The sequence below is a fragment of the Silurus meridionalis genome, chromosome 17 (assembly GCF_014805685.1).
Source record: "Silurus meridionalis isolate SWU-2019-XX chromosome 17, ASM1480568v1, whole genome shotgun sequence".
Lineage (NCBI taxonomy): Eukaryota > Metazoa > Chordata > Actinopteri > Siluriformes > Siluridae > Silurus > Silurus meridionalis.
The window spans coordinates 4,663,054-4,735,142 of record NC_060900.1 but is presented as its reverse complement, the minus strand read 5'-3'; the positions used below and the strand labels follow the sequence as shown (position 1 = coordinate 4,735,142).

Below are 72,089 nucleotides of genomic sequence, written 5' to 3'. Positions count from 1 at the left end.
CAGACTGCAAGATGAAGATGCCATACTTGTCACGTGCAATGTTTCAGCTTTTTTCAAAATGAAATCGAGTTTTATTAAATCTGCCCCCTGAGATTTTTGTTCTTCTCCATTGGCCCACTGTACTTTTTTTTCCTTTAATGCATCAGTTTTTATTCCCTTCTGTAAATGTGTCACTGTCAGAATCTAATTATTAATAAAAGTTGCAGAAAGTTTGAATGAAGGAAACGTATTTTAATAGAAAGTGGTGTGTAAAATGGCAAGGAGGCCAGGAGACACAATTTCTTTAAAATGATCTCAGTCAACAGCGGCTATAGTGCAATCTGACAACTCTGTATGATATGATTTGTTTCATATTTTGACTCGATTCTTTTACAGAACTCTACAACTGGTTTATAATTGATAATATGCCCTCTGACATTTTGCAAAGGCGTATGTTTTAGGGACACTACAGTACTACATTATACCACAATAATCATTATATTGTAAGAAAAGTAAATATCACTTTGACCACATTGTATTAAAAACAAAATGCAGACATTTGGGGAAACATGGTTCAGATCCTGTAATAGTATTTTTTTAATTCAAAAATATCAGTTAGAACGTTCATAGCTAACACAGATACATGATGAATGAGAGAGAGAGAGAGAGAGAGAGAGAGAGAGAGAGAGAGAGAGAGAGAGAGAGAGCATTAGTGAATACAGAAATGGGAAGAAAAGAGTGAAGGAGTCTGACAGTATACTGTAAAATGATTGCTGGGTAGTGACTAATGCAATCATTGTATTTTCATTCAAATATTTTTCTCTGTATTTCCTCCCAGGTGTCATACAGAATAGATAATAAATTACATGAAGAATAAAAAAAAAAAGAAAAAAGTAAGTGGTATTCATGTTTTTTTATCTCTTCTATTGTATTCATTTTCATATTCAAGTCTGAAATCTAAGAAATCGAATCGAAGTCTTTTATCTGCTAATCGGCGCTGTGTGCGGTGACTATTCACCAGTCATTATGTGCATAACAAGAAATTAAGTTATAAAGACATCTGCTAAATATAATAACCTTTTGTCATATTTGTAATTACAATTATATGGTGGCTTTAAACTGTACAAAAATATCTTGGCTATGTGTGTGTTGCAAAGGACGTGGTTAATTTCTCAACGTATTACACGAGGATGAAACGTCTGACAGAACCGAGGTTCGGATTTATTATCTGAGGGGGTCTAATAGATCAAAACCAATACACATGGTTCACAGGTGACCCGAGATGAGCTTGGTGAGCTTCTGTGTTTTTCAAAAGAAAATCTGCAGGTGTATAATACAAACTAACATCATACTGCTGCATACATTTTTCTCATAATTACAATCTCTCGCTTAGATTTCAGACTTGAATATGTAAAAGAATACAATAGAAGAGGAGACGGTCTTAAAAAAGAATTCAAAAAAAGACATGAATACCACTTACTTGCTTTCTTCTACTCAGAGACTTAAAATATATGATTTTGAAAGTCATTCGTAGCTTTTGCTGATTTGAAACGTATGGACCCAGTGACAGATGACATTTCATTATGTTCAGTGCAGAAACTGCTGATGTGCAGCCTGTACTTTTTGCTCAAAGGGGTGTAATGTCATAACCTACCAGGGTTTTGCAGCTTACAATTACACCATATCCTTGGTTTTCTCACAGTGAAAGGCTGAGCATGGAAAGTAAAGAAAAAGCTATTGTTAGCAAAGGCTTGATGCTCAGGGTTCGAAATGGGCTTTATAGTGGCTCTATAGTGGTGATTTAAAGTGGTCTAACAGTGGTCAGCAAGAGAACAATTACTTTTAGCTCAAGTATTACTTTTAGCACAGCGTTCTTGCAATTCCCATCAATAACACAACGCAACTCTTCTGTAGATCAGAATACAAAGTGCATGTTGTCTATGTTTGTATCAATGAAGTGTTTATGTAGGATGGTTTAGGGTGTGTGTGTGTGTGTGTGTGTGTGTGTGTGTGTGTGTTTGTCTATGTGTGTAATCTTCAAGAACATGAGATATTCTTTTTCAGAGATCAAAGAGGAAGCAATTTACAGGTCTTGCTTTTTGGAGCAAAAACAAGCCCACTGGCCATTATGGAGTGTGTGAAAGCTCATACCTTGAACAGCTTGGCCTGGCACTAAATCCCTTTCAAAGGCTTGCCTTGATTCAGCTATTTGAGCAAAAGAAAACACTCTGACCAGCACCTAAACATGCATGGTAAGTGTGTTTTTGAGTCATGGGGAAAATGAAGTACACCCACACAAAATAGTGATTATGCGGTCCTCAGCAACTTAATCATATAACCAAATGACCTTAGGTGACAACAGCAACAACAAATCTCTATATGTGGTCATTTTTTTTCCACTAAAAAAAATTGTCAGAAATTAGATTGAGAAAAACAAATACACCTTAGAACCTTTAGCGACAATAATTACTGGGATTTTTACAACATGGTTTCAGTGCAATAATGTTGAAGGACATTTATTTATAAAGAGCTATTTTCAATATCTGAGCACAGCATCTCAATGAGGTAGAGGTCTGAACATGAATTTAGCCGTTCCAACATTGACTTTTGTTAGCCAATCAGATGTTAGTTTGCTGGTGTATTCAGGATTGTTATCCTGTTACATGAACTATTTTTGACCAAGCTTAAGCTGCTGGACAGTAGGACTTTTATCTGGAGAATATTTTGATCCCAGATTGATGAGCGGCAATTGCAGTTATCGTATGACCAGAAGTGTAAATATCAATGTATATAAATAAATCTAAAATAAATATATAAATATACAAATATACAGTTAACTTATTATGGGAATGCAAAGGTGCAATATATATAAATTACAATAATACTGTATAAGGTACAATGTGATGATAGCAACAGAAGGCTACTATTTGAAAGATTTGCATAGAATTGAATATGCATTTGCATATTTGAATAGTATGTAAACCACCATACATCTGCCAAACTCTTTCTTTCTTTCTCCTTTTAATTTTTTTTTTTAATAAAGAAAACACTAAACATGTTTTGTCAATTTAGTAATTTTATGAGTGAAGTTCAAGAAGTCATGGATATGGAAAATGCCTTAATGATAGTAATGGGAAGCAATAAAATCCATGGTGGAAACACTGAATAAGAATATTGGGCACTAGTAACCGAATAAAATGATATTTTACTAATATAAGAACCACTATAGAACCAGTATTTTACGAATAAGACCCATGGTGGGAAAAATAGAAATGGCAATTTAGTAATCTTAATTAAACAATAGGGAGAAGTGTAGGAGAGTGGAGGTTAGGGTGGGCACTTTAAATGTTGGTACTATAACTGGTAAAGAGAGACAGGTAGCTAATATGATGGAGAGGATAAAGGTAGATATTTTGTGTGTTCAGGAGACCAAGTGGAAAGGGAGTAAGGCCAGGAACATTGGAGGTGGCTTTAAACTGTTCTATTATGGTGTGGATGGAAAGAGAAATGGTGTAGGGGTGATTCTGAAGGAAGAGTACAGTAAGAGTGTAGTGGAGGTGAAGAATGTTTCTGATAGGGTGATGACCTTGAAGCTGGAAGTTGAAGGGGTGATGATAAATGTCATCAGTGCTTATGCTCCAAAAGTGGGTTATGAAATGGAGGAGAAGGAAATATTTTGGCGTGAGTTAGATGAAGTGGTAGAAGGTGTACCTAGGAATAAAAGATTGGTGATTTGGGCAGACTTTAATGGGCATGTAGTTGAAGGAAACAGAGGTGATGAGGAGGTGATGGGTAGGTATGGCCTAAAGGAGAGGAATGTGAGAGTGAAATGGAAAGTTTACAGGACTGTGGTGAGACCTGCGATGTTGTATGGTTTAGAGACAGTGGCATTAAGTAAAAGACAGGAGATGGAGCTGGAGGTAGCAGAGCTGAAGATGTTAAGATTTTCATTGTGAGTGACGACGATGGACAGGATTAGAAACAAGTTTATTAGAGGGAAAAAGCATGTAGGAGGTTTTGGGGACAAAATGAGCGACGCCCAATTGAGGTGGTGTGGACATGTGCAGAGGAGGGACATGGGGTATATCAGTAGGAGAATGTTGAGGATGGAGCCATGATATGCTGTGGCGAACCCTAATTAGATAATCCGAAAAAATAAGTAGAAGAAGAAGAAGATTCAGCTATGTTCATTTCCTAGCTCAGCCTCTAAAATGTATTTTTCTCAGGTGCAGTCGGTCACTCACCAACAGGGCTAATTTGCCTACGCCCACAACAGTTGTGACGCTTCTTTCTGCTTATTGGTACATTGTGTTATCTGGGGATGAAGAGGGTTTTACAACATATTTCATGCTCTTTAAAACAGGGCATTATGTTCTTGATGGAATGAGTCAACAAATAAATGACTTTTCCTTAAAGCATTTCAATAAGAAACACTTTATTCAGCATGTTGCAAATATGAAGGCCAAAAATCCCACACTAATGCTTTTAATCTCAAATATCTCACACAACTTCTAAGAGGGGTTTGCTAGATTTTACATAGTACAACAATAGAACCACAGATTTATCGCTTTACCACTGCCACTTGACTGCATGTCTGTCTTTTTCTTTTTTTAAATAACTGGTATTCGATTCACAGAGCACCTTGATCAAAAAGCTGCATTTAGACTTTTCTACCTAAATCAATAGCGAGCAATTTGCTATGGCAAAGCTGCCTGTCAGGGGGGCTTGCCTGCTAGGCCTTGTCTTATCGAGTGCAAATGGACCACCCAATAAACTTAAACTGCAGTCTTGTGATGGTTGCTTTGCGACTGTGGCATTGTTCGATCTTTAATCTCACCACTCTACTATGACTAATGCGTTTTCTGCCAATGTTTCGAACTATTCGAAAAGATCTAGAAAGTTTAAGGTTAGGTTGCCTTTCTTTTGACTTCTTAAACAAGCCTGCACTATCCATTTAAACCCAAGCTTATGATCAAGTCATGGATCTGTGATGCTAACTGACACCTTACAAGTTGATTAGCAAGTATGTTAATATAAATAAAAGGCATTTGTGCAGTTCTTTTCATTATGATATCATAAATACGCCGCCAGGTGTTTTTCCAGTATATTTCCAGTGCATCTTTGCACCTCAGATTAAGTTGTTATAAAGGAAAAACATTATGCGCAGGTTATTACCTGAGATGCACAGATCCTGGAGATAGAATCTGCTTTCTCCTACATCCCTTCTTGATAAAGGAGACAAAATATTATTTTCTTCAGATCCAGCGAGCCGCTAGCCATTTTCTTACTTATTCTATCGGTAGAATTGACCTTCACCTTGGTAGCTGCACTTTTAACAGATTAACCAGTGTACTAGAGCTAAGTAACATTAGCTCAGGTGCACTGAAAGTAGTTTTTTTTTTTATTTTGGTATATGTGTGGTTGTGTAAGCACATGGTAAGTGAAAGCAAGGTCAGGACAGGGACCTAATTTCAAGGCACTAATGGCTTTTTCTGTGATCCTGAGTAATTACACATATTGCAAAAGCCTGTTGGGGAAAAAACAGTTAGCACATTACATCTCCTCTCAGCTGGATTTTAACACTCACTGCTCTGAATATACCTCTAATTATACGTCGCTGGAGGAAACAGGTATAAAAGTAAGCACTATATGAAAGGAGAAAATAGGCAGGTCAGAAAAAGTAGTTGAAGAGAAGAGAAGAGAAGAGAAGAGAAGAGAAGAGAAGAGAAGAGAAGAGAAAAGAAATTGTATATATTTGCACAAACAGATATACTATATGCTCGAAAGTACATGGATACCTGACCCATCACAACTATGTGCAATTTAATGCAAATGCAAATTACCTAGAACACTTTTGTACATATTTTTTTTTGCTGTATTATCTTTAATTTAGCTTCTAACTGTCCCAAACCTTCTCTGGAATGACAATGTCTCTATTCACAACAAGAGGACAATAAATCCAGTCAAGAAGCCTTTATTGTCAAGAAGCTTTAATTGTTATTTAAACCATATATAGCTGACGCAGTATACGGTGAAATGAAACAACGTTCCTCTTGAATCCTGGTGCTACATACAACAACAATCACAGAAAACACAGGGCTAAGGACTAGTAACTGTCCTCGCCACATAAAGTGCATCGTGTGCAACCTGGTCCAAACAGTGCAAGACAACACAAAAAAATACATTATTTGTCAATGTTGGTGTATAAATACTGGCACATGGCCCCACTGGACATCTTTGGGATGAATTGGAAAGCAGCCAAAGCCTTCAGCTAAAGTTTACCTCAGGAATACACTTTTAAGAATAAGTTTATGCATTTAAAATGTATATTCTGCATTAATAATTTCTGTAAAGTTGCTTTGTCAAATGTCCTAATCAAATGTAACTGAAGTAAGTTCTTGTTCAGTCTCCAAATCCTTCTCCCAGAAAGCTTTCCCAGAACAGTACAAGCTATTAAAGTTTGAAGGGTGTCAGGTATCCACATAGCTTTGGCTATATAGTGTATTAAAGAGTTTTGAAATATTAAACAATAAGTGGTATTTTTTGGTACAAAAATGATTAACAAAAAAACAAGAAGTGAAAATACTCTCAAGATAAAGACTGTTCTGTTCGAGTCTCACATGGCGATAGTGGCATTCGCAGTGGGCTTGACTCGATAAATAAAGTCATTTATCTTGTGAGGTCTTTAATTAACTCCAAGAGGTCAGATCTTCCATTGACATCAATGTCTGTTACATTTGTACTTCTTTAGCATTTTGCCCTTTTTTCTCCTACTCAGTCCTTTTGTGTGAAATGTTCTGAACGAGTCTTTGCACTATAATCATGTGGGTGATGTGTTTGTAGGCTTCAAACATGTGGAAGATTACATAATGCTTCAAGAAACACAACAAACCAAACTGCTTTGGTTATATTATCAGAAACATAAAGAAAATAGGATGAGAATTTTAATCATGTTACGTTACGTTTAATTTGCCACAGGAAAAAAAAGGTACAAAGACTGATAGGTTTGCATACTCAATATTCATTTACTTCTGACTAATGGCATGTATTTCACATATCCACAGGGAATGACATACTAATAATGCTCAGAGCAGCTTTTCTCTCAAAGGAGCACTTGAACGATGTATTCGTTCTGTGATCACTCATTAGATTATCTACACACTCCTAAATCAGAGGAACATCTAACCCCTATAACTGTTCATAGAAGGATATCCATCCTATAACATTTGATTTTATACTGTATCTGTTAGTAATATAATAGGAGGATGGAACAGCTCTATATATGTTCATATCATAACCATAACTGCAAATACACAAACCAGTTAGGCTTTATGGAAGGTGATAACTCAGTGGTTAAGGCATTGGACTCTGGATTGGAAGGTCACAAGTTCAAATCCCATCGCTGCCACTGCTGGTACCTTGAGAAAGGGGCCTTTGAGGAAGTTTGTTGTTAACCTGATGAGGATGGGTTTGCTTTTAAATGTGATTCCTGTCAAGGTTTCTTCCTTTAAACCATCTGGGATTTTTTCCTTCACCACCACTGGTTCCTTCACTAGTGATAAACATAAGGAATAAAATGTATGAATAATATATGACTCGTATTCGATTTATTTTGTAAAGATGCTTCATGACAGTGTTTATTGTGAAAAGTGTTATACAAATAAAATGATTTTAATTGATTTGAGATCCATAGATATTTAGATTGGAGCTGAATAGTTTCTTTGAGAAGTAGCAAAATTTGTTTGGACACTATACAAACAAAAGTATCGGGACACCTGTTTTAATATTAGCCATATATTCCAAAAAGTGTGAGGTACACACTTATATAGGATGTTTTTGAGTGCGGTAGAATTACATTTTCCCTTTACTTCAAAAAGGGCACCCAAACCTGTTCCAGCATGATAAAGCCAGCTATATGACAGTCTGGTTTACATGGTTTGGAGTGGAAGATCTTGAATGGCCGGCTATAGAGCTCTGACCTCAAACCTACTGAACATCAGTAGGTCAGCATCAGAGTTGGAACACTGATAACCACACACCAAAAAGTAGAACATCTTCAAAGAATATTTTAGGTTTATGTAACAGCAAATGGGACTAAATGTGGAATAGGATGTTCAAAAAGTATTGTTGTCTTATGCTTAAACTTTTTCAAATCTCATCAGTCCTGACCTGGTGAGCCTTGTAACTTCCAGGAGACTGAATTAGTGAATAATTCATACTATTTACTAAATAATATGCATTAAAATGAATCCATTTAATGATCATTTTGGAATTTAAAGGGTTAAAAAGTTTGCATTTTTCTTTATTTCTTTGACGTTACTCAACCTATTTTTCAACTTTGTTTCTGAAGTCATTCATACCACACTTACTCATTTTGTCCACTCTCATTTGTGGCATGATTTAGAAGAGCTCAACGCTGATTGTATCTCATTGACAGAGATCAAGAAGAAGAACAGAGAGCGGATGTGCGCTGCTTTTTTTTTTTGATCATCCTTTAGAAGCCGATCTGTGTAAGCAAACCTTTGCGTATGCTTCTGCCCAATGATGTGCACTCATTTTGTGTAAATAACAAATAGACCCTTCAGGGCCGGTCCACGTTTACCGGGGTGCACAAGCCATTTGCGAAGGTAATTTGGCTGATTTGTGGGGCTGTTATCAGGAACAGATGATGGGTTCAGAATGTGCTGAGATTAAAAGCAGCACGTAGGCAGCAGGTCGGCTTTATAGCACTGTTGTTCTGTCGTGTCCTGGAAGTTGTGCAAATTGGACTTCGTTTGACTGAAATACAGTGACTGACGAGGAATGTGATATATGTATAACAACTTGTAAATTGATGTGCAAAATAAAATCAAGGATCTCAGGTGCAATATTGGAATATTTATTGAACATCACACATTTAATGAATGTACACGAACGTCACTCTGACATGTACAGTACCTGCTATCTGCTTCTATTACAGTATTAGTCTCCTATTGCTGTTGTAATAAGCCTTATATACATTACTGTAGCATACAGATATTTATATATGAACATATGTATATCATGGTTTTTGAGTATGTTATCTTTAAAGGAGCATGTTAAAACTTTCACTTGAGAAAAACACTCTTCTTCTTTCGGCTTCTTTCATTAGGTGTCGCCACAGCAGATCATCCACCACCATACCCCTCTGTCCTGTACATCTGCCTCTTTCACAACCACCTGCATGTCTTCAACTCACCACATCCATAAACCTCCTCTTTGGCCTTTCTCTTTTCCTCCTTCCTGGTGGCTCCATCCTCAGCATTCTCCTACTGATAAACCCCATGTTCCTCCTCTGCACATGTCCAAACCATCTGAATCTCACCTCCCTCACCTTGTCTCCAAAACGTCCTACATGCGCTGTCCCTCTAATAAACTCAAAATCTAATCCTGTCCATCGTCATCACTCCAAACGAGAACCTCAAGATCTTCAGCTCTGCTACCTCCAGCTCCACCTCCTGTCTTTTACTCAATGCCACTGTCTCTAAACCAGACAACACGCAGGTCTCACCACAGTCCTATAAACTTTCACTTTTGCAGATACTCTTTTATCACAAATCATTCCTGCTATCACTCTTCTCCACCCACTCCACCCTGCCAACACACTCTCCATTACTTTGCACTGTTGATCCCAGATACCTGAACTCCTCCACCTTCTCCACTACTTCTCTGTTGTTTGTTTTTGAATTGTTTCGTTTCCATTTTAAATCAGAGGATACCGGAATCAACTCGGTTTATGAGAAAAGACTAATGTCACAAAAGGAAGCTTAGAAAACTAGCAAAAAAGTCTAGTAATACACACATTAACATGTTGATACAGTAAACTTTCCTGTGAAAAGACAGACCCAGGATGGTGTGGAGAAAAAAAAAAAGAACATCCAGTGAGCAACAGATCTGTGGGTGGAAATATCCTTTTGATAAAAGGTCAGAGGAGAACAGCCAGACTGGTTTGAGCTGCCAGGAGATCTAGAGTAACAATCACCACTTTCTACAACCAGGCTGAAATCTTCAACATGATCTTTGCAGGCAATCAAGGTGAGGTTCTAGTGTAAATAGAGTAAATAGAAAGGTTTTCATATCATTCCAGTAAAACAGACTAGATTAGATGTTTCCTTAAAGTAAAGATCTGAGAGATTTTAGCCAGTTTTCAGATCGCTTTGCAAATGTTAGGATTAGTTTGATGATTCGAAATGAAATTATTGCTCTTGTGTGCAACAGAAGCTGAAACTAAATTTCCAATATATATATATATATATATATATATATATATATATATATATATATATATATATATACACACATACAAATCTTAACCTGTTGGTATTACAGAAAAGCTCCCGCAGGCATCTCGAACCACAGCGTCATAAAGAATTTCCTGTAGAGAGTCAAGTACATTGGTGCAAACGAACCAATTAGGTGGCTCTGCAGTCGAGAAATGCCTTTAGGGTTTGCTTTAATGAGACTGACGTGTCTGCTGGCTGCGGTGCGCCGCTGTAATCGAGTTGAACAAAAGGATGTGAAATCGTACACGATTCTTCACCATTTCATCAAATTGAACTCATTATCCATGTATCCTGGTGAACACTAAACAATTTTTGCTTTGAGCGAAGATTCCAAAATAATGAAGTTTCTTTTTTTCTGCAATAGCTGGAAATAAATCTGTGCTGAACTCTGACATGAGGGGGACAGGATTTGCTTCTACACTGGAGAGGTTTTTCGAGGTGGCTTGCATCCCATAATTAAAAACCTTACCGTTTCATTAATTGGACATGACTTGAAAAGAGATCAGGAGACACAGAGCATTGAATAACACGAATTACATTTTTCCACTGTGTGCAGTGTGACATGGATTCCATTTGACGAGGATACAAGTTAAATGCTAGTGACTGATACTCTGGATTTATTTGAATATGTTAATCATATCCTTAAGGATAATATTCAAACACACTCTGTATGATTTATATATGCACATAGTATTTTTCCATTTTCCTTACAACAGGTTTCCTTTTCTCTAATCATGATTTCAAATTTTTGTTTTCGCTTTAAAAGTTTACGATCGCCATTCGGGCACAAACCTTTCGTAGGGGTGGGGCTTTGCAATGATTAGTTCTCATTAGCTAGTGGGATTTGAATCTACAGCTCCCAGAAATAAAGATTTCAGCGTATTCTGAATATGGTTCTCTGCAGAGTTGCGATTGTATTTTTATTTATTTGTTTGTTTTCATAGGATATCACTCGCGTATTTCCGAACTCTAGTTACTCTATTAGTTTGTGGTTAATATTTTAGGTTTGGGCAGCACCAGTTTTTAGGCACAGGCTAACTAGGTGGTCATCTAGAGCACAACTATTTGGGAGGGTGCTGCAATATTGCCTTTACTCGCCCATTTACATTATTCACCCGTTTTTCTGCTGAACTTTAATGTACAGTATACTGTATATTTTTATACTTGAATTAAGGCAATTTTGCAATGATTATTAAATGTTTTCTACCCTTCTTATGGAAGGTTGCAACATGATTTGTATGGTGTGGGGGCGGAGCCATTGAGGGGCTAGAAAAGGCCCTGGGTTTGGGTAGTTTCATACGGCAGATTATATAATGAATGAACCGCTAAATGGACAGTAAAGAATGGTTAGGTAGTGATGCACATCATGAAGTAGTATTAAGTGGGCCATTATTTACAAACTAACATCAATTAATAAAAGGGAGGACGTCGTTTCGACTGCAAAGTACAAACATAAAAATATACAGAATGCTGCCCAGAATGCGCTGAAGCACTATTAAGATTTCTGACTGACCTAACAACAGTACCTGACTGAGCACGAATCTCTACAAACACACTCTAAAATCTAGAGGAACATCTTCAAAGAAGAGTGGAGGTTATTAGAACAGCAAATGGAAACTAAATGTGGAATGGGATGTTCAAAAAGCACATACTGTACCCAATCTAATGTTTGGGTGTTCACAAACTTTTGTCCATATAGTGTATCTAAATCATACTAGGTTTTATACTAATAAGATAACTGAACACATCTACATGTAGATCTAAACTATAAATTAATTATGTTTAATGCATAGCCTGTGGCCTATTTTAAAACTCCCAAAGACATAACTACATAAATAAATAGCACAGAAGCACAGCATTCATTTCAGACATATCCGTCTATGCTGTGATGATTTCAACCAAAGGTCAGGGTTGAGTGGTTAAAGTTAGATGAAGCGATTCTGCCACGTAGTCGAGGTTACCGCTGTTGATAGCACTCACGTTGAAGCAGCCACCCCGGAGCAGGTACACATGCCTCTGCTTCAGCAGAAATTCCACCTGCTGATCTAATGGACAAAAACGAATAAAACGATAAAAAAAAAAAAAAAACATTTGTATATTTGCCGCTGGATGAATCACTGATGCAAAATCTTGTTTGGAGATCTATTTTACACTTTTTTACGCCATGGGCCATAAATACACATCACATCAGTGTAGAAAGAGAGAGCGAGAGAGAGAGAGAGAGAGAGAGAGAGAGAGAGAGAGAGAGAGAGAGAGAGCGTGCAAATGAATTCATCTAAATCGTTTTCCTTCCCACATCACACTTTGCTGCTAATGTCAGATAGACCACTTATAATCGAGTTGATTCTTGGATTTGGGTTCATGCTCATTTATTAGCGGAAGATCGAGACAGAGATTGCTGGTGAAGCGTTTAAAATCTTTAAACAGCCGATTTTGCACGCGCTCGGCGTCTCATTAGATGGCAAACGTTTTTTAAAGGACAATCTGAAAAGAGCACAGACTTCATAAGTCCCCTGTTACATTTTCAAAGCTGTCGGTGAGTGTGTGACTAGTGCCAAATTACCATAAATTAATCATGCGAAGATGCAGAGAGTATAGGGAATAGAAACTGTAAGAAAACAGGCCTCTTAGACTTTCAGAAGTTTGTCTAAATACCACGAATAAGTCACAATTTCTAGTTAGACACGTGACTTTATTGTTATGCCTGTCAGGGATCGATGGGACTTTTTTTGCTGTAATTACAAACTGTGTCTGAGTCAGAACTTATTCAGAATTTATCAGAACCATAAGGAAGTACCATAATAAGGGAAAAAGGAAAAGATTGCTGTTTTCGGCTACAGGTTCTCTATCAAACTTTACCTAAAAGGAGACATTTAAGGCAGGTTCGGGACAACTTAGAAACAACTAGAAACACCTTTTAGAGGAGTCTGTGTACTTGGCAAAACAGTTTGTATCGAAGCGTAAATAACCGCCTTTGTGTGCACAGAACGTGCTGTTTGGTGACTGCGAACTTCCCTTTAGGCAAAAAAAGTCGATCCCTGGCTTGATCTCCGCCGAATGAATCTGGGAAAGCACTCACACAGCTGTTATAAGCGGTTGAGTTTACTCAATTGATTTGTTAACACAGACACTCACCGGAGAGTCCGATACAACAGTAGAGTCCTCCCGACTTAATCAACTGCTCCCATGAACCCGGGCTTCCTAACAGCCGAAGCTTCTCTCTGAGGCGCTCCTTCATCAGCATGCATCTCTCCACTGTACCTTTTAGCCCTTCCAGCCTGATGGAAAATTCATTGCAGTCACTTAATAATGTATACAGCATTTCCGACGGAGGACTGATAAGGGCTGTATTCAGAGTGGCACTTATTGGGCGTATTCAAAGTGTGAAGTTGGCAATATTACGTTTTCGGTATTCAGATCCAGCTGCTGAAATTCAGATTTTTAAACTCACCTGAGTGTAGTTCAGGCCTTTGCGGTTGCTCAGAAGCACCTGAGACTTTTTTTTTTAATTAACGCTTGATTTGAATCCAAAACATCCAATTTCTTGGATTTTCTATGTACAATTTTACTAATTCATTGTGTCATATCTAATATAAAAGAAGTATTTAATATTAGATTGGCATTGATACTGCTCTATGTTTTATTATCTACCAATACATCTTACAATATATCATCAGAACCAATAACTGAATGAGACATCCGTTTTGAGCTCCGCCCACACTATACGAGCTTACAATTATTTTTTACAACTGAGCAGATGAGGTTAAACACCTTGTTTAAGGTCCAGCAGTGGCAGCGTGTTGGTGTTAGGATTCAAACTCATGCACTTCTAATCAGAAGATCGATCTCTTATCCACTGAGTTACCACCTACCATGTACTATATATATATATATATATATATATATATATATATATATATATTGTACATCTGAGGTGTTAATATGGATGTGGTGCACAATTGTATTGCCTCCTCTCTAGGATAAAAAACAAACATTATAATGAGTATGTCATTAGTATGAGTATGAGGATCATCAGCTCCATCACCGCTCTCTTAAAAGCCGCAGGTTGATGAAGTATATATATATATATATATATATATATATATATATATATATATATATATATATATATGTGTCTACTTATAAATTATGGAAACGACAAGAGTAATGTGAATCGTGAATTATGTTCCTTCCTGTATATATTTCCAACTACAATACAGAACTTTGTTCCACTGTTCTTTAAGGAATTTTTATTCTTTTGCTCTTTGTATTTATTTTTCTCCTTTGGGTCTTATTCACAAGGCAAGGCCTCATTTTTTCCAAGCGGGAATCAGAAATGATTCACTCTCGTTTAAAAAAAAAAAAAAAAGGTTTGAAGAGGCTTACCATTCCACCATATGTGCAGGATTGCTGAGCACTGTTGTCACCACTCTGGCACCTTCCACTGGGGGGCGGGACCACAGTGTATGGACGATCTTCTCCACTTGGGATTGGACAGTCACCAGCGCAGCGTTTTCCTTCACAACACACAGGAGGTGAGCCACTCTCTCTCCTGAGAATGTGAGATTGGATACGATATTAGACAAGTGAAGAATGAACGAATGCTTTTTACTCTGAACAATATATATATATATTTTTTAAGCGCAAGCTCGCCATGTGTAGTTACTCCACATCTGGCTGCCTGGGATGAGTAAATAACACTTACTCAATCCACATATGTTCACCAAATGTAATGTGTTTCGTAAAGTAAAATATATAAAATCCATTCACCGAATTGATTCAATAGTACAGTGGAACTTCGGTTTGCAAATGTAATTCGTTCCAGATAAGTAAACTCTAACAAAATCATACGTATAACGTATAAATTATCCCATAAGAAATAATGGGAATTCGGATAATGCGTTCCAGGACCCGGAAAATATTCATATAAAATTTTAAATACATTACAGTAATACAGTATAATACATTTATAAGTGATATTTGTTGTATTACTGTATATTGTACCAATATCAATTTTAAATGAAAAGAAAAACTGCTTAGAGGAGAGTCAGTGATGGTGTGAGGAAGACGAGGCGGAGTGAAGGATAAGGGTAACCTCTGGGAACAGGGAATCGCGGTGGGAAGGCTTTCGCTTGAATCTCATTTCTTCTTAACTTTTACTAAAAACAGATCTAATGAAACTTCTTGGCTGTTGTCGCTGAGTTGGGAATGTTGGGGATGTGGTTATAACAAGGCTTCATACGTATAATGAGACAAAATTTCATTGATATTTTTGTCCGTATAACAAAACATACATACACCAGGCCGTTCGAACACGAGGTTCCACTGTAACTTGACATTAAGTTATAAAATGAAGCCAAACAATAGATTTACATGGAGTTCTCTTTAACTTTAAACCATTTCCTGCAGCTGAGGATGGTTCCACATGAACAGCCCAAAGAGACATGAGATTACTGTGGACGGTTAAACTCAGGAACCATGAAGATGGATTTGGACTGTATTAATATAAGCAGATTGTTATAATGGCTTGGGGCTGTTTTGCATTTAAGTGTCCATCACTGAACAACAGATGAATCTAAAATGAATAGACATTCGGTGTCACTTGATTACGGGTTCCCTTTTGAGTCTGGTTCCTCTCAAGATTTCGTCTTATATAGACTTATATAATTTCAGAGAGAGTTTTTTCTTACCACACACTCATTAGGGACAAACTTATAGAGAATAAATTGTGATGCTATCATGTATAGTCTCAATCTATTGAATATTTTAAAGCTGCTTTTGGGATAATGTCCATCGATAAAGACGATTTACAAACTGAAATAAAATGATCTAGTGTGACCCTCTGTTAAATAATCATTTTATTTTTATTAGCTAATTCTATTTCTATTTTAAATTTCATTCCTATTTTTATATGGCAAACAAATTCTTTTGTATTTCATTTCTATTTTGTAGTTGGTTGTATTCTATGTTGTTATATCGCACATCCCTCATGATTCATTTGTTCTATTTGTATTGCTCAACTTTTTATTTTTAACATTTAAATTATATTCTATTTAACGTATTTGGAAAAACAATGTAACTGCATAGCATACTGTATATGCTTATGTTCTTATGTACATTTGAATTTCAGAGGGTGGACTGAGCCCTACTACTCTCTAATAATCTAAATATCTAATAATATCTATATTACAAAGGTGTGCTGCTCTATTACACTGTTTGCTCTTACCATACAGGCTGAAGTTGTGTGAGAACGACTGAGCACACAGCACTTCCATCCCCAAAGATACACAATATCTCAACCCCCAGGAGTCCTGATCAACATCCCTACTGCACAAACCCTGAGCTGGAAGCAAGAAAAAGGGCAGAAGCCGACGTTTCTGAAAGAAGAAAAGAGAAGAGAAGAAAAGAAAAGCGAGAGGTACTGAATAGAGATGTACCTGATACAACCTGATACACAACATTCATGAAAAGACCATCACACACCAAAAAATAGTTCAGCATCTGTGCATTCACATTCTCATTCCTTGTGACTTTCCTACTTATAAAAATCCACCGTAACAGCAAAAATTTGTCAATGTTGATGCTGAATTAAAAAATGTAGGGCTTATAATTTGTATCATAATTGTATATAGGTTATATATTAATTATGTTTTATTATCGTGCTCATTTGTAATTATTTGTGTTACGTATTGTTTTCCTTTACTGCCTAATTTTTTAATAATATTAATATCCAGTGCCTATAATTACTTATTTATATTTGTTATATCTGTGTCTGGTATCATGTAATAAAAGTATACACTTGAAAGACAGTATTAATGTTTCCTAAACCCAGAATAGAACATATACAAATTTCAATATATTTCATCATACTATTAATTTAAATTACATTTACAGGATTTTTTTTATTTGCCTCACAGAAACACATCAACACCATACCACCATGACTTCAGCCACACTTTTCCATTCATCCTGGGAGAGATCAACTCCGGTAGGACTGTGTCCCGAAGTGTACAGAACCACCACACTTTCTTCCGGGGCTGTCTCCAGGTCCTCTATTATTTCCTCCACGTGCACTTTGCAACTCCCGGGGTTCCAGTAGCGGTAGCGTTTCACCACAGCGAAACACGCTGCTTCAAAGATACCAGCTAATAACTCTGGGAAACAACCACAATCACACCAGTATGAGAGATTGCTTTCCAATAGAACTTTTTTTTAATCATGTTTTGGACAGCCTATTTATTATAAGTGTTAAATTGTATAGGGTTTCTAGTGGGTGCATCTCAATCAGCTCTTTACAAGTATATGGTGTACACATTGGGGCACTGCATATTGTATAACGTTACTACTGGCATTTATTTATTTATTTATATATAATCAATATATATATTTATTTATTTTTAACAGCATGCAGCATGAACCATTAATTTCCACACCAGCAATTGTAAAAGCCCAAATATATGCAAAATACAAAAGAAAATATCCTATAAATTTGTTACTGTAGCTTAATCACATACATTGTTACTATAAGCAGGATTATAGGCTCAATACTGGATTTTTTTTTTTTCAAACCATTAGCCATTTAATAGTTATCAGACTCATGCAGAACATCAAATCAAATTAAGAAAGAATTTGCTAATCATGTGAGAGCTGCACCAATGATAACTAACAACTTACATTACATTTACATAAGGCTTCAGAAAAAAAAAGTTATTTCCAATTCGCATTGATGTTCCATGACCTTTGCGGTGCATTGTGGGATTCCTTTAGGAAGCAAATGTTCCAGAATTTCGCAATTGAGACTGAGAGACAATGTCCAATTTCCTGACTACTAAACTAGAAGCCTGACCGAAACACACTTTAGGCATGTTTTGTGGCTATTAAACAAGTCAATAGCTTCTAGGTTTCGAGTTTTCTGCATGCATACTTATGAAGCTGTAGTACAGCATAAAGAGCTGAAGCTAACCATATAATACAATATCAAAAGATGTTTTTTTATTTTTAAATATAAAAATATTGGTTTTTAGGTTGTTTCTTAGTCTTTAACAATGCAGCATGATCATAATGTGATGCATTTCCAAGTTGATGACCACTGGTGCTTTTAGACTTAAGTGCTGAGCGTCTATCCCAACAGTAGAGTTCTACACACCGTCACACGGTGAAGACAGGAGAATATGGCCATCCCAAGAAGAGTTGGTGCAGTAGCAGCCCTTCAGTAACTCCGCCCCCAGACGCACTGCTCCGGAGCTGCCCACCGCCTGTACACCGAAAACCTGCAGAGAGTGAAGCGATATTAAAGAGCCAGCCTCATGTTCTGTACTGTACATACTGTATGAGTCATTCAATTATCTTCTGCTGCAAAGTCAGAATTGCTGCTGATTTCTTTTTTTTTTTACTGAGAGACAATTCTGTTTTTTTTATTTATTTATTTTAATGCGTTTTTTTCTTACGTCACAAATGCAAGCAGAAGAAGCAATGCAATTCCATGTGTGTCTCACATCTCTTGTTTTTCATCCTGTACAATTACAGCACTTTCCTATCAGGAATCCATATGTAATGGCTTGCTTTAATAAGCAAGAAATGAAAATTGATCAGTTTTTTTGGTACCTTTTTTTATTATTGTTATTATTAGTTTCAGTGTAATGTGTGTCATCTCATAGCCTTAAGCACTCAAATATCATCAACGTGGAATGAGTGTGTGTATGTTTTTTTTTTTTTTTTTTCGGCTTGCAGTTCTACTGGAGCACACTGTGATTATCAGAAGTAGGTTGCTGAGCTACAACAAGAAGGGAAAAAAACAACAGTGCTGTAATTGACCGCTTCACAAGCGTACACAAGAACTCGAAACTGCGGTCTAAAGCGCATCCCTGTTTTGTACAGGAGAAAGCAGAGTCTTATTTAATGTAACTGGCACTCAAAAAATAGACAAAATAGTCATGTTTATGGAATGCCTTTGGTTCATCATTCAGAGGTGATGCTTTATCCGGTGACACAACTGATGTGGTGGAGTCTCTCATATTTAGATGCATGCATTCCTTTCAGTGTGTTTTACTGCATGGTTTGATTTTTGCTCTATTTTAATTGTATTTGAATGAGATCCAAAAGAAGAAAGAAAGAGAGAAAAAACTGTCATTGGCAACAGTAAATGACTAGTTTCAATAATAGAGGGTTGCAGCTGAAGGCTGCTTAGATAACCCTTGTTGATTGGCAGGGACGAAGAAAAAGAAAATACCCAACACTGCTGGTGAAATTATTGAATTGAATAGTTTTGTAGTCTTTTTTTACAACCTTGTGAACTTTGTATGGCTTTCCAATGATAGGGCTAAATTGAAAGTCACATCAAGGTTCTCATAGTGGGGAAAAAAACATCCACATCATGGATTTTTTTCATGAAAAAAAAAAATCAATTTTTGTTTTTACTTTTTCACTGTTTCACTATTTCAGGAATTAAAATCTTCGAAATGTGTCCATAAAAGTAAAAGAAAACCCAGATTTTTTCAGTTTCAGGCAGCATTCCGACGAGATAATCCAATCATATACATTTGCATACGTCTGGCAATTCAATTCACTGTGAAAAACAAGGGTGGCGTAAGATTACATATTTGCAAAAAACACCATGCGTTTGGTTTTTACAGATCAATCCGACATCGAGTCAAAGGCTGCTTTGATCGTCTCTCTCGTCTAAACAAACTGCAGCATGTAGATTTTTACGCCAACGTTGTTATCAGTGTATTCAGCCGGTCAAGTCGTCTGCGATGAATAAAACACCAATGGGTTTAACAAGCAATTCAAACAAACCGAGGCGTATCTCATACGGGCAGAGTGAAGCTTTAGGATGTCAGTCTGATGCTGCTGTCTCATACAGTGTAAAAAAAAAAAATATTATTTGCATTATGTGACATGCTGATTATTTAGAGGCATTAATGTCTAGTTCTGGCACTGAAATCCAATCTCAGAGTGTGACCACTTCTTAATCAAAAGTAGAAAGATTTACTGTATTACCTCAAAAAGCCAGAACATGCCAATTAATGACAAGTAATTTTCTTTAATCAGTGGTTTAATCATGTTTGTTGGAGGATCTTAATCATTGAATCTAATATGGAGAACATATCGCACAATCTGTTGCAATTAAACAGCCAAGGTTTTATTGGCGTCGTCTACAGTGTGATAATCCTAAAATAACACCAGAAGCCCAATTGTGTGTGCAATACAAAAAGAAACGGAAACATCACCCTATTCTCCAGAATGGCACGACTGTCCCGGCCTAATGCCAGCTGCGATGCCCTGATGCTGAATTCTGACATGCCAAGTGGAGGTAGGTACTCAGGAAGTAGAGTGGGGTCAGTGGCAATTTGTTGTTTAATCTTCTGGATGAGAGGAATCACTATGGGCTGGCCATCCTCACCTACATATTCTAAACAGGAAGAAGTGCACAGAAGTTGGTTAGTAATTAAGCTACAGTGTTGTTCGAGTGCATTTGAGGTGCTCATGGACAGACTGAAAGCCCGAAGCATTTCAAGAGGTCCGAGGTCTATTGACACCAGGTACACTGTAAATGCATCCCCATGACAACCGATTCAGGCTCAGACCTTTTACTGAGCCACATTTAATGACAAATTAGACAGAGTCCATGAAAGGAACATATATCAAACCAATTAGAAAGACAGTAAAAAAACAGGTTTGTTCCTCTTTTTTATTGTAACGTAGGATGGCATTGTCTGAGAGCCTCTAGCCAGGAAAGAACCTAACGTTTAATACAATACAATCAAGTTACTAGATGCATGATGATCTTCAAATGCATTTATTTTCAGATTTTAAAGCTAATTAAACCTTAATTAAGATGGGCAAAAAGATCAGGTACGGTATCACAAAAGTGAGTACACCCCTTACATTTCAGCAACCATTTGGTATATCTTCTCAAGGGACAATACTATAATGTGGAGCATACATACAGCCATTGTTGTCTAAACAGCTGGCGAGTACGTGATAACAGCTGTACATCGTTTGATGTCCTCTTCATCATGTTCATGGTTTTTGACAGGACCATACAAATTTGTGCATCTTGTATTAGAGCAAGTAAAATTTGGTGCTTTGAGTAAAATTCTCTCATACTGACCACTGGATGTTCAATATGGCGCCTCATGGGAATGACTCTCTGAGGATTTGAGAATTTGAATTGTTGCTCTCCACAACGATGGCCGAGGCTGTAAGAAGATCTGTAACACCCTGAAACTGAGTTATAGTACAGTGGCCAGGGCATACAGAGGTTTTCCAAGACTGGTTCCACTCGGAACAGACCTCACAAGGGTCCATCAAAGAAGTCGAGTCCTCGGGCTGTTGCGTCAGGTGCAGAAGCTGCTTTAAAAAAAGACGAATGAGTGCTGCAGCATTGCTTTAGAGGTTGCAGAAGTGGAAGGTCTGCTTGTCTGTGTTTAGACCAGTTTCTATGGTCATCATCCCAGAAGGAAGCCTCTTCTAAAGCTGTCTCTCAAGAAGCAGCAGCTCTGTGATGTCATTATGGAGGAGTGGAAGAGGATCCCAGCAACAATCTGTGCAGCTCTGGTAAATTCTATACCCAGGAGGATTGAGGCAGTGCCAGATAACAATAATGCTCACTAGGGGTGTAACGGTTCACAGAATTCACAGTTCGGTACGTACAGCGGTTTTTAAGTTGAGGTTCAGTTTAATGATAATTTCGGTATGGTTAGAGGGAAGAAATGCAAAAAAATTAAATTGCTTGTTTTTTTTTTTTATTGACGCAGTTTAATATTAACATTTGTGATCAAGATTTGGACAGCTTACATTTTGAAAACAATTTTCAATTTAAAAAATAAAATGGAATAAGTCAAATTAATGCAATGCACATTTTTATTATATTTATTAAATTAAGTAATCAATGAAATTGGCATAAATTAAATTGATTAAATTAAATAAAAGGAAAACTCTAATAAAATTGTTTACATAGGCTATACCCCATTTGGGTAAAACAGGAGTATGTAAGTGTGTGACCTTTTGCTTGCAGTTATTTACACAATAATGGTTGAATGTTGAGTTTTTTTTCAGAGGACTGTAAAACAACACTGCTATACAAGCTGCACATTGACTACTCTGAAATATATCCAGTTTCCATTTCTATAGAATTGTCCCTTGAGATCATATAATAAAATGGTTGCTGAAATGTACTCACTTTTGTGAGATGCTGTATATCTCAGATGCAAAACATCAGATTCTGACGTTAATTAAATTAATTTAAATTCCTGAAATAATCCAGGTACATCTCAGGAGCATTTACACCACAGATTCTGATGTGGATTAAATCTGGATTAAGATGGCTGAAATATTCCAGGTCCAACTCCGGTGCATTTACACTACTTATTTTTGATGTATTTTAAGTCTTTTTTAAAGGATGAATTAATCCAGGTACATCGCAGGAGCATTCACACCATGGATTCTGATGTGAATTATACCTGAATTAAAAGGCATGAAATAATCTAGGTACATCTATTATGTCAATTAAATCTGTATCAAGAAATAATACGGGTCCAATTTGGGTGCATTTACACTATGGATTTTTTTTATGTAAATCAGGCAAATCTCAGGAACGTTAACACCACAGTATCTAATCTGAATTAAATTCGATTTAAGATGCATGAGATAATCCAAGTTCAACTCGCGTGCATTTACACCTGGATTTTTAATGCGAATTCAATCCGAATTAAGATGCATGAAACTATCCATGTTTATGATGTCAATTAATCAAGTTACATCTCGGGTGAATAAACAGGCAAATGTATAACGTAAATAAAATCTAAATAAAGACGCATTAAGTTTTTTAATGTGTATTTCATTTTTTTATTTTAAAGATGTGAAACAGGTCCTGAGGTAACTGATGCGACGCGCGCGACATGATCTCCCACAGTCGCGTGACTCACCTCTGCGCGCGAGACACACCTTGTCAGGATGCGAGTCGCGCTGGAAATCTTCCAGAAGTTTCTCCTGGGCGATGCGCGCAGTCGCAGGGGAGCCCCGGAACACTGACAGCGAGGAAGCCATTGCTGGATTTACACCCTATTTTTTAAAAAAGTGTTTACAGGTGTTTTTGTTGAGGTTCTCGCGAGATTCAAGGTGAACCAACGTGGCCTTTGTGTGTTGTCGTTTGTTGTTATGGTACCTAAATCACGTGATCTGCGTCTAAGTAGTGGACTACGACATCCATGGCAATGTTTTGCCATAGTAAGTCAGGGTTTAATGCGATTTGGGACACAGCCCCAAATAGTAAAGTATTCAGGCCTTAAAAAAACCTTAAATAAAATAAAGCCCTTCTCAATGTTTTATTTCACCCCCAAGCAAATTTCTATCAGTGAGCATCAGGGGGGGAAACAAAAAACATTTAATTGCACATATTATTCCCCAGAAAACCCACCACACTCATCATGTTCACAATACAAATCATTATTCTATTCACATATTCAGATGCATGGTTGGATTGAATCCAGCAATCATCTTTGCTCGTCCTGCATTTGTGCCACATTGGTTAATTTCAGCAATCACTTGACCGTGGGTTCATCATCTGTATCTAATTATTACTAAAAGAAAAGGCAGACAAACAGCAGCACATCCATACTGCATAATTACACTCCAAGCCTTTGAATTTGTTTCCCCTTTGCCTTTCTGATCCATAAACATTCTACGCATTCATTAAACCGACATGCCAAAATCTGATCCGATTCCTCCAAACAATGGGTTCCATTTGTAAAACAGTCAACCAACAAGCGCTCCTTCCTCTTCGTCCTCCTCAGTGTTTTCAGTAGGATTGACTAAAAAGACAGAAATGGAAGTTTATTAATGTTAAAGGATCCCATGCACAAAGTTATGCGCACCCCATGCTCACGTGTAATATGCTGTGCAGAGATGAAGACCGGCCCTTTGCCCGAACACAAGCTGAAGGTAACAGGTGGCATGAGCTCCAAGGCAGGGAAGCTGACCTGAAACGGGAGATCAAGTGCAGGATCAAGCGCATGCTGCTTAAACACGTCGTCCTAGATACAAGTTTAGATTGCGGTCGACTCACTGTGGGCATGCAGTGACGCAGGGTGGCAATCGGGACAGGCTTGGACTCGCCGACTCCGTCAGATACTGCGACCACATGCATCTCGTCACTTGCCTGAGCACTGAGGCATATCTGAGGAAAAGGCAATTGAGTTCGAAGCACTTGATCTTGAACTGGTTTTCTTGCTTTAAACTAATCTTCCACTTGAACTCAAAGCACTGGAGGGAAAAAAAGAAATGACAAAGTACTCCTTTCTTTTCATGAGTACATTGAAGCCGAGACAGCACGTTCACCCCGAATAAAAGAAAAGTGATTATTTTCTCTGCATTCTAATGTTAAAGTACCTGTGATAAGTTCTGGGAAAAAAAATAAACTGTTGCACATTTTGTAGACGCTCAAAACAATGGTTTTACAAGCCACCTTTGATTGATGGGAAAATAAAGAAAAGGTCTGTCATTTGCATTTCTATAGATGTTTGTTATTCACAGCACAGCTATTTTCTAAAAAAAAAAAACCCTTCACAACACACGCAGCAAATTGATTTACCATGTGGACCAACGACTGCTTGGGTTTTAGGTTTCTTTAGCTCCTAGTTTTATAATTATTAAGACTGTAGAAAGAACATTACTTATAATCTTATACTCCAGTGCTCATGTTAGTTCTCACTCTCCAGTGTTCTGTATTGTTGAAAGATTTATGATCAAACTCTTGATGTCACCCAAATGAGGATGGGTTTCCCTTTTGAGTCTGGTTCCTCTCAAGGTTTCTTCCTCATGACATCTAAGGGAGTTTTTCCTTGTCACAGTCGCCATGGCTGCTCATCAGGGATAAATACACATCGTTCACCTTGACTGTTGATTTCTGTAAAGCTGCTTTGAGACAATGTCTGTTGTGAAAAGCGCTATAGAAATAAACTTGACTTGGGTTTCAGACGGTTGAGATTTCACCATACGGCCAAACCTGGTGCAATTGGATTTTGAGGATCCACATTTAAGGGGTTTGATAACATTAAAAAACTGGGCTAGATGCATTGAACCGTATGTACTTTTTTTTTTGCACAAAATTGCAGTTTGGGGCCAAAAGTGATGCTAAGTGCAGCATGCTCTGTTTCATATCATGTTTTCAAGCCAAGATGTCATCAAGGTTGAGTTGCTGCTGTGTTCTGGGAGCCAGATTTGGATGAGTTCATTGCCATTGTTCCATGGATATATGCGGGCCAAAAGAAAGTGGTACGGGTGGGCTGGCCCCGGGCCATCTCACATTTGCTATTGGCATGACTAATAATAGTATGTGAAAGGATTTTTTTTTTATTGTGGAGAAGATAAGAATGAGGATTGGTGGATTTTTTTTATGCCGTATTGATCAAGGCCACTTATCTGCTGTTATCCTCTCAAAGATATTCCAAATGAATGGTTTAGGGGAGAAAATCCTAGCTATCGGAGAGACAAACTGGAGACTTCAATCTATAGTAATCCAGGCCAAACAATCCATCGTTCAAGAACCGAGGAGCGATCTTACTGTTTTGATGAAGAACTGGTTCTCCAAAAGATCGTCTTCTGCCTTGAAAACGACCTTCGTTTGGCTGGAACTGAGCTCACATCCTGGATAAAAAAGCAAACGTATGAATGAGGAGTGAACATACAGCTGGCAGGACTTATTCAGACCAAAAAAAAGAGAATAAATCCCTACCCCAGTGCACACAAACTTTATCAGAAATGGACGATGAGCTGGTTAAGTCTGAGAGGTTGACTGAAGTTATGGAAACGTCTTCAACAATGCCGGTGGTCATTTCATTGAAATTACAGGCCTCAATAGCTACAGAAGCAAAATGAAGATGAGGGTGAGGGCGTGTGTGTGTGTGTGGTATTTGTAGTTGTGAAGAATGTAATGTTTGTTGCTTGCCTTTTAAGCCACATAGAAGCTCAAACAAGCCATTTCTTTCAAATTAAATAAATAAGATTTAAAACCAAAAGGTGGCAAATAGTCAAAAAATATGAATATTACAATTATGCCAAGTGTCAAATGATTTTAACTAAAAGCTAAATTCCAATTATTTCACGTGTAGAATTGTTTTCAGTAAAATTTAGTTGGAAGCAAGTAGACTAATATTATTGTGTTTATAACTTCTTTTTTTTTTTTTTTTAGCACTTGTTTGCTTTTCTTTTTAGATTTCTGACATTTGAACTTACTGAAAGAAGAGGAGAAATCAGACTCGAGGACGCGAGGGATTAATGAAGCTCAGGTGACTTTTTTTTTTCCTTTTTTTTTTTTCTTTTCTTTCCAGAAACCTAAAATGGCCGCTAGAGGGCGGTACAATACTTTTGAACAAGATGGACTCTATGTTACTTTGACAGAAACATGGAGATGGATTGAACAAATAATATTGATAATAGTAGTGTAAAAAAAATAAATAAAAGGAATCAAGGACGAAAGAAGAAACATAAGCAATCTTAAGTATGAAAGGGAAAAGATGTCCCTGTGAGGGAAAATAATAAAGTGTTGAAGTGGGTAAATGTGTATGTCTACAAATAAACAAACAAATAAACAAACCAAAACCATTTTAAAAGCTAAAAATAACAACAAGCATGCAAGTATTCTTAAAAATAAGTAAAAAATGTCTGATGATTGTGTTTTGAGCAGAGAATAAATATGAATATCCATGTCTTATCTAATGTCAAGAGGCGATTACAGACAATCACATGGGTTTAGCTTGATAAATTGCTTTCAAACCCGAATTAAGATAAACGGTTTTCTTCTCAAAGGAGACTTATTATCCAATATTATTGGAAAAATCTATCTCTTCTTCCCATGATCTTGAGAAAATTCATCATAGCGTTTTATTATAAAGGTCCTGCTGATTTGAAGCTTGTTCCAGATCATTTCTTCAGGGTGATTGTGTTCAGGTTATAGGGTTGTGTGAATGTTGTGAGATGTAAATTAAAATGGGCTATGCGAGCACGTTTCAAATATGAGATGCTACTCAATAAAGCAAAAGAAGAGGGGGTTGTGATAGTGGGTCTAGGCGGCAAAAAAACACGAATTGGTTTTGTGGGTCGATAGATTACATTAAAAAAATAACAATTTGCACACATTCACATTTAGGGGCACAGTTTTTGGAAATTGGGACGAAACCTGGAGAGTGCAGAAGAAAAACGTGTATAAATGTCCAAAATATGGACACAGACAGTCCCCTGAACTCAGGATCCTGGGGCTACGAGGCTTGTTGTTATGAAGGACACTTTGCCTATGATTAAAATGCCATTTACCTCGACTTTACACACAATGACACAAAAATAATCCAAACACTGAGAAAGAAGGCTTTAGTTTAAGTTGTGGTTTGTTTAAAATACAGACGTTTTATTTAAAATTCCTACAAATGCTCCATTTTACGTACAGTAAAGGTTCTTCTACTGTCTAGACATATAACTACCCGGAGGTTACAGTGCAGTGATCCACCACCATGCTGATAAATATCAGCCTTTTATTAATGTTAATTATGCGGGTCTTTGATAAAGGTTGCCTTAAGGCCACATACAGATGGTTTCACTTAAACAGATCCAAACCACATTAGCGTTGCAGCATCTCTAAGTTGATATCAGATAAACCATAGAGAAAAACAGGGGTGATTCTAGACAGAAGGAAATCTCCAACATTTGCTCTGGGAGTTCTTTGAACAAAGATCGCTATTTACTTCGAGGGCCGTATCCTTATTTGTAAATCTTAATGAATTTTGACATGCTCACTTCAGATCCCGCATCTTAATTGTGAAAAGATGTTTTCGTTCTTATTGTTGCTCAACAAAACCTTTTATTCTCTCAGAAGACTTATTCTGGGTGCGTATCGCTCCCTGAGCTGTAATTGCTGTAATTCCATCTGCCAGAAAAAACATTGAGGAGTCTGTTGGGATTTTTCCTCGCGTCAATTCGCCCTCTTTATTTAGTAATGTTTGACTTTACTAATATTATAAAAATGCCGTAACTGGTTTTCAAACGAAATCTGATCACGATTCTTGGATTCGGTCGGTGAACACGTGATGTGTGCGCTAACAGGGACGCTTTTGAAAATGTTTTTATAAGAAAAGGTTGAATCAAAGATTGTCATGCTACCTGACCGAATAAATTTAACACGACTGAGCAGACGGCCAGATGTACAGCAGTAAAGAGAAAGTGCTTCATTATGCATGTAGGAATGCGAGAGTTTTATCTTGCGTGAGGTTCTGTTCGGTTGTAAAAGAGTAACAAAAACAGCACTGATACTGCAGCAAGAGACAAATTGTTGTGCTTCTGTTATTGGATGTGTTGGAACTATGATCAGGGGTCATCATGGGATGATGAACATCAGCACTTTCGATTATGTGCCATCTTTTCCCATCTACTGTTATACCCAGCCAAGAGATTAAATTCAGAGAAAATGTATCTGTATAAGAGGAGATAAAGCCTAGGCCTTGTACAGTGCATTCGGAAAGTATTCACAGAAATTCACTTTTCCCACATTTTATGATGTTACAGCCTTATTCCAAAATGCATTAAAATTCATTATTTCCCTCCGAATTCTACAAACGATACTCATTATGACAACCTGAATCATTTTTTTTAATCTTTGCAAATGTATTAAAAAAAACGAAATAATCACATGTACATAAGTATACACAGCCTTTGCCATGACACAAAAAAAATGAGCTCAGGTGCATCCTATTTCCACTGACCATCCTTGAGATGTTTCTGCAACTTGACTAGAGTCCACCTGTGAATTCAGTAGATTGGATATGATTTGGAAAGGCACACACCTCTGTATTTGAGGTCCTAAAGTTAACAGTGTGTCAGAGCACAAAACCAAGCCATGAAGTCAAAGGAATTGCCTGTAGACATTCGAGACACGATTGTATGGAGGCACAGATCTGGGGAAGGGAACAGAAACATCTCTGCAGCATTGAAGGTCGCAATGAACACAGTGAGAAATTTTGAACCACCAGGACTTCCTAGAGAAGAGCTACCCAGCCAAACTGAGAGATCGAGGGAGAAGGGCCTTAATCCAGAGGAAAACCTTTCAAAAGAACAACCATCTCTGCAGCACTCCACAATTCAGGCCTGTATGGTAGAGTGGCCATATGCAAGCCACTCCTCAGTAAAAGGCACATGACAGCCTGTCTGGAGTTTGTTAAAAGGCACTTGACGGGCTCTCAGACCATGAGAAACATAGATTGACCTCTTTGGCCTGAATGCCAAGCATCATGTCTGAAGGAAACCAGGTACCACTCATCACCTGGCCAATACCATCCCTACAATCAAGCATGTTGGTGGCAGCATCATTTTCAGTAACAAGAACTGGGGGACTAGTTAGAATTGAGGGAAAGATGAATGCAGCAATGCATAGACACATCCTTGATGAAAACCCACTCCAGCGCGCTCTAGACATCAGACTGGGGCAACGGTTCATCTTCCAACAGGACAACAACTTTAAACACACAGCCAAGATAACAAATTAGTGGCCCAGCCAGAGCCCGGACTTGAAGCCGATCGAACATCTCTATAGAGATCTGGAAATGGCTGTGCACCGACGCTCCCCATCCAACCCGATCGAGCTCGAGAGGTTCTGCAAAGAAGAATGTGAGAAACTGGCTGAAAAATACCGTAGTTGTGCCGAGCTTGTAGCAACAAACTCACAAAGACTTCAGGCTGTAATTGGTGCCTCAGAAACAAAAAGTTGCTTCAACGAAGTTAAGAAAAGGCTGTGAATACATGTTTACGTGTGAATTTTTACTCAGCTTTGAATTTTTTATAAATTTGCAAAGATTTCAAACAAACTTCTTTCACGTTGTCATTATGGGTTATTGTTTTATTTGATTCATTTCTCCGCTTTAATCACTCCATTTTGTCTGTATTCGCTCCTTAAAAATTCTAGTAATAGTTCATTGCATTAAAACCATTACTACAGTTCATTACATGCTGCCAGTCAGTCTGCAGGTTGCCATGACCACACACAACCATCCATCTGCACTGCTTCTTTAGGAACTATTTTCATTGCCCGAGGAAAAATAAAACATAATACATGCCCGAAATGTCAGTTAGTCAAAAACTGTTGTATAAACACAATCATGCTGTCGTACTGAATATCATCAACTCTGAGATTACCTGCAGCTTAAATACAGCACTCTCTGCTTGTGTAATGTTATTTAAATAAATATCCAACAGAATATTGCAGTTTCATTTTTTACATAACCTCTTACGACTTGTTATTTGTAACTGAAGTGCTTATTTACATTAATGAACATGAGTTATATTGTTTGGTTCAGAATGAGGTTTTTTTTATTTTTCTAATGGTGAGTTTGTTGTAAAAATAACATATTTTGGGTGAATGTTGTGTTCTTTAATAAAAAATAAGCTATGCTGTTTTGGCAGTCTTCTAGCATTACGTCAGTGGACTTGTTAAAAAGGTGTGGAATGGCTTCAGTTCTTCTCAAAGCAACCAGCTGTCTTGGGTGATACACACAAGTTTCCATTCGCCCAGTGTTCCTGGTTCCTGACTGAAGCAGATAATGAAGATAAATGAACAAATGAATGAGTAAACTGTCAAACTAGTGCATTGGTGCTGCAGTAATCTGCTTTTGGTCCTCGTTGGTGTGAAAATGAAACGTTCTTTTTTTTTTCACATGATTGGAATCAGGTGTTGGGGTCTTGTAGGAAAAAGGAAAAAACAATCCTAAATAATGAAGAGGCCTTGAGGTAAACAGGGGCCTGGAACAGGGATCTAAAAGATGGAGATTGTTGGAGCAGGTCAGGATTGAGGGCCTTTCTCAGGGAAGTCTGGATTTCAAGCCTCGCTGCTGGTGTTCGAGCTGAGGAATCACAAGAATGTGCTGAGAATAGTGAATTGAGAAGTGCGGGAATAAAACATAATTGATCCACAGCAGAGATTGTTGACTTTTCGGATGATCTTGAATGTCCCAGAGTGCACCTGGGGGAGACTACTGTATGCTTTTGCAGCATGACTACATATATTGCTTATTTATGAATTTAGCAGTGACAGTTGGCCTGGATTTTCTTTTCTTTTCATGTCATTTTTTAAAAATGAGTTCTTAAAATTCTTGATGGTTTTTTTGGAGGTCTTCAAAAACTTTAAATGTGACGAAATATTTTTTTTTTTTATAAATGTTCTCAAGTGTGTTCCCAGTTGCATAAGGAAAACATTTTCTAATTACAAGCAGACGAGCACATTTTCCTCGTAATTTCTTTACCAGTTTTTTTGCATGTTGCCCAAGAAATATCAACTAATTGTACGTTTGTAGGTGTCATATTGCGTAACATTTTATAAAAATAATGATTTTATTAGCATAGGCATACCAGCAAATGATCATCAGGAATTTCCATTTGATGTGGAATACTGCTAATATTTCAAAAGTAAAATGTGTTTTACAGGGAAAAAAAAGCAACCTGAAATTTACCAAAAAAAAAAAAAAAGGTTAAATGTATTTCCAGTGGGGTATGAAAGGCAAAATGCCTGTTCTCTGAATAGATTTGATTAATTTTGTAAGTTATTTAAATGAAATACGCACATAGTTTGTTGCTTTTACTGTTACTTTACGTACACTTTTCATTTGTGAGTGTGATATCAGTGGGAAGCATGTCACCCCCAATCATAAAATCACCCTTGTAAATTCCAGTAGGTGGCCCTACTGCACGACCTTTAACCCCCGACTGCTCGGCTTTACGGTTTGATTGTAACGCTGCCCCAACTTAAAAGTCACTTTTGCTAAAAAGCAGATGCGAAGAGGCATAAAATTGAGCCCAATACAGATTTTTAACCTCCAGGCAGCCTCTGGTAGACAGGCGACATTAGAGGTGGCATTCATAAACAAGTCCACCCGCCTGCTGCTTTGGACACTCGTTCTATCTAACCAGCACTTTTTTTTTATCTTTACTCTTAAAAGGAATTCCTGTTTCATCTTTAGTGAGTTCTAAGAAGGTGCACATGCACACGACTCACGCTATCCTTCCGTTATCTCGCACGTCTGCTTATCTCCACTTCAACACCCTGTCGAGCACTGAAGTTTACTTCGACGACAAAAAAAAACACAGCATTCACATTGGTGTGAGGCAAAATTCTGTTGTAAAACTTTCTGAACTTTTTTGTGTGCCTTCTATGTTTTTTTTTTTAAGTATAACCACACCATTTAATGATTTCCTTAGCTTTTATTCTGAGAAGTACCTTCCTTCCAATTCTTTCATATGCAAATCCACAGGTCGTTTTCCAACCAGGTTGCCAGATGGATATTATAATATTTTATTTTAACGTTGGATGAACTGCATTGCAAATAGTCACTTTGCGAATGGAAAAACTCCGCCTGAATCCTCTTATGTCCAGGAAGAACAGTCTTCCATTTGCTTCTAATTTGATGATATCAGGTAAAACGGACAGTGTTTTTCGAGACACTGCACCCACCGATGTACTTTTTCCGTTTCGAGCGTATATTTTCTTTGGAGATTCTGCGTGTGTGCTTCTGTTCAGTGTGCTAGTCAGTGCTCAAGTGTAACACAGTGTGCTCCTCCAGGAAACCTGTCCTTCTCATAGCCCTTCTGCATTGATTCTTTTTGAAATGTCAGATGTTTCAGGCTTTACCTGGCTGACAAGAGATGAAGTTGAGCCAGATAAACATTTAGAGATGAAACAGAGGCACCTATATTTGCAAAGGTTTATCTGCCTCAACCTGAACTTAACAGGATTTCTGAAGAGAGCAGAGTTTTGGATGTGGTCTTTGCATGTACAAAGCCTGCTGGCCCGCCCTCGATGCCAAAGCTTTTGTAACTTTGCATAAGAGTTGGCTTCAAATCTTGTTACAAAACCACTGTTTTTTTAGATCTGCTCTTCCCCTGTAGGTCGAGGAGGAAAACCAAGCAGAACATGCCGTGTCCTCTGCAGCATTTTCGGCTAACCCGTTCCATCTGTGTGTTTTTCAGGGTAAGCCTGGTCCTGTAGCCCTGGCAGTGCCATGGCCGGTGTGTGTTGAGGTCTGTAGTGAAGCAGTACACAACCACGCAGCGTTTTGACACAGTGCAGTAAAACCAGATATAATCACAAGCATTCGCTTTGCTTTTGCTCATTTAAACACGACTTTCTCTGCATATCAGATTCATGAAGAGATTTGTTTGAAGTGCAAACACACAATTTATTTATTAGTAAGTAAACAGATTTCTGTGTGCGTTAGCAGAAAATGTCATGTTAATAGGTAGTGTACATATACTAACTACACTCGTTTATTTCTTTCAATTGTTCCTTTCTTTCTTTCCCTAATTTCTTTCCATTCTCTATTTTATTTCCTTACTTCCATAATATTCTTTTTTCATTTTCTTTAGTTTTTTTTATTATCTTATATTCCTTTTTTTATTTGATTGCTTTATTTGCCTTCCTTCCTTCCTTCCTTCCTTCCTTCCTTCAATTCTATTTCTTTCTTTATTTCCTTTCTTCCATTTTGTTGCCTCTCTTTTCCCCATTACTTCTCCCCTTATCTCTCTTTTTGATTGCTTAATTGCTCCTTTCATCCTACTCTTTTCTTCCTTCCTTCTCTTCACTTCCTTTTACCTCTTCTTTCCCCCCTTCCTTCCTACATTTGATCAAATTCTTTCTATATCTTTTTTTTAATCTTTCCTTCAACTCCCTTCATTCCTTTTTCACTTACAGTGAATACAGTGAAATATGGAATCTGACTCCAGTGGGGTTTTTTAACTGGTTCATTTATTTATTTATTTTTTATAGGGCTGCATAATTAATCATACAATTACAATGAATGCTGTATGTTGTGTGTATATATAGTGGTACACTTACAATGAAAATAAGGCATTTTTTGGTGCAAAGCTGCGCTGCTCATCCAAACAATGTGTTAAATTGCAACCACAGTAACAAACCAATAAAGATCACAATGACAACATTGAAATAATAAAATTCTCTCTTTTTATATCTCTTTGTAATTATTTTCTTAAATAATTGTGCAGCCCTATATATATATATATATATATATATATATATATATATATATATATATATATATATATATATATAAAATGTATAATTTTCTTCTTTTACATCCTGTTATTTATTTGCTCCAGAAATGTTACAAGAAAATCACATTAAACAAGGAATTCTGTACACAGCTCAAAAAGCAGTACGGGGAGTCTACCGATTGATTCCTCTGACCAAAAAAAATCAAAAAACAAAAAGTGTATCAGAGGGCACAACAAATATCCTGAGATTGATGCAATTACAATTATTATTCATTTTCAGTTAAATAAAAATTCTTAACCTGACCTCGAAACTGTGTGATCGGTTCTTTCTAAGTTTTATTTATTTAATTTATTACAGCTTTATTTATTCATGTATATATTTATTTTTATTTATGTATACATTCTATGTAGGGAGGTTTTGTTAGTATCAAAAGTGATTTAAACAAAAGTATAATACAGGTGACATGCACAATATATATATACATACATATCGTGCGTCATGCCTCGGCGAATCAAACGGCTGATGCGTATCATCTTTTGTCTGAATGAATAAAAAAATGTAGCAGCTAAAGTTAAATAAGAGGAGCAACAAGATAAGAAAATTTTTTTGTTTGTTTGTTTGTTTTTTTAAAAGTGAGCCAAATGGTTTGAGCTTATTTGTGCACATGATGTTTGCAACTTAAAAAAAGTCTTTAAAACTGAACTGAAGAAAAAAAGAAAATTAGCTACCATACGCTATGAGCTCTACATGTCAGCTGTACGCCATGGATACCTGTATCGTTTCAGATAAACTCTTTGCACATTCACAGGTAATGTTGGGGAGTGAAAATAAATAGGGAAATAATTTAACATGTAAGTACAAAAAAGTTTTTACCACTAGATTTCTCTGTATTCTTTAAACGACAGACTACATCCGTTTGTGCTTCCGAAAAAAAACAAAACAAAAAAAAAGTCGGTTGTAGGTGTTTGTGCGCCAGAAGTGTTTCTATTTTTTTTCTTTTTTTTTTTTTTTCTTCCAAGTCCTCGCTTGTGAACGATTGAAACTTGCTGGGACACAGATAGAAAATCATCAACGTTTGGATCGCGTTGAGATAACTACACATCCCCTGGATCCAAACATGGCTTCCATGTTGTCCATCACACTGACCCAACTCTTAACTGGTTTAATCCAGTTATTTTCCCTAAAGGCCAGGAGTAATAGCAGCCTGGACATGCTCTCTCTCTATCTTTCTCTCTCTCCGACCGTCCATCCGCTCTTGTGCGCGAGGCGTCTCTGTGCGTGCCACCGTCCGTTCAGCCATTCCCATTTCGCTTTATCTTGTTTGTGTGTTTCATCATAGTCATTTGGTGAGGTTGCCTTTGGGGCTCTGTGCAGTCCGTGCTCTGCTGGGCCAAAAAGTTTATCCCATCTCGGCTGAAATTAGTCGTCTCTGTCTGCATTTCTTTCATTCTCGTTCTTCCGTTCTCTCGTTCTCTCGCTTCACCGTTCAGCCAAGCCGTGGATTCTCATTCTCCCAGCCCCTGTAAGGTGGAACTGGAAAAGAGAAATAGACAGATTTCTTTTAGAAGCGTTGCCAGACACTCCTACAATTCATCCATATTTGATTAACTTTAATATATACTTTGGTCCTGGAAAGTGTTCTTGTTTTTGTGAAGCATTTATTTTATTTTTTTAAGAAATCACGAAAATGAATGGACAACTCACGAGCGGCACGCAACTCCACAGAAAACCATCTGCAACTCCTTTATTTCTAATGTGGGCCTAAATTAAGACGGAGGAGCTATTCATCTACCGTTTAACTGATGACCTTTAAGTATGCACAGTATGTGCTATGAAGTACAATCTCAAGAACATATAAGGTGAGATTTTTATATACCATAGAGCGGTCTTCTTGGGTTCTGATGGTCTGGTGCGGATTCTAATCCCCTCTTGTTTCTATAAGAACAGATAATTCACTATCAAACTTTGGTAAATGCGAGAATCAGCAGCTAATAACAATCTGTGTTAAATTGTATAAACATGACAATTACATCAGGAAAGTCTTAAAATAGAGGGCATTTAGAATTTTTGACATTTTTTCAGCAACAAAAGAGACGACTCGCCCGCTTTATAAATGCAACGTATTTTTCAGTGTACCATTGAAGATTAAAAACTGTGAACTTTTTGATGAACAAACAAAAAAAAATCATTACATCTGCAGCATTTAGCAGGTGCCCTCATCCAGACAGACTTACACATTTCATTTATCCAAATGAGCAGCTGTAGGCTAAGGGCCTTGCTCAAGGGCCCAGCAGTGGCAGCGTGATGGTGCTGTGATATGAACTGATGACCTGCTGATCAGAAAACCAGCATCTTATACACTGAACTACTACTTCTTGTCCTCGCCATGTTCGTATTTAGTATTTTTTACACCAATTTTTCTTAAATGACAACTAGTCTCGCGCTCCAGTTACCAAATGTGTGTAATTACTGTCCATGAAAGTTTTCAGAACACTCTGAAGGTACAGTTTGATCATTATTGATGTAACAACATATGCATGTGTTCTATCACAGAGGTAAATTTTTGGAGGATTCATTAACTGACTCAGATATTTGTAATGTTGAAATACTGTTATAAAGGGGTTAGTTTTTTATAGTCTGCATAACTCACTTTATTCCCCAATAGATATGACCTTACAATGTTGTATTGCCAGAGGTTCGTTCTCTCTCTCTCTCTCTCTCTCTCTCTCTCTCTCTCTCTCTCTCTCTCTGTCAAAATATCTCAAATCTGTGGTCTCATTGCTTAAACATCCATATATTTTAAAGCCAGTTTTCTCATCTGCTTGGCTGGCTTGTTGAACTTGGCAACGTGGAATGATTTGGAAATGGCCGAAAATGCAGAGAAGTGCACCACATGACCATGGCTTTAGTGTTAAAGCCTAAAGTCTAAAGCTCCTGCTTATTGTTTAAACACTTAACTTACATGTATTCCTTTAAATCTTAGCCGATGTGGGTTAAGAATGAATCCCCTCATGCTCTTGCCCGAGCCTTTGCCATAAAACATTTAGTCTAAAATCTGACTTAAAAAAAAAAAACTCTGCAGCACGGCCTCGGGAGAACATCAATTCCCTTCGTTTTCATTTCTTTCTTTTTTCGCTTTACATATGTCGTCGCTCATCTTCTACTTCTTCGAGCCGTTCCCTTCCTCCAGCTCTGATCTCATCACCGCTCCCTTCATCACTGCGAATGCCACAGATTCCGATCCTATCGCAGCTACTGTACTGTACATGTCTCCACAGGAACAGATAAACAATACCCAATGTTTATGTCCTATCAGAAGGAAAAGAGTGGGGGGAAACAAACGAAGAAATGTTTCAAGAGGGTCATGCCCTTTAGTTCAGTCCTTGCAGGCAAAGGAGCGTGGCTCTGATCGTGAGTGATGCCATTTTAAAGCCTTGTTTTTGCACCTGGTAGGCGAGAAAGCAGAGAACGTTTGACTGACGGTGACACCACAGCGGTTTCGTTTCTGCACACTTGTTTGAATCCCTGAAGGAGTGTTTAAACAAGAATCTTAAGTTCCTCTTAAGTGCCTGGCTAAACTCTGCATTGTCGAATATAAATAAATAAATTAAAATTACATTTAAGTAACATTAAGTAATTATAATATACATTTATAAATGATCATGAGGAGGGGCTATTTAGAGTCTATTTTCAGAAGTTCACTTAGTTGTATTGAGGCTCTTGAAAATGGTAGGTAAGATGTTGGAATGGAAGGTCATGAGTTCAGACCTAAGCACCACCAATGCTGGGCCCTTGAGCAACCAGGTCTTAACCCTCACCTGCTCAGTTGTGTAAATGTGATTATTTCACATAAATGTAAATGCTCATGCGACATCACCAATGCTGTTTCACTGTGTGGTTGCACCTCACAGAAACTTAAAGTAAATTAAATGACCATGACTTTTTACAACCCTGGTGAGCAGAAAAACATCTAGACAAGCTAAAACCTTAACGGCGTATGGTCTACAACAACAAAACATGAGTCTGCGGTATATGTCCTAAGATTTTTCTTCTTGAAATCTTGATGTAGCATAAGTAGCATGCAAATCATTGCCTAGACCTTGGTGAAGCTACAGTATACAGGACCTGGGGTGTTCACTTTATCCACATCATGCTAGTCCTCACTCCTGACTACTGTGGTCATTTCTCACCCCAAATAATCAGATTACCCTGTGTTAAGAGTCTGAGTTTTAAAATACAGCCCAATGAATCATTTTGAATAATTGTTCTCAGTGCAAGTAAACGATTTGATGCTGTTCCACGGTCCACTTGCTGTATTTGGTAAAAAAGCGCCAGTGAGGTGTCAGACCCAGACGTCTGCTGATTTCGATGATTGATGGTCTGAAAATATTCGAATCAAGCCTTCCTTTGCTGCCGTGCCCATAATGGCCACCTGGCTCGTGTCTAATGTTTCTTCATATTACCATTCTGCTAACTCATACGTTTTCTTGTATTTTTCCCACTTTCGCAGTTTTTTTGTTCTTTCCTCACAAGACTATTCTTTGAAAGGCCAGAAATGGATGCTTGATGAACTCAATGGCCCTGTTACTGTATGTGGAAATGATGTAAAGGATTTATTACCCAAGATGTAAAAAAATATATATGCTGTGGAGGTGTGACAGCTGACATGTTTAATAGTTTAAACCATTCATCATTCATCCATCTTCACGGACCACTTTGCTTTATCCCTGTCTGGGTCTTGAGGTGTTTCCTCAAGCACTCAAGAGTTTAGAAGCAGCAACAGGAAATGCAATCATTCATTAATTTTTCACATTTAAGTACTTTATTCTGGTCAGCGTCCTGAAGAGACAACCCAGGGTCAACAGGAGCAGCTTCACCAGCAGTAACATGACTGAAAAATTGAAGAAACCATGCACCAGGGTGTAATTAAATTTATGATTTATTGTGTGCCAAGAGACATCCCAAGCACTCCATATTCTAAACATATGCTCAGTTTTTATATACCTACGCTCACAAGACACTTGGATTGATTACGATTAAATCCTGTAGCTTCATAATATAACCATGGGAAAAGGAGAAAAATATTCATTCCCCATAGCCAAGCCTCCTACTGGAGATGGAAACCACAGAGCTTAGAGGAAACCCACACAGACATAGGAAGACCACACAAAACTCCACACAGTAGAAACCTGAACTCAGTATCAAAGCAGAAGCCCTGGACTTGTGAGGTGGCAACATTACACATGGTGCACCACATTGTCATCATATATACCGTGGCAAGAAAATAATCGAAAAAAAAGTAAACAGTTAAACCATTGACATTATGCATTTATCGGTGTGTATAATGACTCAGTGTATGTTTATGCTTCTATGTGAAGCTCGACCATTTTCAGCACACTGATTTAAAATAAAAGGCCAAATCTGACACCACAACAAAATATAAAGCATCATATGCATTGTGATCAGAAGGCCAGTTAGGTAATGAGTTATGGGCAGAAAGAAGCAAAAAAAAGGTATGCACATGAATGAAAACCAATAAATTAATTATGAATTCAATAAAACGAAATCATCGTTGCATAAAAACACATATTTAAAAAAGAAGAACAAGAGGAAGAAGAAAAATCTCCATGATACAGTTCCCAGCTCCTCCAGGTCACGTGTAACGTGTATTATATAACAGCGAATTAAAAGGATAAAAAAAAAGAAATGAACTGAGAGTTTTTACAGTGTACATTTCCAGTAGTGTTGTGTAACTGTAAACGTATTTACTTCCAGCATAATCAGTAATCAGTATTGCATTCATGTGTGTTTACTTGGCTGGTTTTATGTTCCCTGCACATGAAGATTCAAACGAGCAAGGGCAGATGTTTAACCTCTAGTTTAATCTCAGGATCTTTGATCTTGCTGAGTGACTTGCATTTGAGAGCGTCGAGAGAAAGAAGCGTAGAAACTCGTTTTTAATGGTTCGCCTTTCGTTCTTTGCTCACAGTTCATTACAAAAGCAACAGCAGAAAAACAACAAGCAAAACCACAGCAAATGATTTTTCCTATAGCTCAGACTCTTATGCTTTTTTCATTTTTTTATTAAGATTTAGTTTTTATAAACAGGCTTTATGAAAACAATCTCATTTCACTGACTATTAAAGGCTTCACGTCGAGCAAGACGTTCACATCATTTCTATTTACTCACATGGCAGACACTTTATTTAAACCTGCTCGTCACATGTGTCAGGGCTATAACCAAATACGCATTTGATTCTGAGCACTCTGAGGTCGTAGATGCGTTTGAACCAGATTTTGTACGAATGTTAATCTGACGAATCTTGAAAGACCTTCAAATACTTTACAACATCATGAATTCGGTCTGTGAGGGTTGAAGTTGGCTATCTCGAAGGAATTTCCAACGCTTTGGAAATTCATGATTTCCATCCTTTTGCATAAAACTGTTTGAAAGGAGAGAAGGCGTACACGAGGAACAAGTGTTAGGAGGTGATTTGAATAGTTGAAGGCGAGAGAGGAAACAGATTTCGGCCTGGTTGAATCTTTAGGGCTGCATCTCTTCATTCCAACAAGAAAGAAAGAGAGGGAGAGAGATCTATCTATCTATCTATCTATCTATCTATCTATCTATCTATCTATCTATCTATCTATCTATCTATCTATCCATCCATCCATCCATCCATCCATCCATCCATCCATCCATCCATCCATCCATCCATCCATCCATCCATCCATCTACTGCACCCCACACCGACATGTAGACAAGCTTTGCTCCGAACAACCTTCTTTTGCATTCATCTAAAAATATAATCAAGGCCCCAACATGCAACAGTATTTCTTTCTTTCAATTGTGGAATTTTATTACTTGTACATAAAGGTAGCTAACACTATACAAATAGTTTATTTTTTTATTTTTTACTGGCTACGAAACGTGGTGAGAAAAACTCAACCCTCACACCACAAGCCAATACTTCATTTGTGCTTATCACCATATGTCACGCAACCTTTTGCCCTTTGCCTCAGTCAACAGCACACACCCTTACTGTTTGCCTTATGGCCTTATGTATGTTAACTTCACCATGGCATGGGGTGACTGCATGCACCATGAGTCTCAATAGACCTGCTGTTTTTACAGCCACATCGACACGATTAACATCCCAAATGTTTTACTATGTGATTATTCAAAGTTGTTTTTACTGCATGGCCGTATTCATTCATTTCAAATACTTTATAGTGTCATTGATCGGAAATGCTATGAAATGGATCCAAACATGTTTAATTATGTGATTTAATCTCTGATCATTTAAGATTTATTTTTGTGAATAATCCCAGGTGTGGCAACCCTATCTGATTGAATAATCCTACATGTTTTACTATGTGATTTAATCCTAAATGTATTAATATGTGATTTAATCCTAAATGTATTACTATGTGATTTAATCTCCAATGTTTTGCTATATGAATAATTACAAATTATATTGTTTTACTATTTGATTTATTCCTAAATGTTTTTTTCCTCACTGGTATGCTACTGTATGTGAATAATCCCAAATGTTTTACTATGTGATTGAATAATCCCAAATGTATAACTATGTGATTTAATCCTAAATGGTTTATTATATGAATAATCCCAAATGTTACTTAATGAGAATGATCAATCCCTACATATCTTTGCCAGGAAATGAACTAATCCTAAACACATTCAAGTGAATCACAAGTGATTTAATATATGATTAATCGCAGATGTTTCAATGGCATAAGTGACAATAGAATGGACCAGCTGTTTTTACAACCAAATTGTAACACAGGCCAAAAGTCTCCAAAAAAACTCCACCATGACTGCGTAGTAACAGAGGAAATATTTCTTTGAGGTCACTTCCGAATTCCGAGTTTCCGTATTGGTCTCGCTGTGTGAAATTTCCGTGTTTGAGTTTGCCATCATATATATTTCCAGTACAATACTTGTCACATACTGCATCTTAAGAGGGAAATGAGGTTGTTGAAGTTGTTGGTGTGTTGATGTGGGCCAACAATGGACACGGATGATTTATGTTACGTTAAATAGGCTCTGCATGTACACAATGTTGGGCCTGTCATTTTCCCGTACAGAGTTATTTACACAGCAGTGATGGAAGTATGAATATACACGGAATGTAACTAAAATGAAAAAACTAAATATACAGATTTATATTTGTTACGCTGAAAAGATTTTTTGTTCTCATGAGAAAATTGCCCACACATTGAAAGGAAATCTGATGCATGATGCCATGCTTTACCCTGAGCACAAAAAGTGAAGAGGGCATGCAATGGGATACAGATGAAACTGGGAATTGCATAACATGCTATTCTGTTTCCTATTATGATCCAAATAGTCATGAGAAAAAAATGTCCGACACCTAGAGCTGCAGTGTTTATAGTCTTTGGAGTAGGGGCTAAGTAAGAGGGCGCGACAATATTTCTGCTGTTCCGCTATTTTTGAGGATCGTGGGCGGACCACAGGGAGCGGTGGAGAACAGCAGCACGAAGGTTTGGTGGGACTTTCCGAATTTGAACAGATAGAAAAAGCATTTGGACAAGAGAAAGATAAACAGTGAGATTTAACCTGTGAGTCACATTTATAGTATATTAATATGTCCTTAATTGGAAAAGAGAGTTTGTTATTGCCCATCAGAGGCTGAGCTCCACTGAGCACAAAAACTGTTTTCACTGTAAGCTGTATAAAGGTTGTTGAAAGTTGAACCTGACATCAGAGGTTTTCGCTTTCAGAAAGTTACAAACCAATGAAAGCTTCGGAAACATTTATTCCAGCATGACAGGAACCCTGTGCGCTAAGTCAGATCCTTGAAGATATGGTTTACGTGGGTTGGAGTGGAAGATCTTGAGTTGCCTTCTATAGACCTCTGACCTTAACCTTATTGAACACCTTTGGCATGAACTGGAACACTGACTGTACCCTGGGCCTCCTCACTTCACCTACGTTAGTACCTGACTTGACTAATGTATGAATGAGCACAAAACTCTAAAAGCACACGCCATATTTAGCGCAACAGGCTAATATGTGCTAATAGCAGGGGAGGCTAATAACGGCAAATGGTAGTTTAAATAGAACACACAAATCTTATGCTCTATATCTTGTCTATATAGTTTTTCTCATAAAAAAAGGTTGTCTTCAACCTAAGCAAGAATTCCCAAGCCCTCAAAATGCTGGATCTTGTAGTATTTAATGAATCCCTAATGTTTTACCTTGTGATTATTACCAAATGATTTAAATGTGGTCAAACCCAAATCGTTTGCTATTTGCTTAATCTCTATTTGTTTAGTTTTTTACTTCACAACTGATTAATCCAAGTGTTCACATGTTTTATATTGTAAATAATCCCACATCTTTTGCTATATGCTTAATCTCTCTTTTTTCTTTTACCTTCAATATGTAATCTTAAATTTGTGTACTATGTGGTCAATTAATCCCAAATCGTTCATAGGTTTTGAGATTAACCCCTCATATGATTTAATCTAAAATCTTTATTATAATGCAATTCCACTCAAATATTTCACTATGTGATTACTCCCAAATGTTTTACCGTCTGATTGATTAATCCTGACCGGTTTGCCAGGAAATGACTTAGTCCCAAATGATTAAACATGTGATTAATCCCAGATGCTTCACTTGTCAGTTTGGTAAATATAAAAACATCATGAGTTCTGTGAATCCTTGGCCTACATTGTTATAAATATATATTTTTTCCCTTGTACCAGGACTGTGCACAACAATAAAAAAAATGGCTGAATCTTTGAACATCATTTTTCTCTCAAGAACCACTTTTGCTCCGTCGTTCCTGTTAATAAGTTCAATTGCACTTAGCCTTGAGTATTTTACCCAGTCTGCACAATGTTTCCCTTCAAAGACAGTTCTAGACGCTAGCCACTGTTACGGCTCCCCAACCAGAAGCCAAGACATTTAATGCAGTGTTCTTTAGGTCAAATTTCAGCAAAAACACATCTGTAGATTTCTTCGCTGTCACTATTTTGCACAGACCCCATTCTCGAAATAGCCGCTACAAATTTCCTTTGGAATCCAAACCAGTGAGATCAGTTGCTCCGCCCAGTCCAACCACAATATTGGCATGTTTGAATGAGCTTTGTCAGCAACTTAGGTGACATGTTACATATGCCATTACTCGAAATTCATGAAAAGGACTGAATAAGGTTTTAGCTTCAGCAAACGTCAAAGTAAAGCAGACTCTGTGTGATTTTTAAATGAAATCATCCGTTTGGGGAAGAATGCAGCTAATATATATGATTTTTGGTGCCAAAACCAGATCTTTTCTGAAGGAGCTTTTTGTACTGGTTGTCTGAGACATAAGGCAGATGCCATAGCGGTAAGTGGCAGCTGTCAACAAAATGGCAGCAGAATTTGGGAGAATATTTCCACTGGTCTGTTCATAGCAGTACAACCCCAAGGGTACAGATTGCTTCTTTTATGAAAATCAAACCACACAGCTGACTTCAGAGGCCTGCTGCATCGAGCATTGTTTCGCACAGTACATTAACCAGATACACTTTTTCCTCTCATGTCCATCACAGGAGTATGACATTACGGATGCAGGAACCACGAAAATCTGAGAATATGGATTATGCGCTTCCTAAGACTTATTATTTTCCCTATTGGGTTCTCTGATGAGATCTTCACATTGTTGTGGTCGAATGTTACAAGTGCTACACAGACTAAATTGGATTTTCACAGTTTGAGGATTCATGGCATACCCGTGCACTGATGCATGCTTTGTAGGCGGAGCATCAGCAGTGCCGAATTACTTCCATTCGCGAACTGTCTGGCCCAAGAAATTATTTTGTAACTCTTTCCAGTCCTTTCAGTCCTTTTTTTTTCCTTTTCTGCTCCTCTGAAATCTATTTGGATCAGGCTCAACGGAATTCTTGAACAGAATTACGAACCCAAATTAGTGTGTTTTTATAAACGGCAAATCCGTTTCGACCCCCAGATCAGATCGATCTGATTTTAAAACACGAGTCCATTTTTTTTTCAAATTAGTTTCTTTTCTTTCCTTTTTTTTAACCATCCACTACTTCAAGCCACTTCTTGAATATGGCACTTTTTTTTAAATAAAAGTCAAATCCTATTTTTCTTTCAAGGGATTCGGGCAGAAATACTGAAAATCTCAAACAGCTGAACTTAATTGCAGCGAGCAGGAGAATTAGGAAAGATGTAAACAGCCTGCTTTTGCTATCATTCGTGTTTGGAGAAATGTTTTGCAGCAAAGTGGAAAGGGCTTGTGCTGATCGTACGCAGACCGGGGAGATTATGACAAAGGCATTTACTGATCGAGTTATGTGATGTGGTGCAAAATGACTTCAATGGATTTGTAAAAACAAAACAAAAAAGGTGTACAGCTAAACTGTTTAGGCAGAAAAAAGAACCATGTCATAGAATAACAAAAATGAGAACAAAACTGTTATCTGCAACATACTGTAGCACAGTGTTGGATGGAGAACCTGTTACGAAAGCACAAGTGTAACCCCATGGTTCCTTGTTGGTGTGGAATGCAACCATAGAAAGCTCTCTCCTTATAAAGGTACCTAATGGTATTACAAAAGTATTGGGACATCTTACTTTTCCAGCCTAATCTTGGTTCTCTACTCAAACTGTTACCACAAAGTTTCAGGTGCACAATTGTATAGACTTTGGATACAGTTGCATTATATTTTCCCTTCATCTGAACTAGAAGACCCAAACCTGTTCTAGGAGTTCCTCTGTGCACAGTGTGAGCACCATGAAGATATCTGATATAGGCTGCAGTGAAAGATCTTGGGTGGCCTGCTATAGATCTTTGACCTGAACACTACTGAACATTAGGATGATTGGAATGCTAACTGCACTCCAGGCCTCCTTGCCTCACCTATATCAGTACAAATCTCCACAAGCACACTCCCAAATCTTCTCGGAAGTATGGTTATTATGACAGCAAATAGGAAAGTAAATATGGAATGGGATGTTCAGAAAGCACTTATCTTTTGGTCAGGTATCCATATATTTTCTGATGCACAGGAGAATGAACTTCTGAATCACATCAAAGTTTTAAACATAGTTCTCATAGATCAGGATTTTGACTTTTAAGCGTTCAAGTCAACTCAAAAAGATTTTTTGTATTTTTAACGAAGTAGAATAAAAGTACTTGTATTGTTTTTTTGAAGTCATATGTAAGCAGGAGATTTGTGCTTTTGCTTGAGTACAGAAACAGTGTACTTGGTTCAACACTGCTGACGCGAATGTGGTTAGAGTGAGAACGTCCCGTGCTGCTGGTCCTGCTGTGTCATAACAGTTGTGGCATGTAGGAAATTGTTTCACTGCATGATGACTTTGAGATCAGTCGTATCTCCTTTGGATTTAAAAACAGCTTATGTAGGATTGGCCGGGCGCTTCTTTCTAAAAAATATTTTCATCACCTAAAATGTATTTCTGCATTTTTTTTTTTGTCCCATTTTTATCTCTCTATCTGCACTTCAGGATCTTTAACAGAAAATAGTGCATGTTGAACTCACTAAAACTGTTCATGCAGAAAAGGGAGTATGAGTATATGAATTTTTAGATGTTTTGTGGAAGACAGGCAAGAGTTCTGGAAGGTTTTTTGCTGGCAGTCAAAACCTGATTTGAATCATAAGAATGTAAACCAAGTGTTATTATTTCATTGGTTGTCTCTTAGTGACCACGATCAGATTGTTGCTTCATGTCCTGGTCCAAAGCGAGACAAATTTTTTTTCCCCACTCGTAGCTTCAGTGCGACTTTGGCCTTGTGCTCGTCGGTTGACGTCAGGATCTCAGCTGAATCAGCTGCCCATAGAAGTGTGTGGTTTGTGTGTGGTGGTTGCGGTGGTGTGTCTAATTGTCTAATCGTGCCTTTGGGCGAATGTCTGCGTAATGTATTATGTCCTTAACGCAGTAAAGGCCAGCAGGTGGATGTACTCCATGAACCTTAAAGAAAGGAGTTATGGTTGGAATTCGGCTGAATGCTCTGTGCCAACTATCGCCTGTGCAAAACCTTTTTCTCTTCGGTTTTTAGACTCTGTTGTCTTTCTTATGTTTTTTTTTTATTTTATTAGGAATGAGGACACACCTTTAAGGAGTGACAGTAGCTCACATATTACTGTAACACCAGATATAAATCTTTCTTTCTTTCTTTCTTTCTTTCTTTCTTTCTTTCTTTCTTTCTTTCTTTCTTTCTTTCTTTCTTTCTTTCTCTATCTGTCTGTCTGTCTGTCTTCTATCTTTCATTTTTCTTTCTTTCTTTCTTTCTTTCTTTCTTTCTTTCTTTCTTTCTTTCTTTCTTTCTTTCTTTCTTTCTTTCTCTGTCTGTCTGTCTGTCTGTCTGTCTGTCTGTTCTTTCTTTCTTTCTTTCTTTCTTTCTTTCTTTCTTTCTTTCTTTCTTCTTTCTTTCTTTCTTTCTTTCTTTCTTTCTATCTATCTATCTATCTATCTATCTATCTATCTATCTATCTATCTATCTGTCTGTCTGTCTGTCTGTCTGTCTGTCTGTCTGTCTGTCTGTCTGTTCTCCTTCTCTTTCTTTCTTTCTTTCTTTCTTTCTTTCTTTCTTTCTTTCTTTCTTTCTTTCTTTCTTTCTTTCTTTCTTTCGAAACCTTAACATTTCCTTTAAAAATAATAAATATATTTATATATTTTTAAATATTAGCTTGTTTTTTTAAATTGCTTTTTATTATTTCACCACACAAACGTATTCAATTTAAATATTCTTGAATCCAAATATGAAAATGTAAGCATTAACAGTTTTAGCTACTTGTTTTGTTGTCTAGATTATATCTGCTCCATTTATGATAAAAATGGGATCCAAACAGTTTTGGGTGATGAAAATAATCTCTAACTGCAGTGACTGGAAAATCCTGCATAATTGTTTCCTTGCTGCCATGACATCATCCCTTACACTCACCTCTTGTTTTTTTTTTTGGTTTTTTTTTTTTAAAGCACACTCGCTCAAAGATTAAAGCCCCAAATGCTAAATATGAAGCTAAGTATTAAATGAATACTATAGACCTCCCTCTGCTCTATCAAACCAGGAATCATTATTTACAGCATCGATGGGAGGTAAGCATGTTTTTGTTGTTTAGTTTGTTGCATGTAAAAATTTATTTTTATAAATTTTGCTTCATTTGTTTATCATTATAATGATCTTTACCTGTGTGCATGAAGTTACATGCAGTATATGGACAAAGGTTTGTGGACACCTGACCATTAGATAGGTATGTGCTTTGTAAACATCCATTTCCACTGTGAACTTCTTCGCTGTGAACAAAGATTTTCACCAAAAGAGTTTAAAAGTCTGTAGTCTGTAGTGATGTAGGTCAGAGGTTAAAACTGAAAAATTGGACAAAAAAAACTTGATTAGAATTCCCCTATTTGCTAAAATCTCTATTGTGGTAAAAAACCTGCCAATTCTCCACTCACATTCATGTGTACGTGACCGAAGCGGCAAGCTGCAGTGTGTGTTGATGTGGGTACTGAACGCATACCTAGATCAATGTCTAAGAAAATAAACCAGTGGTTAAAAAAAAAGAACAAATACAGACTCTGTGCTTTTCCTCTGAGGTGCAGACCTGTATTAAGAAAAAAGCACCTGTTCAGTCAGGCAGGGCGTAATGCATGTTCACCCTCACCACCACCCGGAGTTCTGTAAGCCTTTTCCTTTAGCATGTTACCAAACATTCTGCAGTGCAGGATAGAAAAGCAGTGACCTGTTTGCGAAACAGTCTGAGATTAGACCGAGAATTACTTTCCTGCCTCTTCAACACTCCGTCGTTCGCTAGGCACGGGTGAGCCAGCCACAACTGGCCAATTGAGCACTTACGAGTGGCGCACAGAGTCGCTTTCAAAGCCACGCAAATCTCCATCTATCCACACGCCAAGGCACACCTCGATCTTTACCTCAGCCTCGAACACCTCCCCTGCCTCCTCTTATTACACCGACTAACTGCTCTTCCAGACGCCTTCGCCGTTTCCAAAAAGACGTCCTTCTGTGTTTTTGTTTTTAATGGATCCTAATGCTTTTATAATGTGTCCTCTCCCTCTTCCAATCCGACAACTCAGATGAGAGTCCAACCCTGAAGTCAGTGCGTGTGTTTATCGTCCAAACCTAAAATCTCTCTAGAGTTTCTTCCACACACACAGCAGCATGCTGTTGATTGGATCAATCATTCCTTCTTTTTTCCCCCTTTTTAAGAAAAAAACACAACTCATAAGCACTCTCGCAGGTTAAAACCAGACTGCCGAGTTTGTTTTTCGAATGCAAATGAGCACTCGGGTAATGGCTAAAGAGGCCCTTTGTCCAAATAAACAAGTCTTAAAATATTTATTTAACGCCGTGTCAGATCGGTTTGCCAGAGCATATGGAAAGTTACAAAATGTTACACTTAGGGCAAGGAAACTTCACTTAGGATGTAAAAAGCCATTTTTTAAAAACTGTATAAAAAGAAGCAAATGAGAGGAATGTTAAGGTCACTGGATGTTTGAAGCTGATTGGACATAAATTCTAATTTCATGTCTAATATCTAATGATAAATTCTAATGAATAATTTAAATGACATGAAATGGAATATGAATGGGATAAGAATGAAGATATTTTAAAGAATTTGAAGAATAAAAATGGAATAAAATCAAATTTTATTTAAAAAATGACAATAGAATTAAAATAATATAAAATGTAAAGAATTTTCACACAAAGCAGTATTAATATTCCCAGAAGGCAGAAACAGGGGGACGTATCTCAAGTATAAAGGTAGCTTTGCGATACTATGGTAAGATCTTGCAAAGGGACATTATTCAAAGGTGGTCAATGTAATACATCATTTGAAATGTAGGTTTTCTTCAGGAAGCTGTATTTATTTTGAATTTTTTGGAAGAAGCCTTTAGTGTTAGAGATTTAGTGTCTGTCATGGCTCAATAAGAATGTCAGAGGTTCCAAGCATCACCATGTTGCCATTGAAAGAGCTCTTCAGCAAGGAACATTAACCTTGACTGCTTCAGGGGTGCTGTATTGTGCCTGACCCTGTGCTCTGACCTCAACTTCCTAACAAGCTGGGATATATGGAAAAGAGTATTTCACTGTGCTATAAAATATATGTGTGACAAATAAAGGCTTCCTCTTATAAAAGTCAGAAGGGAAGCTGTAAGCTCTAAGTATATATAAACCTTACAGCTTCCCAGACTTTTATATACCTATTTTTATAGCTTTGTCAAGTTTTCAGGTACGGGAAAAAAAAATTTTCAGGAACAAATTGCAAATTGAGTTTTGTTTTAAAGAGAAGCTGATGAGGGAGAGGCTGTTAATGTCGAAATATAACCTAACTACAAATTGATAAAAAGTTCTACTTTAATTATTGAATAAAGATTTTTTTTTTGTTTGTAAAATTACTGAAATAGAAAAGGTCTAAAAGCCTTTATGATGTGCTGTTAATGAGATACAAAAAATTATCCACTGCAGAGTAGTAAAGTTAACTGTGCTGTATTTATGGCTGCATCACACTCCCTATGCATTCATCATTTTCCTATACCAGCAAATTGTTTTATGCCATACGGATACAATAGATTGGGTAGAAGGAGTCCAAACCATTGAATGCCAAGGAATTTTCCGATCGCTTTTTATCATAGAATAAAATTGGTAATTTAAAATTTGATGGCTGCAACAGGTTTCTAAAAAGTTTGGACAGGGCCATGTTTACCACTGTGTAGCATCACGTCTTCTGTCCATATACATCTGGGAACTGACAAGACAATTTTTGAAAGAGGAACGTTGTCCCACATGTGTCTGATAGAATTCCAGCTGCTCAACAGTTCTGGGTGTCCTTTGTTGTGTTTTTCATTTCATGATGCACCAACCTTTTTGGATTTGGGGTTGTAAATGAATGTACTGCCTTATAAACAGCTATAACCATGGCAACCTACAGTTACAGCTGCATACAGTGTGATTATTAGAAGTAATTTACACACACACACACACACACACACACACACACACACACACACACACACACACAAAGAAAATAATTAGGATAATTTCTTGAAATTAATCTAATCTTTTCAGACTGCTTTATCTGTGGGTATAACTCAAAACGTCTTGCTCTAACCATCTCTATATCAAATAAATAACGATATATAACCATAATTTCTTCGTAGTATAAACTGGATAATCCACGACTAGGTGTGCATTACATAATTTTGATGTGAAGCATTAAAATTATGTAATGCACACCTAGTCGTGGATTACATAATTTAATACGTTTGTTCTTTGCCTCCATGTCCAGGATTAAAATGATGTAACCCACACCTAGCCATAGATCATTCCTTACTTATATAATATATAACACAAGATAAGATAAACCCTGGCTGTAAAAACCAAAACAGGTCACGTGAGAAATTTGTTTGAGACACACACACACACACACACACACACACACACACACACACACACACACACACACACATGCACACACACACACGCACACACACACCTGCTAGATGTGTTTCCTTCTGCATCATTTGATTTGTATGATAAACTAATTGGACCATGTGCTAGATGAAGTAATGTGTTAGTATGTTTGGAAGCACGGCAGGTTGAAGCAAACACTTTTAATGTGCAACACATGGGCCACACGCACTGACCTTTACACCTCTTCTAATTGTAACATCTGTACCATTTCTGAAGTAAATCTCAAGTCTTTTAATGTTTAATGTCACCCTTTAAAAAAAAAAAATACTGGACATATACTAAAAAAAAAATCTGTGTTCATCCCAGACATCTAAATCAAAAATTCTCCATACTGTGTTAATATCCTGAAATAAAGCATGACCTCACTACTTATTCAGTCTCCCTCTGTCCTTCGTTTTCTCTTTTTACTGGCCAGTGTAGTAATCAGTGGAGGGCATGTGTTTGTTAATGCACAGCATATGCTTTAGCGCACACGGTACAGATAGTGTTACAGGACACGACTGATTGTTTCCTCCTTTGAGGTTTTCATTCACTTTCGATTCGAAATATGGTAGGGAATGGCTGGAGTAATTAGACGGAACGTGTGTTGGGCTTACACCTCGCCCTGTCATCGTGAAATATGAGCAAGCGCAGTAAACAAAGAGCATGTGAAACGAAAAAGTTCTGCTTTGCTTCTTGACCATCAGCTATTAGTGTCAGTGACTTTAATAGTGTTTGCTGTTGTTCATATCAGAAAGGAATCTAACTTCTGTGTCCAGCATGTTGAGTGTAGACAGATCGACACCAGTAGCTTAATTCTCCGATCTGTTTGGAAACCGCCCTGGCACCAAAGCGGCAAATCAAAACAAACAGGAGACGATAAAGAGATAACGATTTATTTATTTGGCTGTAAATGTGTTCAGAAACAGCTAATGGCCAGAAAGAGTCGAACAGTTTATTTGGATACGTATATATATATATATATATATATATATATATATATATATATATATATATATATATATATATATGCACTTTTCTGTTTTCACAGAACACTTCATAAAATAATCCACTTTGGAATCGTTAAGTCTCTGAGTAAAATCGTTTGAAAGTGAATGCGATCCTGACCGAGTCTGGCTAATGTGTGGTTTTGATAGCTAGGTCAAGTTTGTTGCCAGTTGTTAGCTACAAGAATGTGTCAGAAAGCTAATGCTAGCAAAAGTATACCTAAATAAACAAATGAATAAATAAATAAATCTGGCCAGTAATGCTGAAGCATCTGTTTGAAATTAAATATGTTGAAGTGCAACTAAAATGCCCTTGAACTAAATATAAAGTTATAATATAAATATAATGCAGTATTCTATAAAATAGACCATGTTATTTCTAAAGAAAAAAGAAAAAAGAAAAAAAAATGCTCCATAATATATTAGCATAATTAATAATAATTAATTAAATGATTTATTAATAATAATAATAATGATAATAATGATCATTATAATAATTATTATAATTATAATAATAATGATTATTATTATAATTATAGGTATTAAATAGCTTTATTAACCCAGGGTCTTTCATGTTTGTATTCTTGGAATCAGTTTCATTCTTTGTCCCACTGTTTGTGTGAATGTTTGTGTGTTTGTGTGGGTGTGTGTTATTTCTTTCACCGCTCTACCAATGAGTGAAGAGCCGTTAACATTTTGTTTGCCGAGCCTTGGTTCTCTTTAGGTGGTGAACAGCCTCTCCAGAGAAGCGGAAGTGTTGCTGTCGAGTGATAAAGTTTATCAGTTTTCGGGAGGTCTTCCAAACTCACGCCACTAAGCACACTCAAACGCTATCTCTCTGTACTGTGTACTAGTGCGGCACACTGAGCAGTCAGTAAGAAGCCCTGGCCAGATACAGACTCGCTCTCCGTTCCATTCAAACACAGTCATTTCACGACTGACCAGTTTTTGTTGTTTAGGCCATGTTCAAATAATCGCTCTTCCATCTGGGAGTGTGCAAACGGCCTCTCGAAAAGTGCCCTTCCATTTATTGTTAATCAACGCGCTGCCGGAGCTATTACCAGTGACGCACACAGAGGTCTCGACAAACACAATTGCTATTCCTTTTTTTTTTTCAGTTTTGCATTTGTGTGTGTGTGTGTGTGTGTTTTCATCTTTCAGCACTACCAAAATGATAAATGAAAATTAACCCATCTTGAACTGACTGAACCTAAACTCTCAGCTAAAACGCTTTACGCAGTATTTCAGACAAACGCATCGAACGTGCTCTGGCGTCGATTGATTAAGAACAGAATCCACAAGGCTCCAAGGTGTTAATACAACACGTGGCGGGTCAGCGTTCAGAAAACCGTCTTTTAACACGCTTGATACGAAGGGCCTCTCGCAGTTCACAGCACTGATTCGATTTCACTCAGCACACGAAACACCTGTTGCGCCCAGGAACTATCCAGTAATGCGACTTTTGCCCTTTTTATTTCTCCAGAAAAAAAACAAACAAAAAACCTGCCTGCATCAACCAAAAAACAGGCAGGATCAAATCTCTGCATTTCAAATGTTAAAATTGGAACACAATCAAAGCCTAATTGTCTCTAAGTTTATCCTTTATAAAGCTCAAGCAAGCATCTGCTCTTTTTATTTAAATATATACAAATATATAAAAACAGCTGTTACGCTTGACACAAATTACAGGTAACATAATATCTGGAGCACGGTGATTAGATGATTAGTAAAATTTGGGACAAATTATTCTGTCATTTGTGCATATGGGGAAAAGATCGGTCGATTAACCTGCATTGGTGAGCGACGTCATCATCCAAGGTCATATACCTTAGCTTTCATAGTTGAAGTCATACTAATCTTAAAATGATAAAGCACCATTTAAGGATCTCCTGTGTTTTGTAAGGAATACAAAAAAACGTTTGCTGTGTAAAAATGGAAAATGATCAGCAGGAGAATGGAGTGGTGGAGGTACTGTTACGTAACTGAAGAATATTTTCCTGTACACAATAATTTGAAAAAAAACTTTTGATTTTGTAGCTAGTGAACGATTAACACATTATTTATCTATTAATAGTTACACTTCAATTTGATGAACCTCCACAAAGCCAGAAAGTTGTAAACACTCAGTCTCTCCACTCTAATTTTATATTTTTGTCTCTTCACGTTACCAAAAAACTGGAACTGGAAAGTACAATCTCGTCTGTCCTGAGATCGCTGACAATGTAGAGTCTTTTCCTAATTCTTTAGTAAGAATCTTATTTCAGCTTTGATGAAGATACATTATTCAAATGTTTCCTAAATATCCACATTAAACTCCAGATTATGTTCACGATTTAAATCACTGCAATAAATAAATGAACAGACAAACTAATAAAAACAAATTTCACAAACAAAGTGGACTGAATAAATAAAACAGTGCTGGAGTATATGTACTGCATATTAAACAGCCTTTTGTTTATTCCTTATCACTTTTGTGAAAACAATAATTGAATATATTGGATCCTTCAAACTGCATGAAAGAACCTAAAAGTAGATTTGTTATAGATTCAGCTGATAATTTAGCAACCAAAAGAAATAAAAATGCTGTTTATTTTTTTACTTTCTGTTGATAAAATCAAACGCCCTCCCTGCAGTCTTTGTGTGTTTGTGTGTGTGTGTGTGTGTGTGTGTGTGTGTGTGTGTGTGTGTGTGTGTGTGCGTGTGTGTGTGGACATTTTTTCCGCTTCATTTCAGCTAGGCAGTGGTCTCTAGGGTTTGCCCGCCTACCCCTCTTTAACATCTAAGTTAAAGCCTCTTCTCTGCCGCTTCCAGGAACAGCCTTTACTGTTAACTCTACATTTTCACTTCACTTGTCCATTTGTTCACGTTTCAAGTATTTAACTTTGACGTTTTATATATATATATATAATGTTATACATACTGTATATGTGTGAATGCATATGAGTGTGTGTGTGTGTGTGTGTGTGTGTGTGTGTGTGTGTGTGTGTGTGTGTGTGCATCAGCATTATTTATCTTTTCAGAAGCTTTTTTTTAACTAATGACAGCTAATAATTAGGGATCTGTTAGTCATTAGCTTTCATGCAGAAAACTATTGTGATGTCTAAACAACAGCACACACACCATAAACATCAAAACAATCTGAGAAATTATATATATATAATAAGAAGCTACATAAATGTATGAATGACAAATATATCTGTGAGCACAAATAAAGTTTTCAATCCGTTCATTTTGCCCCCATGGGAATAACATTTTTTGCTTTTAGTCAAGCAAAGGTTATTGTGCAGATGTTCCTTCATTCTCGGACAACTCGTATTCTGGTCTTTATAACTGTATTTAGCGTTATGGTTGTCGTTTAATCATTTTTTCATTCCTCTCATTACAGAATAATGTTCAGGTCTAACGGTCAGTATGGACAAGGGAGTAAAATTTCGGATTATTTTTTATTCTTTATTCTGTTTTTTTCTCCCTATGTTTTATGGTTAAGTTTGCATTTTTTCATTGTTTTTTAAGTCTTGTATTTGTTTCACCCAAAAACACAGCTAAAGGAAACTTGCACTTGTATTAACCAACAAACATTTAACAAACATTTCTCCAAATTAAATATCTCTTTTAAATTATAGATTTTTGTTGCCCTGATCAGAGAACCAGTTGTTTTATCGATTGGATGCCTGCTGAAAGATTGGAATTCTATTAACATAATTTTTATTAAATCAGACGAGTGTTTTTATAATAAATATTTCAATGAAACACATATTGTCAGGTGGTCATATTGACACTGAGCCAAGTGTTCCTCTTTGCTTGAGTACTATTCCTCAGTAATTGGCTGTTAAACTGTGAGTCATGAGAACTGTGAGCACTGGTGGCTTAACTGTATAGTGGCTTTTTAAAAAAAAGGAGAACAAAAATGCAGAGGGAAGCAAGTGGCTTCTTAAAAACCAACATCTGTCCAACAACACAACCGCTTATATGACCGCAAATATGGGGCTTTTATGAGTGTTTTTATACTGTAAACTTTCTCAAGCCTTTTCGGATCCGACCATGATATGCTACGTAAAAAAAATCATACACTTGGCAGTCTGGAACTACTTTCATATGTGACTTAAGCCTCAGAGTATTCATGTCAAAAGGTCCACACACAGTTTTATATTGTTGACCATTAATTCTATGCATGCGATGATTTCAAATAAATAAACAAACAAGGAATTTTCACTTACACTTCAGTCTCGGTTTCGGAGATTTCACTGAAATGCGTGCTGCCGTTGGAGTGCACAGGACCTGGCGATGGCTTTTCACTAGTGTAGCTGCTCTGACTGCTTCCCAGGCTTTCGTCCCCATCCTCCTGCGGCACAGGATCTCGCCTTGTCAATCGTGAGCTGACAGGCTTCTGGAATTCTCTATTCATGCCTGCTTCAGCTAAGCCAAGAAAACATGGACATCGAGTCCTTAGCTCCTTATAAAGGTAGTTCATGCTCGGCATTTGGAGCCAGGGACATCCTAGAAGGCTCTTGAAAGCCATGCGAAATTCTTTGCTTCTACAGTAGATTATGGGGTTGAGACCTGAATTTACATAGCCGAGCCAGTTTAACAATCGGAAAATGTTCGGCGGTATCAGGGTGAGGAAATAGGTGCTAATGATGTTGGCTACAAAGAAGGGCAGCCAGCAGAGAGTAAAGCATCCCATAATGATCCCCAGCGTCTTCAAGGCCTTGTGCTCTTTCACAACACTTAATTTGGATGGCCTTCGTCGTGAGGATTTTCGTTTACATGATGAAAGGCTTGTGCTGCTTGCCGTCAATGGCAGGTTGTTGTTGCCGTTACTGGCTGCGACTTCGTTTCGGAAACGCTGCCGGCTCTTCCCGATTAGTTGCACCTGCCTCGTTGCGATGACAAACACCTTGGTGTAGACAAAGATCATGATGACCAGAGGGATGTAGAACGAAATGCCAGAGGATGCAATTGCAAAACCTTCATTGGTGATAAAATCACAGCATTTGGGATCATTGTTGCAGGTACTGTTACTGGCCTGCCAAATGTTGGTCATGATGGGGGGGAACGATGTGAGAGCAGACACAACCCAGACAAGGCAGACGATCAGTCGAACCCGCCATTTGCTAAGGAGCACTTTGTGGCGTAGCGGTCTCGTGATCGCAATGTATCGATCCACTGCGATGGCACAAAGTGTCTCAATGCTGGCAGTCACGCACATGACATCCACGGATGTCCACAAATTGCACCATGTTTTACTGAGTTGCCAGTCGCCGGTTATAACAATGGTGGCACCAAGTGGCACTACCATAACCCCCATGATGAGATCTGCGCATGCCAACGACATAATGAAGATGTTGGTGACGGTCTGAAGCATGGCTGTCCGTGCTATTGCAATGATCACCAGCAGGTTGCCCAGGATGATGATAATGACGATGATCACCACGGGAATCAGGAGCATGTAATTGCTGTTACCATGGGGAAAATCGGTGCTGTTCATCTTTGTAATTTGAAGTGTCGTCCGAACTGCGAGCTAACTCTTGGATTTGAAGTTTTGAAAGTGAACAAGCCCCAGCGATGAGTGAAATGGCATTCCTGATATGCTTTACGGTCCCAAAATGTGTACCGTACGTTAGAGCACAGACGGTTTCTTTGGAAATCCTTCAAGCCGAGTCTTGATTTGACACAGGCATACTCAAACGATCGTACGACTTTAAGGTACCGTGGTGTCTCCAAAAACACAACATATGATTCCTTTTTACTTCACCATCATTCATCCTGAAGAGTACATCTGCCCCTGTGGAGGTGAAGAGGTAAAGTTCAAGGCAGTTTTAAATGTTCTGCAGATCTTCAATATGCGACGAAGATAAGAACAGAGTTTTTTGAAGATTGCATTGGTCGAAATTAGTCCTTTTTGTGAGACAGTCATGAAAATATTTCTTCACTTTTATATCACAAAACAATCTTCATTAATCCAGAGGAAAGGCAGATAAGCACTCATCCTGTAGGTGTAGTCCATTCAGTTGGGATTTCTTTTTTAATTTGTTGTTGCTACTTTGAGTGCAATAAAGTGAAAGGTGCTTCGACTGCCAAAGCTCAAAGAGCATTGACACTCCTGCTCCGAATGTACGAGTGAACTGTTGCACTGCGCCCTCTCTTACTCGCTCTCTTATTCCCTCCCACTCATCGTTTCCCCCACCTCTCTCTCTCTCTCTCTCTCTTTTTTTTCTCTCTCTCTCTCTCTCTCTCTCTCTCTCTCTCTCTCTCTCTCTCTCTCTCTTTCTCCCTCAGTGGATGTAATATTCACCGTGCAGTATTTCGCTTGGGGAGGGGTATGTTAGGGGTGGTGAACACAGCTGTTAACTGTGTGTGTGTGTGTGTGTGTGTGTGTGTGTGTGTGTGTGTGTGTGTGTGTGTGTTTGTTTCTTCCACAGGCTAATGCATACATGACCAGTTAAACAAGACCGGTGTGTAACAGATTATTTATTTTACTTTTGTTGATGTACTGACCTCACTTACCCCAATTTTCTGAAAAACTTTGCACAAAGCACCTTTCCTAAAGCAAAAAAATAAAAAAATAAAAATCTATCACTTTTCTGTTCATTCCAGTTCCTTGATTCATTCCGAGTTATCTGCAGACCTGGCGGATTAAAAGTTCATCCCCAGACAGCAGCCACAACTGTGCGGGCTTGTATACCTGCTGTCTGGCATGATTGTAACAGCTTGTCAATCAATCCACATACACACGCCTGCGAAATTTTCAGACGTTCTAAGACCTGTTGTACAAGTAAAACTTTAGCTGCTTTTGCTTTCTTTTACACCGTCCTATTTTTGCTTTTAATCTCTAGCCTAGTAGCATTTCTAAGAATTCACGTTATATAAGGAACAGACGTTTGTATTTCAACAGGATGCTGTCGAATATTGGATTCTGAGCCATTACTGAGTGTTGATTTGTTTCTTATAATTGCATGTATATTCTAATGTATAGAATCTCGTGCTCGCTATAATGCAATGGTGTTTTTACAGCAACAGCTGATTCACAATGATTTGTACTTTGGGGACAGTCGACATAAAAGTGGAGATATTTATCAGTTTTAAAATGAGTCTCCCTATCAGCACTTTGTAACAATCAGATATAAAGCTGTTATTTTACACCATGTTTTGCAAGTTCAGCGCAACATGACAAGCTGTCGTTTTCTTTTTTATTAAAAAAAGTGTGAGGTTAATAATTGAACTGTTTATAACCTACAGGCTGTTAATAAATCAATTTCTCAGGCTTACATCCCACAACATGAAATGTAACTATACAGGGGGTAAAAAAGTACAACATAAATCAATAGCATTTGCTTAGTACAAGAGGAATAAAACACTCATGACAGGCTGTACCCGTTCAATGATTTTCTTTTTAGAATGAGAATCTAAAAGAGCTCTATTGCCAAGTATGTTTGCACTTACAAAAAATTTGTTTTGGTGACAGAAGCTTCTAGTACAAAGTGACAACAACACAGATAATAAAAAAGACTAGAAAAAAGAATGGTAGGCAAATATTAAATAAAAACTAAATAAATAAGTGGTATTGCACAAAATAAACAAAATGGCATTGCCTATATTTTCCCTAAAACTGCTCATCCTGTCAACATTCTGCAATAATACAATAAAAAGAAATAGTCCAGACATACATAGGAATGTAATTGCTGTTTATTCAGTTGGCTAATGAATGTCTATCTCGGTTCTGAATGTGGTGTCCAGAATTCCCCTGTTCTTTTTTTTCTTGTGTCTTTGTTTTTCATGTTGGATCTCATTAGTCACTCCACTGTACACTGCCATTTTTGATGTCACCCCTGATACCAGATTATGATGGCAGCCCTGATGTCTTCAGAGTGACATTCCTGTCTCAATAGTGTTGCAATACAATGGCAGCCACACCCCGCCCCTCCACACCTCACCCTCTACCCCTCGCTCCCAGCACTAAAAATAATTGATGCTTATCAGATCTGCCACTCACGCCAACTCTGGGCTACAACCAGGAAGACCAATCAAGGCAGATGGTTGGCATAAAACTGGGCTCAATGAGTAGTTTCGAAAAGACAGCCTCGTGTAGTTCCTTCCTCTTTAACTCGCACACATGTGCACACTGTTGCTTTTATTTACTACCAAAAGCACATTCCAGAGCGATTGGCCATTATTGAACTTTTTTTTACAGGTTTCATGTCAGCAGTGAACAAAAATTTTTTGTCCTGATGTTTATTATTGTTTTTCTGAATGAGCATTGTTAAATGGAGGTGGGCAAACAAGTGAGTAGTGTGTGTGTGTGTGTGTGTGTGTGTGTGTGTGTGTGTGTGTGTGTGTGTGTGTGTCTGTTTGTTTTCACATGTGAACCTTCAGGGCAGGATTTCCTATGCATCAGTAAGTAATTCTGAACTCTGATCTAATCTGGCTGGCACTGATGAATGCTAGATTTCAGCAGAACACCCTGTGCAATACCATGCTGTGAATCATGGCCTACATTTCATCACTTAATGCTACTCAGAAATCCAGCCAGAACTTTCTGCCTATCAGTGCCACACCAGCACCAAATCAGGGAACATTCTGGCAAAGAAATTTGGCCTTCAGTAGTAAGCGAGGAGTCTGCTAGCCAAATTATGCTAAGGAACACATGAGTAAACACTAGACTGATTTTTGAACACCTCCAGCATCTGGATCAGGAGCTCAGGTTACTCTTCGCCAGGAATGTCTAGCAAGTTGGATAACAGAAGCTAACCCGACAGGATTTCTTGCGGGATTTTTACATCATACTTTTTTTCTTACTGCTAACTCTAGTTGTTTGACTGGGGTTTTATAAACTAACAGGTTTTTTAAATCATAGTTACAAATATTCGCATGTTAAAGAAATTTTGGAAAGGTTTTTTGTTTCCTTTACTTATTAGGCTAAATCATATTTACAAATGTTCACCATTTCCTATCGCTAATTTTAGCTTATATCTAAAATACACTATCCTGACAGGATTTCGGACATAATTTGTTCTTGATAGTATTTATATGTTACATATTTGGCTAAGAGAGGATATATGTAATGGAACACATGAGTAAAGACTAGACAGATTTCTGTACACCTCCAATGTCTAGATCAGGAGCTCAGGTTACTCTCTGTGAGGAATGTCTAGCTAGACAGCTAACAGAAGCTAACCCGAAAGGATTTTATACAGGATTTTCAAGTCGGATTTTAAAATGTTTCTCTCATCTGACAGGATTCCTGTGTCTTAATTTTATCCAATAGTTAAAATAGGTGAATCAGACAGGATTTCTTTCAGGATTTAAGGTCACCTTTAATTTAATGTGTTACTTTTTTTTTTTTTTTTTATCTGACAAAGGAACGATCATTTTATAGGATTTCTAAACATTTTAATTGGTCGTTATTTCTAACTAACTTTACTTAATTTTAAAAAATAATTTTTAGTAATAGATAATGACTGTATTTCTGAGAGAATATGAAGTCATATTTACAAATCTTGATCTTTTCTTACTCTTAACTCATCTTATTTGGACAAAACAAGCTAACTGACAGGATTTTAGTGCGGGTGTTTTTTTATCCTGCTTTCAAAGTTTTTATATTTTCTTACTGCTAATTGTATATATTTGGCTGAAAAGTTCATCTGACATTCTATCTACGTCATTTCTTTCTTTCTGCTTATTTAATTCTTATTGGTTATTTTATATTTCTTACTATTTATTATATTTATGCTATGATACACTAACCTGACAGGATTTCTGACAAGATTTGAGGTCATCTTTAATTTAATAGCTAATTTTAATCCTTACTTGACAAGATTTTTAAGCTATAGTTAAAAAATTCACTTTTTCCTAATGCTTATTCTAGCTAATAGCCAAAATACCCTTATCTGACTGTATTTCTAACAGGATTTAAATACATTTTTACATATTGCCTCATGCCGTACTGCTAACTGTAGATATTTGAATATAAGAAGCTGATAAATGAATCATATTATTACATTATTTTTTTATGCGTTCTAAAGCTATTTAGCTTACATAAAAATGTATACTAGCTGCAAGCAATATTTACAAAATGTTTACTATTTTAAATAGCTAATTTTTATATTTTTATATATACGGTTAATATATATAATAATAAAAGATTTTTAAGCTATAGTTAATAATTAATGCTGTTTTTAAATGCTAATTCTAGCTTATAGTTAAAGAGCTAAAAAGATCTCAGAGAGGATTTCTGACAGGATTATAAGTTATATTTACAAATGTTTATCAACTGACAGGATTTCAACCTCGTATTTTTAAAATTACTTAAATTACCAATATTTTAGTTAATAGTTAATTTTGTAAGGTAATTTATCAAAATGCTCATCCATCCTTCTAATTAATTCTAGTTATTTGGACAACCGAAGCTAACCTGATAGAATTTTTGAAAGGATTTTTAAGGTTCATCCTGCTTCCTTTACCTATTTGGCTAAGATAAGATAAACTGACATGATTTCTAAGGTCATATTTACAAATGTGAACTGTTTCCTACTACTAACGTGTACTAATATCTAAAATACACTAACCTGACAGGTTTTCTGTAGGGATTTTGAACAGGATTTTACTATTTGGCTAAAACAAGATAACTGGACCGGATTTTAGAGTCAGGTTTATAAATGTTTCAGCTAATCTGGCAGAATTTATAAATTATATTTTGTTATCGTTTCTTACTTTAATTCTCATTTATTTGAACAACAAATGCTAATCAGACAGCATTTTTAACAACGTTTCAGACAGGATTTGAATGTCAATTTGACTGTCAACGTTTATTTTCCCTTACTTCTAATTCTAGCTATATGGCGATAGGATTCCAATTTACAATTGTTATTTATTGCTTTTACTAGTTAGAAAAAAGCTTTAAAAATATTTGTAGTCACATTTACAGACTATTGCTTTATGCTATCATTTGGCTAATAAAAAACTTATAGTCTTCAGTGCTAGCATTTCCGTGAGAAGTCAAACAAGTTTTTTAAGTCATATTTCTGATGTTTACAACTAAGGCTAGATAGCATTATCAAGTATTTTTGCTAACCCTAGATAAGCTTAACTAAACTAATAAGAATTTTTATATAATCTGCCTTTTTTAATATCTAATACCTTCACTGATATCTTGTGCTAAGTAGCACTACTAGCTGATGAACATGAGGCAATGCTGCAGGATTTCTTTTCTTCTCTTTTTTTTTTTAATTAATATGTTAATGTTTGAATGTTGTAATCATCACTGCTAATACCAACAGCAGGCAAACATTAGCTAAGTTGACAGGATTTATTAAAGTCATGTTTTTGTTTTTTTAAATGCTAGCTATTTGGCCAAATAGGTTAATTTGACAGGAATTCTGATGATTTATAAATGTTTATGTCCTTCACTAATGCTAGACAGCCAATATACGCAAATCTGACAAGTTATCTGAGAAAACATTGCCATTTTAGGTGCAATCATAAATTGCTTTGAGGATCCAAAGAACTTTTGAGTCATGTTTAAAGTGAAAATGTAAAATAAAAATAAAAAACCCCACAGATACAGTGCGCGGGTATTGTTGCCCTTGTGGTATGTTCCTCTTGGCAGGTTTGCGAGGAGAAACTGCTTCTTGTGAAAAACGATTAGAGTTGCGGCATGTAATCTATTTACAAGTAGCCAGTGACATTAATTGGATTACGTGCACTTCGTTTTCTGCACCGGGGTCATGTATCCACTGTTCCAGGGATTATTTTGCAATACTGTCTACATTACATCATCTCTCGCTTATGTGCTTGGTTTGGCCATTCTGTGCAGAAAAGCTGCACGTGCAACGAACACCACAAACATTAGTCTTGTTCTTTCATTATCTTCTGGTTTTGGAAATGCAATTATGCAAAACAATAGACTATAAAAATCCGATGTAATTGAATTTACCCCACATGCCATGATGTAGGCTAAATCATCAATTCAGGATGCAACCTAATATGCTTTTCTATAATGGTTGTTAAATGAAATGAAAAGTTTGGATTGGATTTTTTTTTTACCCACAAATCATCAGCCTCATGATTGCAAAGTCATAAAATTTCATTCTCATGACTCAACTTGCATGCAATGTGAAACTAGGGTATGGAAACCAGTCAGAAGCAGCCAGATCAATGCAAATGCTACATTTCCTTTTCTTTTTTTTTTGCTCTATCAAGCTTCCAGCAACGTTGTTTAGAAGTATGCAGCAATTGCGGCCTTATAGTATTTCATGCGTCATTGATGACAGATGTATACACAGTAGACCTAGGGCCAATCCTCTGTTTGTGATTTGTCATCATTCACATAATTGTTGAGAAGGAGAGCAATTACATTTTCACATCTGCCAACTTCATGTTTTACTGCTTTTCCCACCAGACAAATGGCAGTCCAAGTATGGTGGTGGATTCTGGGACTGTACTTCCTGATGCAATTCAGAAAGGTTAGTGTGCGAACATGTAGAGAATCATTGTATGTTTATGTGAATCATCAAAACTGCACATGAAAGCTGATATTAATGCTGATGGTTAAGCCTGGTAGAGCTGATTTACATGAATGTATTATTACTTTATGGTTCAGAAGCCAAGAAATTAAATAAATGCTATGAGATTCACAATCTGTTGTTATAAAGTACCACACTGTATTTGTAGTCTATTAATGAACATCATGTTTTTATCCATTTATTTCTACACTATGTTATGCTGTAGTTAATCACTCTATAATCACACTATAACAGCTTTAAACACCCATTTCCTCTCCACCCTTTTTACACTGTCTCTTAAGTGTAATACGCAAAAGAAAAAGACGCTTGTCAGTGCTGACATTCTATCTCCATTATTCATTAACATTCATAAGTGTGTATAATACAAATAATAATTAATTGATGATATTAATGATGAAAAATGTAGAATTGGAATATTATTGGTTTGAGCGAGTGCTGACTATTAGAACATCCCATTCCACATTGATTCCCTATTTGCTGTTATAATAACCTCCGCTCTTCTGGGAAGATGTTCCACTAGAGTTTGAAGTGTGCTTGTTGAGGTTTTTGTCATTTTGCCATTGAGGTGTTAATAAAGTCAGATACAGATGAAAGGTGATGAAACCTGTGGTGCAGTCAGCATTCCAATTATTCCAAGAGGTGTTCAATAGGGTTGAGGTCAGTGCAATATAGCTGAAGATCTTCCACTCCAACCCATTTAAACCATATCTTAATGGAGTAAACTTGTGTGAACAGCAGCAACAGGTTTAGGTTTTATGGTGAATGGAAGAATTTTTGCTAATCCAAAGTCCTCTACAATCGTGTGCCTCCAACTTTGTGGTAACATTTTGGGGAAGAACCACATATGGCAGGTGTACCAATTCTTTTTTTCAACAAAGGATATAAGAATGCTTTGCAAGTTTTTGGTGGATCTTTCCTTAAATAAGTGAAACATGAAAGTGTCATTAATGAAACACTGGTATGAATTAAGCAGAACTTGAATTGGGCAGTAAAAGCAAGACATCCTGGTCTATGGGCCTTGTATTATAAATTATTACTGTGATTTCTGTCATCGCATCAACCTATTACGTAATGCATCTGTCACAGTCAAAGTGAAGTATGGATCACTTCGCACTGTGGAGTGTGTGAGTGTGGAAAAACAGATTATTTTTCTGTCATAGTGCCAGTGTTTATGTCCAGTTTCAGCTACTCTGTAATATTGTTCATGGACATACTGCCTATATATCCTGTCGGTTTGAAAACTTGTTTGTGTGTTCACTCTTCATGTCGCTGATAACAGCGTGAGTTGGTCCAGCAGCCATTAGAAGCGGAGCTGACAGGCTCGGCAGGTGGTTATTAGCCAGTGCGTGAGAAGATGGCATAGCTTTCGTGCTAGTCAAGAGGCCAGGCAGAAGACTGGCACAGCTGGACCTGTTGATAGACAGTTTTCTGAGGGAGGTAGAATGGCAAGCTCTGTTTTCATGCTCAAGTGAGGCTCTCGTTCCCACAGCGAGTACATGGGAAGTACAGCCAGGCTAATGGCGGTGATAAGCAGCAAAGAAAGAGAATGGGTCCGGCATTGAATTAAGCTCAAATCTCACGCTCAAGGTGAGCAGCAGTGTGGAACATGTTCTTAACCTTTTAAAGCTCCAATTGCGACCCGCTCTGACTGAAAGCTGGGAAAACAGAACATCACTCACAACATAAACATACTTAAGCAATTGGAGGATAAAAAGAATCGTGGCTAAAAAATCCAGAAGAACAAATATCATTGTCAGAATGAAAGAAATTCTGTGAAGCAACAATGCTTTTAGAAGCCAATCAGAACTTTTACCATATTTATTATGATCAAGCAAAATGCGAGCAAGAAATCAAAAAAATTTTAAGGGAAAAACATCCCAATGCAACCTGCAAACTGTTCTCAACATGTTGTGTTTAGCACTTTTTGTTTTTTTAAAAGGTACATTTAACCACTTTAGGTCATGTATATGTACAAGTTTCCGATCTAAATATAGCTTCGCTGTCTAATTGGTATCACTGCGGCAATTGCTCTGTTGCAATCAGCTTGCTTTTGTTTTTTATCTGATTGTGGCTTTTCTCTTTCAGCTTTTCTTTCTGTGGGAAACAAAACCTTTGTCACCTTTTCAACTCTCGTTTGTGTTCTCTCACACAAATCAAAATAAATGTATGTTAAAACACACACACACACACACACACACACACACACACACACACACACACACACATGTCTGCAACATACTATAAACAGTACATTTTCTCCTTCAGACTGTGAAACGGAGCCTACTCTACTATTTTACTGCTTTTCAGACTCTTCAGCATGTGTATTTGCTGTGACAGCTGAGCAGAAACAAGGAAACGAAGATAATCGAAGCCATGGAGTCAGACGAAATGAAACACATAACATAGAGTTATATAAATATATAAAACAACCTGTAACCCGAGATGCAGATGTGGGCCTCAGGTGATATTTTTAACCAATATTATTAACAGTTCATCACTCTATGCATAGCAACTTGATTTATGGTATGCTATGGTTTTTTTTTTCCATTTCTTTTTTTCAACTAATTGGGAGCTCCTCTGATGCCTGTTATACAGCAAGCTGCAGCTTGTCCATGTCCATTGTGTTGTCCAAATGGCCTGTAAAATGCAAAGAATCGTACATGACACCACAAAAAAATCTCTGTATATATATATATATATATATATATATATATATATATATATATATATATATATATATATATATATATATATCTTATGGCTGTCAGGAATATGGACAGCAGCTACATTTTCCATTAACCACCAAACCTCACTGAACCATATCACATGTTCATTTGCACACATGGTTCACATTCATGGCTTCAGTAGCACTTTATTAGTACTCGCCTTGCACCACATTTTTTGTTTAATTGTGCTCATTCTTGGTTGTCATTTTGCTTGTTTATGTTTCATGAAGTTTTTTTTTTCATTCGTATTTACATTTATTATCCAAAGGCATCACTCAAGGGCCAATGCTAAGCGGTGCCGGGATTTGAACTCATGACCATACGAATGGTCCAGCATGGTGTGTTTTGTTTTATTTTATCACTGATTTGTAATATAAACATATAAGTACTCGCATCTTGCATAACATGGCTGAAGGTGAGGTCAAGCAAGTTGTGCAAATGTGATGTAAATCACGTGACATGTTTCAATGAGGTGCAGTGGTTGATGGGAAAACTAGATCCTGTTTATAATCCTGACACCGGCTTTAATAAGATGCAATGCACAAACCCCGTCCTGTCATTTCCAGTTTTCCAGATTTCCAGTCCTGGGCTCTGAGACACTATAATAGCAGCATGAAATGTCTAGATTTAAAGACCATGTGTGCGACTTAATCTATTTGATGTATTTGTGATATAGTTTGTGAATTTTGAATAGAATTTTTTTTTATTTCCATTCATTCGCACACTAGAAAGTTTTATAACTAATAATTAATAGTAATAACTGTTTGTGGTAAATAATTTTATCACTCTTATTAAAAAAAAATTGAGGAAAATAAAGGATTAAATACAATTCAGAATTACCCACATAAACAAACCAAACTGGGTTTATTTGTTTGAGCACTTTTACAAAACAGGCATAAAACTCAAAATGTTTTTCATGGAAAAGCTAAAAGGCTAAAAAAGGACATTATTGTTGTTGAACAGTATCGTTCATCTTGAATTACTTCATTGAAAGTTCTCTTCACCTGAGCTTCATATGAAAGCCTGGAATAGCTCCCGAATATTTTCCGGCCTGTGTATAGCTAAACGGATAAAAATGCTTGTAGACGAGAAGGACAGAGGGAGGATGGATTACTGACAGTCCCCTCAGAAGAGTGTTATTCTTGGCTAGGCGAGGATTATCTCGATGATACCGAATTAGCTCAGCCCCGTGAGGTTTCATTAGAGAGTTGCGTACACCTTGTCCCACAAAACAGAGATGTGATATGCCGAAATCTTCCTAGAGATCTGTTTCATCTCAGCCACCGAGCTCATCATTGTGATACCTGTCCTACTGTGAGATGATTATAAGGAACATGGAGCGATATAAAGTATGAAGATTACAAAGTACATTTGGATGGTGAGAGATATAAAGTTATACATGTTTACTGTATTTAACTTTTGTATCCAGGTAGAGGCTAGTAAATAGTTTGGTTTTGGGCATGAGATAATACACTAAAACTACGAGACAAGACCTGAGATAAAAGCATCACAAGATGATATTAATGACATGAGCAAATGAAACCCACGAAAGTAGAACAGAATACATTTTTAAGCTGTCATTTCTCCTTATTATTAATAGGTTATTAAAATCATTTTCAAAAATGTATTTCATGGTAACATTAGTAATATGGCAAGATTGACTGGTGCTAGATCACCTTTGATAGTAGATCACACTTATAGTACCAAATCAATTACACGTGGTAAGAAAAACAGTTAGGATTTTGTATAAATATATAAATTATTTTATATAATTCCTAATTCCATTTCCAGTGAGAAACTCACGTGTGAGGAGCGCCCGGTGACAGGGTGCATTGTTGTTGTAAAGCATCCAGTTCTTCACAGAAATCGCAGACATGGTAATGCACATGGTTAGAATAGCACCAGTTGCGGCTCCTAAAGTACAGAACAATATCTTATGATGGTCGGTGCTCCCTGTGACTGTGCATGTTGTGCTGTCATTTGTTGGCCTATCACAAAACTAATCTAGAAACTTTTTTATACAAGTAACTACCAGATGCAATGAACACCTTTAAATGCATACAGATCTGCTGTGATTTCTTGCTTATACAGCTGAGCATTTTGGGGTTGAGGGCCTTGGTCAAGGGCCCAGATGTTACACTGCTGAGCTACCACATTTTCCAAACTTTTTTATTATTATTGTTCCCAAATTCATGTGAGCCAACTGAAACAAGGCTACGAGCTTTGTGTTTGACGCATGTGTCATAACACTTTTTTTTTGTGATTAGCTTAACTGTTTGGGCTATTAGGTGAGCACACTTCAAGCCAAGTTAGACTCTTCATCGACAAACTTCATTATCTAGAACCTAGTTCTTCTGCTGCTGCTGACTAGTGTGTAAGAAGTAGTAGTACTCATATTCTGAAACAACGATACAGGCAGCAAATCTATCTCACCTGTAATTTTGTTATGGTGTTATTCAATAAACTAAAAATTCTGTCTCATGCCTAACTGGCTGCTTTTAATCACGTCTGTGCCTGGAAGCCCTGTGACAAACCATGGATAAGCTCGGGATCCGGGGAATAAAAATAAATAAAAGAATAAGTGTTTTTGACCTGTACTGGAGCTGCTTCAACACTGTCAAGTCTTTTAGCATTGCCTCTAGAAACAAGATGAAACCCTGAATAGGATAAAACCCAGTGGTTACTAAATATAAATGAATCCATTCATTAATGTTCCACCAGAACATCATTAACATTTACATAATTGAATAACACTGAAGAGCATTTAATGATGAAATCACCAAATTAAACATGATAAGCTCTACTTTTGATTTAAGGAAGCAGATTTTTCTCTTCAATATTAAGCGTGCTAGCAATAAATCATGTGTGAAGGTTGTAAGGCGGTGCAGGAATGAAGTCAGTGGAAACATCTAAATCTTATGCTAGAGTGTACAGTGTAACCTTGGATGGCTTACAACAGGGTCAGGCTCCCATCCAGCATAGCTGGGTGATTTTCATGCTCAAAGACACTTGATTCATTTGACCAGTTGATGACTAGTTGGTGTATTATACTGAGGATCTCCTAAAATCTGCTAGGGACTTGAGAGTTTTGAGCTTAAAGCTGCAGGATTTACAGTTTTAAAATATTCTTGTGTGCCAGTGCAGTTAGAAAAACATGAATCCATGTATGAAATTCAAAATAAATCTCTCCTAAAAGCAACATGGTGTAACAATGAATAGTATAAGAACAGCCAGCATATTCTTAATACTGTTTGTGAATACTGTTTGCTCTGAATAACACATGAGGTTAGACATACAGGGAGTGCAGAATTATTAGGCAAGTTGTATTTTTGAGGATTAATTTTATTTGAGGATTTAATTTGAACAACAACCATGTTCTCAATGAACACAAAAAACTCATTAATATCAAAGCTGAATATTTTTGGAAGTAGTTTTTAGTTTTAGCTATTTTAGGGGGATATCTGTGTGTGCAGGTGACTATTACTGTGCATAATTATTAGGCAACTTAACAAAAAACAAATTCATACCCATTTCAATTATTTATTTTTACCAGTGAAACCAATATAACATCTCAACATTCACAAATATACATTTCTGACATTCAAAAACCAAACAAAAACAAATCAGTGACCAATATAGCCACCTTTCTTTGCAAGGACACTCAAAAGCCTGCCATCCATGGATTCTGTCAGTGTTTTGATCTGTTCACCATCAACATTGCGTGCAGCAGCAACCACAGCCTCCCAGACACTGTTCAGAGAGGTGTACTGTTTTCCTCCTTGTAAATCGCACATTTGATGATGGACCACAGGTTCTCAATGGGGTTCAGATCAGGTGAACAAGGAGGCCATATCATTAGATTTTCTTCTTTTATACCCTTTCTTGCCAGCTACGCTGTGGAGTACTTGGACGTGTGTGATGGAGCATTGTCCTGCATGAAAATCATGTTTTTCTTGAAGGATGCAGACTTCTTCCTGTACCACTGCTTGAAGAAGGTGTCTTCCAGAAACTGGCAGTAGG

The 72,089-nt window shown here is 37.2% G+C and overlaps 3 protein-coding genes across 7 annotated transcripts; all 3 read right to left on the bottom strand.

Annotated features, from left to right (window-relative positions):
- Window positions 1-12,046: 12,046 nt before the first annotated feature.
- Window positions 12,047-23,341, bottom strand: got1l1 (glutamic-oxaloacetic transaminase 1 like 1). 2 transcript variants are annotated; one of them, XM_046870728.1, is made up of 8 exons: window positions 23,210-23,341; window positions 20,510-20,691; window positions 18,427-18,550; window positions 17,217-17,434; window positions 16,507-16,657; window positions 14,667-14,832; window positions 13,416-13,558; window positions 12,047-12,325 (listed from the first exon to the last, which is right to left on the bottom strand). In XM_046870728.1, exons 1-8 carry the CDS (start codon window positions 23,328-23,330, stop codon window positions 12,186-12,188), a joined length of 1,245 nt encoding a protein of 414 aa, XP_046726684.1. In that variant the 5' UTR covers window positions 23,331-23,341; the 3' UTR covers window positions 12,047-12,185. The 2 variants fall into 2 exon arrangements, with proteins under 2 accessions (XP_046726684.1, XP_046726683.1); XM_046870727.1 differs by lacking the exon at window positions 12,047-12,325 and adding an exon at window positions 12,943-13,343.
- Window positions 23,342-23,480: 139 nt separating this feature from the next.
- On the bottom strand, window positions 23,481-26,640 carry npm2a (nucleophosmin/nucleoplasmin, 2a). Of its 2 annotated transcripts, none has more exons than XM_046870730.1 (6): window positions 26,517-26,640; window positions 26,017-26,142; window positions 25,846-25,928; window positions 24,349-24,459; window positions 24,169-24,262; window positions 23,481-24,094 (listed from the first exon to the last, which is right to left on the bottom strand). In XM_046870730.1, the coding sequence occupies exons 2-6, from the start codon at window positions 26,114-26,116 to the stop codon at window positions 24,039-24,041; spliced, it is 444 nt and encodes a 147-aa protein (XP_046726686.1). In that variant the 5' UTR covers window positions 26,117-26,142; window positions 26,517-26,640; the 3' UTR covers window positions 23,481-24,038. The 2 variants fall into 2 exon arrangements, with proteins under 2 accessions (XP_046726686.1, XP_046726687.1); XM_046870731.1 differs by lacking the exon at window positions 26,517-26,640 and adding an exon at window positions 26,230-26,366.
- Window positions 26,641-34,952: 8,312 nt separating this feature from the next.
- adrb3a (adrenoceptor beta 3a) lies at window positions 34,953-58,957 on the bottom strand. 3 transcript variants are annotated; one of them, XM_046870725.1, is made up of 4 exons: window positions 57,040-58,957; window positions 36,200-36,258; window positions 36,028-36,084; window positions 34,953-35,856 (listed from the first exon to the last, which is right to left on the bottom strand). In XM_046870725.1, exons 1-3 carry the CDS (start codon window positions 58,308-58,310, stop codon window positions 36,074-36,076), a joined length of 1,341 nt encoding a protein of 446 aa, XP_046726681.1. In that variant the 5' UTR covers window positions 58,311-58,957; the 3' UTR covers window positions 34,953-35,856; window positions 36,028-36,073. The 3 variants fall into 3 exon arrangements, with proteins under 3 accessions (XP_046726681.1, XP_046726680.1, XP_046726682.1); XM_046870724.1 differs by lacking the exon at window positions 36,028-36,084; XM_046870726.1 differs by lacking the exons at window positions 36,028-36,084; window positions 36,200-36,258.
- Window positions 58,958-72,089: the final 13,132 nt, after the last annotated feature.

Coding starts and splice junctions, on each gene's coding strand:
- got1l1 (XM_046870727.1), bottom strand. CDS start 23,330: ATGGCTTCCTCGCTGTCAGTGTTCCGGGGCTCCCCTGCGACTGCGCGC. Junction 18,551..20,509: donor GTGCCATTCTGGAGAATAGG/GTGATGTTTCCG, acceptor CACTCTCTGCAG/GTTTTCGGTGTACAGGCGGT. Junction 16,658..17,216: donor GTGTGGCTGAAGTCATGGTG/GTATGGTGTTGA, acceptor TTCTTCTTTCAG/AAACGTCGGCTTCTGCCCTT.
- npm2a (XM_046870730.1), bottom strand. CDS start 26,116: ATGACCACCGGCATTGTTGAAGACGTTTCCATAACTTCAGTCAACCTC. Junction 25,929..26,016: donor TAAAGTTTGTGTGCACTGGG/GTAGGGATTTAT, acceptor TTTTTTATCCAG/GATGTGAGCTCAGTTCCAGC. Junction 24,460..25,845: donor ACCAGTTCTTCATCAAAACA/GTAAGATCGCTC, acceptor CCTTTTCCTCAG/ATATGCCTCAGTGCTCAGGC.
- adrb3a (XM_046870724.1), bottom strand. CDS start 58,310: ATGAACAGCACCGATTTTCCCCATGGTAACAGCAATTACATGCTCCTG. Junction 36,259..57,039: donor TCCGAAACCGAGACTGAAGT/GTAAGTGAAAAT, acceptor CTGTTCTTATAG/AAACAAGAGGGGATTAGAAT. Junction 35,857..36,199: donor CCCAAGAAGACCGCTCTATG/GTATATAAAAAT, acceptor TCTCTTTTCCAG/TTCCACCTTACAGGGGCTGG.